The sequence below is a fragment of the Aptenodytes patagonicus genome, chromosome 1 (genome assembly GCF_965638725.1).
Source record: "Aptenodytes patagonicus chromosome 1, bAptPat1.pri.cur, whole genome shotgun sequence".
Classification (NCBI taxonomy): Eukaryota; Metazoa; Chordata; class Aves; order Sphenisciformes; family Spheniscidae; genus Aptenodytes; species Aptenodytes patagonicus.
The window spans coordinates 207,002,582-207,063,529 of NC_134949.1; the positions used below are offsets into that span (position 1 = coordinate 207,002,582).

The following is a 60,948-nucleotide window of genomic DNA, read 5'->3' on the forward strand; positions in this document are numbered from 1 at the left end:
ACCAGGGGATCCGGCCTAGCCAGCACGGATTCATGAAAGGCAGGTCCTGCTTGACCAACCTGATCTCCTTCTATGACCAGGTGACCCGCCTAGTGGATGAGGGAAAGGCTGTGGATGTGGTCTACCTGGACTTCAGCAAGGCCTTTGACACCGTCTCCCACAGCATTCTCCTAGAGAAGCTGGCGGCTCACGGCTTAGACAGGTGTACTCTGCGCTGGGTCAAAAACTGGCTGGACAGCCGGGCCCAGAGAGTTGTGGTGAATGGAGTTACATCCAGTTGGCGGCCGGTCACGAGCGGTGTTCCCCAGGGCTCAGTACTGGGGCTGGTCTTGTTCAATATCTTTATCGATGATCTGGATGAGGGGATTGAGTGCACCCTCAGTCAGTTTGCAGAGGACACCAAGTTGGGCGGGAGTGTTGATCTGCTCGAGGGTAGGAAGGCTCTGCAGAGGGACCTGGACAGGCTGGATCGATGGGCCGAGGCCAATTGTATGAGGTTCAACAAGGCCAAGTGCCGGGTCCTGCACTTGGGCCACAACAACCCCATGCAGCGCTACAGGCTTGGGGAAGAGTGGCTGGAAAGCTGCCCAGCAGAGAAGGACCTGGGGGTGTTGGTCGACAGCCGGCTGAACATGAGCCGGCAGTGTGCCCAGGCGGCCAAGAAGGCCAATGGCATCCTGGCCTGTATCAGAAATAGTGTGGCCAGCAGGAGTAGGGAAGTGATCGTGCCCCTGTACTCAGCCCTGGTGAGGCCGCACCTCGAATACTGTGTTCAGTTCTGGGCCCCTCACTACAAGAAGGACGTTGAGGTGCTGGAGCGTGTCCAGAGAAGGGCAACGAGGCTGGTGAGGGGTCTGGAGAACAAGTCTTATGAGGAGCGGCTGAGGGAACTGGGACTGTTTAGCCTGGAGAAAAGGAGGCTGAGGGGAGACCTCATCGCTCTCTACAACTACCTGAAAGGAGGTTGTAGCGAGGTGGGTGTCGGTCTCTTCTCCCAAGGAACTAGCGATAGGACGAGAGGAAATGGCCTCAAGTTGCGGCAGGGGAGGTTTAGATTGGAGGTAAGGAAAAATTTATTTACTGAAAGAGTGGTTAAACATTGGAACAGGCTGCCCAGGGAAGTGGTGGAGTCCCCATCCCTGGAGGTATTTAAAAGACGTGTAGATGAGGCGCTTAGGGACATGGTTTAGTGGGCATGGTGGTGTTGGGTTGACGGTTGGACTCGATGATCTTAGAGGTCTTTTCCAACCTCAATGATTCTATGATTCTATGATTCTATGATTCTCCATTGCTGCTTCTACGCCTGAATTTTTCGCCTGTTTTGCCTCTGCCTGTGCTAAATTATACACTCTGCTGCGAACAAGGACTCATTTTATTTGCTTTGTAAAACATCCACATACATGGATGGAGCTGTATAAATAATTAATACATGCCTTAATCTAAAGATTATGAGGAAGAAGGTGGTGATTGCTGCAGAAAGATTAATGTGAATGAAATAACTCAACCAGACTATAATTTTCTCTGGCGACCCATGAAAGAATTAACCCAAAGGAGGCCCCCTTAAGTACTTTTGCAGATAGCCCAATGAATTCCAGGTATGGCTTCACTTTGCGTTCTTCATTTTCCTCTTTCTTCCAAGATATATCTGCCTATCTTATATGCAAGCATACACATATCTTTGCCTGTTCCTCTGTGGATAGTTTTTCCAAGGCATTTCATGCTGTGGCTCCTGCTAAATAGTGTAATTCTTTTCATGATGCAGGCAGGGTAGCTGAAGAGCAGGAGGGGCAGTTACCTACATACCTTCTTGCAGAGATGTCAAGTTGTACAGTATATAGCTCTTGAAACAAGGACTCAGAGCTGCAAGCCAGGTGCAGAAACACTTGCTGGTCCTAGGCTTCTTATTTTCTAAATGTATCCTCAACCCTTGAGCTCAGTTCCCGCTGGGAGGTAGGACAGGCAGTCCAGCACAGGCAAGGTCTGTCAGCAAGCTGCACAGACCTCTCCAGGATAATTTGGTCAGCCCAGCGTTTTGGCCAAGTTAATGAATCTTGCAGAAGGACAGGACTCATTAACAAGCAGTAGCCTGGTACCAGTCAAGCTACACTGCTTCCCAGATCCCAAACTCAGTACTTCCGTACCTGTCAGCTTATTTTGATTCAGCTCGGATCTGCCTGACCCTTAGGAGATTTGAGACACCTCAAATGGGTGGGAGCTGTGCGTGTATCAAAGCGTGGAGGTGTTTTACCCCCCAGCCAGAAAATCTCCAAGAACTCCCAACATGACTGCTCAGCAACCACCAACAGCAGCAGAAGTCCTAGCCTTACTTTTTTCCTGGGGTCAGACCAGTGTTTTGTAAACCTTCCATTTTCTCTGTCCTTTCCTCCAAGAAGCTACAAGAGCAGAGGCTGGATGGGCTAAGGGGACTGTAAAGAGGGAGGGGACACAGAAAGGAAGCACCTGTGGCTGGGGCAGCTGAGGCCGAATCCAGCCAGTCCAACGCAGCTGTGAGGGGAAAGGTCTCTATTTGCCCTTCTGTCTTTCTAGCAATGCCTTACAGGGAAAAAGTAATTTTATAATGGCTGGAGCCTTCTGATGCCAAAGAAGAATGAAGGAAAGTTACTTAAAAGCCAAGAGCAGGCTTGCACCAGACATCATGGTAGCAGCAGCCGAGTGGAGGATGGATACTTTCCACCCATGGAAAAGCCTTCACAAGGAGCCAGACAGAAGTGGTTTGAGCCCTCAGGGCTGGCAAAATAAGCTAAGCATATACAAGCCTGAGGTTTTATGCCTAGGATGGGATCTCGGTCCTGTTAAGGACTGTAGGGTGGGAACCTGGGGAGAGTGTACACAGCTGGATTAGGTGTCTCAGTGAGACACAGCTGTGTGTCGTCTGATGAGGATGATGAAATGCAGAGGACAGGTGAAGCTGGCACAGAGAAGGGCCAAGTCTGAAAGGCTTTCAGGCACCCCAGCAGGCCCTGGCACCCATTTGCCTCTGGGTCCCTACATGAGAACATCACTGCCAGTTCCTGCTTTCTTTCTGTCAGTGCCAGCTTATGCCTGGTGGAATGGTCAAATGTGAAACTAGACACAATCAGGGACCACAGAGAATAATGCAAAGCATTGGGAGCTGCTTCCAGCTTTGCTAAAATTCATTTATCTGTTTTTTTCCGGGTGAGACCTGCAAACTCTGCACCATGTGCAGACACACAGCATCTGCACACCTTCCTGGGCAGAAGTGGGGAGCAGAGTTTGTTCTAGAGAGCAGGGATGGGCACCTGCCCACCTACTGGGGAAATCGTCACCGCAAATTTGTCCCTTTCCTGCCCTTTGTGAGGATGGGTAGGAAGCCCAGAGACCTCACAGCGTGGCTCCTGCAAACCCTCATTTAACTGGGTGTCTGGTAACTCACCCTCTCCCTTCTAGCCCCTTTGAGTCTCTCATTGCTCAAATGTCACAGATAGCTTTTTTCTCTCACAGGATTTTGATCTTCCTCCCAGATCTTTCTAGAGCTTTCCTCTGATGTCACAAAAACACCTCCAGTATTTTGAATACAATAAATCACCTAAGCTTGCTGACTCAACTTTTTGCAGAAGACATTCAACTTCCATTCATTTCAGTGGAAGCTGAGATTATTCAGTGCTTTGCAAGATCAAAACTTAAAAGAAGGCTTAATGGTAGTCCCTGAAGCTCAGCTTTCTCCTTTGGTTTACATCAAGTGATGATTACCATTTGTTCTCTTTTTCTATAAATTTGCAAATCTTCACCAAAGATACTGATTTTCTTGCTGGTGTAATCTACCACGTTCCATTTATCAACCTATTAAAAAAAGATGGGTACAGTAATTTCTTATATGGATTAGGTGTCTCAGATAATTGCCAGATACTGCTTTTCTATTTGCAGATTTCTGTGCTCACCTGCGAGCTCTGCCTTGATCCTTTTCTCTGCTTGGCTCCCGCACATAAAAAGGGAGACTCAGTTGCCCAAACACACATTCCTCAGTAACAGTTTACATTAACGTCTCTCTGCTTATCCTGTAATTGCAGTGTATGTACCTGGCTCTTTGCATTCATGTTTGTGGAAGTAGATGTATCTCGTGTGTACCTGTTTTATCTATCATAACACCAAGAAAACAGAGACACTTTGAAGTACACATTTGGAAAGTGCACAACGAAACTGTTCGTAAATATGCTGGTTAATCACTTCATCCATGGGTGAAAAAGGCTGCCTTAGTCTTGAGAAATGTTGGGTGTACAGGGCATTCTGTGTTACTACTTTTCAAGATCCAGAAGACAGATTAAGTGAAGATTATTCTTACGTATAATTTTTGGCCTTTTGGTTTACAATCAATGCCAGCATTTGGGATACAAAAGAGTCACCAGCAGTAACGGTTTCTGATCACACAATTAAGTTCTCATGACTACACAATGACTGAACCATGTTGCAGTTTCAATTAATATGATGGTCTCTGTCTCCAATCCAAATATGTTGTCTAAATAGTGGTGCATTAAGTTAACTAAATTGGATAAATAGATAATGGAATTAAATAACTGCTAGGGTAAATAAAATGCCTTTTAAATTAAATGAGAGGATCAATGCTCCCTATGTGCTTGGCTATACTGTGCATTGCAGCATGCCTGTAGAACAGTTCAGGATAGAAAGGTTCAATCCTGCAATGTGCTACATGTTCTGGATGCTCTCCAGAAAAACCCTAAGCGCAGTCTTGATTTCAACCAAATTAATAGGCCCCCCAAAATACAGTTACATATGCACTCTTAAGGATAAAGTCCATGGTTCCCACAACATTGCAAGATCCAGCCCTTGGCAAGGAGAAATTCAATATGCAGCAGTGAGCACCGCAGGCTAACATCACAGGGAGCCGGGGAGCGGGAGGGAGGGAGGGATCTGCTCCCAGAAACAGTCTGTGCGCAGGCTCCTGTTGAAGTCAGTGATTCGGGATCAGATCAAAAGGGATTTAAGCTATAGCTGAAAAACAGATGGGGAGTTGGTGAGGTGGAAAGAGAGAGAGAGCAATTAATCCAGACAGCTGGCACGGCAGCAAGGCGGGCCTGACCACCAGCGGTGGAAGGGAGCGAGGGGAGAGCCAAAGGACGGCCGGCGCAGGAGGCGCTGGACAGCACGGATGGGCTTGCACAAATGTGCAGGGTACAGACACAAGAGGCTTCAGAGCATGATTCTTAGAGTAGAAAATGAAATTGCTAAAGCTCATACTAATTGTGAAAACCTTGTTGCATTGGCAGTGGGAACCTCAGATATCAGTGATCCCCCTAACTAATGTGAGGGCCCCCTGCTTGGGTGAGCCGGGAGGGACCCAGCAGCATCTGCAGCTGCCTGGTGTTTGTGGGGCTCTGGAAAAGTGCCCGGGCAGGAGCAGGAGTTACAAAAGCATGAAGTGTCCAGCATTCAAACGAGTGATCAGCAGAGCATACGTCAAAGCCAGAGCGCTGGACCTGCAGAAAGGCAGCTTGCCTTGTAGAAAACAAAATATCAGTCAAAGCATCCTCCTGTCACCTGTGTGCTGGGGCTTGCACAAGTGCCACCGACTTTGCGGCAGGGACATACAAGCAGAATATATGGTAAATCCGTGCTGACATGGGAATACGAAACATTATGAGCAAAATCATATACAAGAACCCTTTGGCCCACAGGGAGCTGCCTGGTGTGCCAGGAAGCCTGCGGGCTTTCCAGGCCTTCTTGGGATAAGCTTTACCTCCTGACACCCAGAGTAGTTTTTATACAGTAGAGTTTCAGCCATCACTTTCATAAAGCAGACAGTCTTGGGCCCTGCTGGTTATGGAGAAAAGCTTGAAAACTCTAAATGAAGAGCTTCAGAATCCCAGTCAAAAAATGACAATATTTACTTGTATTTGATGACATTATGGGGCTTGAGGTGGTTTGGGAGTGCTGGGGACGGGCGATACAGCAGCAGGCAGGAGGTTGAACCACAACCTCCTACCGCAAGTGTGTGGGCAGCACGGCTGCACTCCAAGGATGGTGCCTGGTCATCTGTGCACAACACGAGTCTGCAAAGCAGCTCCTGTCTTTGGCTGTCCTGGGCAACAGAGCAAGCTCGGATTAATCACATTTTAGTGGGTGGAATGACGGTTTCCGCTGTTCGGTAAATATTAACTTCAGTCAGCGTGGACTTTACTTGTATTTCTTTTTTTTTTCCTCCCTCTCTTTTTAATCAGGAATGTACGTGCTATACAATTAGGCTGTATTCGATATCAAAGGCCCTGCAGAGTGGAGAATGCTTTCTGAAGACTTATGAATCCCTTTTGAAGGGGACCCTGTGATGTGGTTGCCTGCGGTAGTGAAGACTGGATTCAGTGACCTTAGAGGTCCCCTCTGGCCCTATCTATTCTTTCCTCCCTCCACACAGCTTCGTTCTGGGGTATTTTATTTTTAAATATAAATTCTTAAGAAGTTTTTGTGCAACATTTAAAAGCTGCTGAAAAATCTATGAAACCACAGATTGTGATCTAATTTGTGAAGTGGACTTCAAAATATGCGCATCCCATCATCTGATCCACTAAACCAACCCAGCTAATTCCAGTCCTTCAGTGGTAGCTGCAGAGCACTATGACACTGTAAGAGCATTAAAAGGTATCTTCTTGCCTGATAAAATGACGTGCCAAAGCTAGGGAGAATTGGGAGACAACAGTACCGTGAGGATGCAGTTAAGCATGACTTCACCTCTCTAGTACTTATCGCAGCAATGCTATAATGCATTTTAGCTCAAAAACTTCAGCAAAACCAAACCAAACTACCTCTTTGAGCTTCTGCTTTCATATGGCAGCTTTTAATAAAACTCTCTAGAATTTCAGGGTCCGAACACAGCTAATTCCATTCTAACTAAGGTTTTTACTGGCTGAAACTCACCATATAAATAAAAAAGTTTGGTTACATGTTATTTTAGCATTCTGCAGTAAAAATAATTTTTTGGAAATAAATTAAACAAAACAAACCCCACGAGTCTAAATTATTAATGGTTTATGCCAGTACAACTGCTGAAAGCAGTACAATTAATCCAATTTTCAGCAGTTGTATGGTGTGAAGTAAAGCATGTATTCTAAGCTGTTAAATCCTTTTTAGTAGTATAAAAATTAAACTTCAGCAAATTTTCTTTTGTGCCACCTCGATGTAGAAATGTTTTTTTTAAATTAAAACAGCTAAACTCAACATTGGAGGTTTTTTGATATGTAACTTAATTCTAATAAATTATAATGGCTGTTACTTTTCATACGTAGCATGTGGAACTTGTTAATTAAAAGCTACTTCCTTGTGTTAGGTCTTGATCACGTTCCAGCATCTCATACTTAATGTGCTATTAAAATCACTCTTTGACAGCCCAGACCTGGGAGGCGCTGAATACCATCAACTCCCAGTGAACTTCCTAGGTTGCTTTGCACTTTGGAGGTTTTCTGTGGGTTAAAAGTCAGGCTGGACTGTTGTGATTGTCCCAGCTGGATGAACATCTACCCCCCAGCTCCGCATACCCCCGGAGGCCTCAAGTCCAGGGCTGTTCCCTCACCAAAATTAAATTTTGAGTAGTTAGGAGCAGGCGTAGAATACACACGTGTTAGCCACACTTACCTGATGGCTCACTGGTTTTGCTCAGGGATCCTAAAGGAAGAACTGCAGACACTGAACTCAGACCTCAGAGCTTTTGAAAATAAAAGTATTATTTTATCAGCTATGGAGAAGTTTTGGGGGAAACAGGCTACAGAGAAGCGCAGTTCTCTTACCTTCCTCCACTGGCAGCTTGACGACATTTATACCGTTTGGCTCCTGCAGTGGCTTATTGACATCATCTTGGTACCCTCTGCCCACATGTAGGTCACCAACGACTGCTCCTCCTCTGCAGAGACAGGCACTCGCCGGTCAGAGTGCCCTGTCCTTGGCAATTCAGATTTAAGTCCTGACTGCACAAACCAATGGAGGAGACTCAGCATAAAGGCTAGCCAGGTTCCCAAGATGCCTCTACTCCATCGGTGCCTTTCCAGCACTCACTGGCTGTGAGTGGCTTCTGCTCTTTTTGTATCCTTTCCTTTGAGCTAGCCCAAGGCTCTGCCAGAGGCAGAGGTGAAGTCAGGCTCAGGTATTAGCATGGCCAGGTCAGTGTATGGCATTCCCAGACCGTGCCAGAGCAGCCCCGGCTCTAGCGCACTGGATGTCTAGCTGAGTCCCTGCATAAAGAACACTACAGAATTTACCCTGATGGTTCCTCAGTCAAGAGCAGTGTCTTACTAGGGAGATCACAGACAGTGTTTTAAGGTTTCTAGTCTTGACTTAAAGCCTTCAAGTGATGCACTCTACTACATCTCCTTCATGAGCCTTCCCAATGATTAATTGCCAATGCCATTAAGATGCTTATCATGAGTATGTGTTGTTCTAGCAGGTTTCATCTTTCCATTTCTCAGTTCTGCAACCTTAATTATGTTTTTAGTGTATTTTTCTACCTGGCTTCCTTGCCATTTGAAAAAGGAAAAGCAAGTAGTTCTTTATCTCATGCTGCTTCTTCCACTTCTCATTTACCTTTGCAGATTTTCATTCTTGGTCCTCTCTGTTGACCCTCAGTCATTCCCCCTTCACCACCCCAACCAGTTTTCACCTCCTCTTTTTTCACTGCGAACCCAGTGCTTGGGGCGCTCATGCACAGTGCTCCCACCCTCAGGTCCCATCTTGAACTTACAGCTACAACCAGTGGTGCAGTGAGCACTCAGTGTGCAGACATCTGAAATACAACTTTCCAGCCCTGCCTCATACAGCTACTCCAACCTGCATGGTCTAGTTATTCCTTGGGCTGGAGAAGTGTCATTATGACTCTGCAACCTGGGCTTAGCACCCTTGGAAGCATCGAAAGCTAGATTCAGTGTCTGCTTCTGTGCTACTTAATATAAAATTATGAAATAGTGAAACAGAAATTCAGGTCTTTATCTCAAATCTCTTCCTGCACAGTGAAATAGCTTCCTCTCTGAGGAAAGAAACGCTGCATGAAATCTTCTTTAATTAACTCAGACTTGGAGGTAATCTCAATTCATACCAAGGACTGAATTAAAGACACTTTGCCCTTGCAATTTGAGAAGAGGGGGTCGATCAGCATCTACAACCTGCCGATGTGCCTTCCTCCCTTATTTCTGCCTTCCCTCGCTTCTGAGCAGTTCGGCTTTGCTTAGCCAGGTACTCGCAGAGCTGGAAGACCAGCAGCGCCTGGCACAGCCGGATACATTTCGTGGAAGCCCAGCTCTGCACACGGTGGTCCTCGGCAGCCAGCACTGTCCCCGGGTCGGTGCCCACTGGCCTCTGCGCAGCTCAGGAGGGACTCTGCTGAAATGAACTTTTTTGAGGCAAACCTGCAGATGAGTGCTAAAGGTCAGGATGCTGGCAGGGAAAATATATAGCAAAGCATAAAGGAGCTTTTCTGCGGAAGTGCTCTTGGATAAATATACTTAGTTCTGAGGAAATGCCAGAGTAGGCAGCGAGGGGATTGAAAGCTGTCCCATTAACCAGGGAAGAGGCAGCAGCCGTGTGCCTGCCTCCCGACCTGCCCTGTGCAGGGCCACCTGAGCAGAGGGGCACCCAGCTGCATGGCCCCCATCAGCCCAAGGATAAAAACTATTAGGAGAGCTTGAAAGTGCCAGCGGGATCATCAGGGATGTGCTAACAAGTGAGCTCCCAGCATGGACTCGTTTTCCGCCAACCACTTAGGAAGTGTCATCAGATAGCGATGATATTTGCTTACTACTGTGCTGTGCTGGATTCAAACCCTCCTCCCAGTGCCCAGGGAGGCTTCCTGCCACCCAAAATCTTTTTTTAAAAAAGGAAAGTAGTTACCAAGATGTATTACATGTGGCAGGTTAAGATTAACGTTATCGTTTTTAGCAAAAAAATAGCCATGCATTGCTAAAGGTCAATAAACTGGCAAAGGAAAATGTACAGCTAGTCATAAAGAAGCTTTTCTGTGAAAGTGTTCTTGGATAAATAAACATGAGTTCTTGTAAACACTGTGTACTCTCCAGATGTAAATATTCAGAAGGTGTGCTCAAAAAGTCTGAGATCGTTCCAGCTTAGCATCTTATTAATAGGAGATGGTGAATTTTTGGTCAGCTATTAAGTACAACTTAATGTGAAAAAGTGTTTGTTTGCCTAACAAGACTTACTGCTTACACCAAGCTGCCTCCAAGATTTTGATAAGAGTATTCAGAACAGTAAGAGATACTTTGGATGTTAGCAAACACCTTGTGCAATATAGTGAGATTAGATACAGAGCAGCTCGCAGGACGCAGTCTGGGATAGAGAACGGGGTGGGGGGGCACGGTTTACAGAGTTCAAACAGGGGTAGGACAGGTTTGGTTCTGCGATATTGTTTCATATCATTAGAAAATTATAGGCTAATTTTCTGCTTGTTCATTTTGAATTTGAGCTTTACTCAAGCCTGGGAGTTGTTTGAACCCAGGATTTCTATTTACTGTGTGAAAGATTGAAAGTTTGTTCCCAGGACAGTAACCCTGATGGGCTGGGAGGGCAAGGTGAGGTGTTGTTCCAGTTCAGGAGCACACCTGAGGGGACAGGTTTAAAAACTCCGGGCTGCTCAGAGGGCGTAGAGGAGGTCTGAGGCATCACCGGAGCACACCAGCCCCTGCCATCGAAGAAGCCGCCTCTCGAGGGCTGGCACCCTCACCACGGCCCCATGGGGAGTTTCAGAAGGGGACACTGCCCCGTGGGCAGCCAGGCAGTTCAGCCTTATTAAACCCAGTGGTTGTTTTCCTAACTTGTCCTCACAGTCTTAATTACTGTTGCTCTAAGCACACCACCACCCTCCTTCCACGAAAGCTGGACAGAAAGCACCTGTTGGGGTCAGGCAGTCCACTAGGAGGTTTGGGATTACTCCTGCTGTACGCTTTCTGGCTTTTTTCCCTCAGAATAACTCCAAAACCTCTAAGCAGCAAGGCTTCTGCCCCCTCCTCCGCAAGCCTGGTGCTAGGGGCTGGGAGAGCCCACTGCCCGTCTCTCCCCATGCAGAAGCTGGGATTGCCCATCCTCTATGCTCTCAGCTAAAAAATGGGAGCTTGTTTTGCATCTCGATGGAGATTGTGCAGAAATAACTATATGTGGTTGGACTCCAAACCAGCGTAAGATACACATCATACATAGTATGTATGCAGTCTGGGGCTTAAACACAGGGTGGGTGTAAACAATGCAGAAATGCATTACAGAGCCTTGTCATGCAAACAACACTGACATCAGTGTATGGCCTTGCATCATGTCTCCTTCTCCGACAGGAGGAATTCGGCACACACGGCACTGGGCTCACCCTGGGACCTGGAGCCTACTTTTCCCCTCCGAGCAACACACAGTGGTTCCCAGCAAAGGCACTGCCAAAGGGCTGAGTCTCAAAGTGTGTGTGTGGGGGGGGGGGGGGGGTGGAGGGAGCCCCTGGGGAGAGTCCAGCTGTGCACAAAGCCCTTTAAGGGGGCTGGATCAGGTGTCATAAAGCAACATATCCTAAGGCAACTGCTGAAATGCCTCTGACCCCTCTGCTCTGGCCCCCATCGTAGTCGTCTAGTGTCTTCTAGGCACAAGTCTTCTAGTGACCAGAAATAAAGAGGTAGTTATCCTGTGCTGTAGAAAGCTCTGACAAAAGACCAACACAGTGTGTAACCCAGCCCCGAGGACAGCCCAGAGCAAGGCTCTGAGGCTGAGGGTCACACTGGTGCTCTCGGTGCCCACTCTCTGGTTTGGCTCCTGCCGGCAATAAGCTGTGTCACCGCCCTGCTGCTCCTGCAGCAGCAGCTCCCAGTTTGCTGCCTCGGGCCCCTTGCTCCTGTCCATGTCCTGCCTGGGCATCCCAACACACCCTCACATTACTCATCCCCGTACCCCTGCCCAGGGCAGAGCCAAACAGCAGCAGTCTCCCTGCAGAGCTCCCTGCAGAGCTCCCAGGTGCTGAGTGCTGCGCTGCTGCGGGTGCTGCACCCCGTAAGCATCAAAAACCACACGGGTGCTGCTCCTGCTGCTTGTTAGGTGAGGTGTGCTTCACTGCTTCTCTCTTTATTTGCTGAAAAATAGGGAAAGAGGAAACTAGTACCGTTTTAGTCACAGTGTGAAGAGTTTTGCAATGTTGTTTTGGAGCCCGGGAATTTCCCCCAAACACACTCCCACACAGAGGAGTCCGGGAGTGGGTGGGGAAAGCGTGCCTGTGGGAGAGGAGGCTGAGCTGGCTGCCTTGCACAGCAGCCCAAGATCCCTGTTATGGATGCCAGAGGAGACACAAGAACCCACCCCATGCAACACATGTCCAGCAGGGAGGCCAGGGGTCCCTGTGCACAGCTCTGAAGTCCTCAGCCATCAGCCCTGTTTGGTGCTGCAGCAAAGCTGGGTGGCTCTGGGATAACCGAAGCTGCTACAAAGGGCACATCCTTGCCAGGAAAGGTCTAAAAACATCTTCCACTCCTACAGCGTAGGCCAGGTCTCCTTTGCAGTGATGGTCGACCTTGGAGGATGGAAGTAGGAGGAAAACTTGATAGACATGAGGTCGGCTTGCTTTTCTTCTTGCCATGTACCAGAGTGACTTTTTATGATTTTAAATCTATTTTTATGCCAACCAGAATGGAGATCATTTCCTTACTGCTTCTCTGCTGTAAAAAAAACTCATCTCCTTTCTTCTTTTTAGTCAGAGACCAAAAATATTCACCAAAATCTAAGAAGAAACTCACTGTACTGTTTGATAGAAACATGTATCTTTACCTTAGGAAGGGTCATGCTACCAGGGGTCCCTCTTCAAGGTAGGATGAATGTGTGATACTGTCCCATTTGTTCCTATCTTTGTTCCCAAGATGAGAGGACTTCAGCCTCAAGGCAGGCTCAGTATAGGAAACAGTTGAAAAATGGAAAACTCTAGCTAGATCTGGAGGTTTAACAGATTTGCACAAGTCCTCTTTTGCTCACAAGCTCACATTTGAATTGAAATGAATTCTTCCTCTCTCTTTTCCAAGATTAAAGCTGAATTTAGAGAAAGCCTAAAGCAAAAGCGTAAAATGGAAGAAGCAGAAGCAGAGAAAGCACAGTCCTCACAAAGAACAGTGAAAGAGAGAAAAACTGATCATTTCTGAAAGCCAGATAGCCCTCATGCACTGGTTATACATTCGGTCCCTTTTTAGATAGCTGCCTCCATCTAGCTCACAGTTGTTCAGTGCCCGCCTGAACATTATCCTCCCCCTCGGTCTGGGGGACTTTCCTTTTATTCCTCCCCAGCACAGTTACATGACCTTTCATCACCAGGACGAGCTGCCTTCCTCCATCTCACCGCAGATAGAAACCACCAGGGATATCATCCATTAGCCCAGTCTCTCCGCCCCTCCTCCTCCTCAGAAAGCTGGCAGAGACTCCTGTCTCCATCCTTTTCTCTAAAGCAGGGCTGTTCTCCAGAAAGGGTCTCCATCTCACTTCAGGCATGCCCTGGAGATACCTGCCTAAAGCAGATTGAACTGCACCTCAGTTTGAAGCCTGACATAGCCTAAAGCAGACAGCGTGAGCCACCTCCCTCCTATTTTTTCCTCTGGATCGTATATTGGTAAACTCCAGACATCCCTTATTACACTACTTTAAATCATAGCATTCAAGATTTTTTAGTTTATTGACTGCTGCCACAAATCCTTTATATACTGTGGCATGAGGCAGTTTTTGGCTCATTCCTTACTTCTTTATGTTTAGAGCAGAGAAACAAAGGAAGAGGAGGGTGGAGTAATCTTTACACTGTCTATTTAAAGGCAGTGATGGCTGCATGCAAACCAAAGCACACAGCAATGGGAATTACATGGCTGAAGAAAACAGTTGGATGGGTGTCCTCTGTGATGATTTTTTTCCTAATGCATAGCGAAGGAAAAGAGGCGCAAAATTTGCACATCATGCAAACTACAAAAATTGTTGAGAATATACTAATGAGAATTAGATGCTGGGAGGTGCTCTCAGATGTCATCTGAGAAACTGAAGTGGTGAGTACCAGAAATAGGTTGCCAGCTGTCTCTGGTCATATTCTTTGTACAAGAATGCTAACAGTTCCCCCTCCTATACGCCCAGGGACAAACTCTGCCATCGTGTAAATCCATGCAAGCCTCCAGCTTTTCCAGGACTGCACAGCTGTAAAAGGAATCTCACAGTTTTATTAAAGGCTGAGAAAAAACACTTGGCACTGCTGCCTGCTGTCAGCTACCACCTTTCTGGGAAGTGCTAGCGGTCCAGCCTGGCTTGCAGCATCTCATTCCCCACAGCAGGCTCAGCACATTCAGCACATCAGGATGGCAGTATTTTAACTCACGACAGCATGAGCAGAAATGCCCCACACTGGGCAAAAATGAGATGGGTGCCAGGCATGTTGAGTGTAAGTCAGCCGGATTACTCGTGGTTGTGTTATTCCCTGTGCTTGCTCTCTCCCTGGGTGGTGCAGCCTTCTCTGTGCTGCACTGCAGCTCTCTGCTGTGCTTTGCTGCTGCATGGGGAAACCCATCCAGGTCTGGCAGAGTGCAGACCCCGCTGCTGCCTTCTCCGCAACACCCAGAACAGCGGATGGAGCTGTCTCAAGGTGTGCATCCTCAGGACCTACACCCACATGCATGTGAGAAAGTTATTTCCAAAAGCCCCATCGTTCTCCGTGATGACAGTGCCAGGTCGATTCCCACTGTGACAGGCCACATATTTAATTTTGGAAATAAATATGCTCTGATTGGAGGCTGAACTGATTATCTTATGAACACCATTTCTTGTTACAGACTTACAAATGTCTCCATGATAATTGTATCTCTGGTTTGAAAATTGCCTAACTGGAATATCCACTGCCACTAGCTTGGTCCCAGCCTCCCTCTGTGTACAAAAGATACAGGGATAATTTTCAATTTGAGTTTATGGTTAACTGTTACTGGAAAAAATCACCCTTCCTCTCCTGTAGTTTTACCAATTATTTCTGCTTCACACCCCACTTATAAAGAATTTGTCATCTATGAATATCCCCTTTCCCTCTGTTGTTCTTTAGTATCCAGACTTTTTGCAACTTGAGTAAGTAGCCAAACTTCAGTGTCCTACATGTTGTTTCCATTGGGAAGAGAATGACGCAAACCAGGATTTCTTTTATTTTCTGCTCTAATCCTGTTTATTTAAAGATTGTACATAAAACCCTGCTGCCCTGAACCCAGCAAGACTCAAACCCCAGGAGATGGTTTCTTTGCTCACTGACCCAGGGATTGTCCCATCCCCCAAGACACCACAAAGCATGTCTTGTCTGGGTCCCTTGAAGGCTTCCACGCTCATCCACAGTCCTTGCCCCCCTTCCCCACCCACTCCCCTCCAGTTTCCATTCCTTGTCCCATACAGGCAGCTGCCACCACACAAGTTTGCCCAATGTCGGCTTCCTGGGCAGCCCCTTCCCACCAGCCCAACAGGGACAGCAGCTCCTGGTGCTTTAGCAATCTGTAAGGCAAAAGCCACTTCATTCTCATGTTGAGCTTGAATTGTACCTTGTTAGACCACCAGGAGCAATGAGACTTCTCCCAGGTTATCAATTAAAAAAATATTATCTGTATTGTATTGTTTGCCTCCGTTTTCCTGATGGCTCTTGGCTGCGTTTACAGGAGCTCTGATGAAGTTCTCAGTACTTCAGTATTTATGGCAAAGGGGCCAGCGTTGCCATGGCTGGGTACAGCAAGACATGCTGGATGCTGTGTCAGCTCCCCTGGAGTCAATCTGACATTTTGAGAGGCAATGAAGGAAGCTTGTACTGGGCAAGCTGGTCACAACAAGCAGGAACCTTTTCTTCAATAAAAACCTCTACAAATGGGAATTGGAGGAAACATTGCCGAGATGTTCTTCTGAAGGTGGAAATTGCTGCCTCCTAAAATTAAATTACACAAAGCCAGACAAAGGAAGATAGCAAACCGCATGCCAGATGAACTGCCACTCAGCTAATACATTACTTTCTAAATATAAAAACAACCTACTGCTTACACTGACAGTTCAGCACATAAGCAAGAAGGGAATGATGTATAGCACCAGACTGAGCTGAGGCTGCAGAAGCACATACTCGTCTTAGTTTCCTTTCCGTAATTATTTATGAAAGAGTGCTGAGGAGATAGGGGAAAGCGTGTCCAAAGAAGAGGAGCAGCAGCACAGTGGTTGCTCAGCTGAGCCCCTTTTACGCACAGGGGTTGTCCAAACCCACAGCTGACACCGGTGGGAGAGGGACTTCTACCCCATTCCCCCCAAGACGATTTCTTGCCTTGTTCCTTTATGTAGCTGCTTAGAAACACTTAGAAAAAAGTGCCTATAAGCCACTGCAGTAGCTTCTGACATGCTTGGCCATGAAGACAACCCTGGGCTCTCCCCAAAGTTATCCTGAAACCCATTTGTGGAGAAAAGCAGGATATAAAATGCTCAAATGTTCATACCCTTCTTTATCCCATTCAGCTCATTCAGCACTGCAAATAATCTTCTTCAGTCTTAAGCAATGTCAAGTGTAGGACACCCTGAAGATTGACAGGTTTCTCATTTTATTCCAATTCCCTAGTCTCATGCAGCCAGAGAGTAAGACAGCGAGAAGAAGAAAGGAGCAGATAATTTTCTTACTTTTAGTTCTGTAACCTTAATTTCTCATCTGGCCAGCCCCACCAGAATGCCATTCCTACACTGGGCTTCTCTTTCCCTTTCAAATTATAATAAAATCAATTCACTTGTGTATGAAATTATTTTTAGATCTAGTTAAAAAAATAAAAATCCATCTGTAACACTTCTTTGTAGTTGAATTTTATAAAAAAACAGCTTTCTGAGAGACCATGATTCATAATACCAAAGCTCACATATAAAATTCTATTGATTACCTAAAAACTTACGGAATTACATGCACTTTTGTTTGAAATTTAAAGCAAAAATTCAGATCTTGGGAAACCTTGAAGATCTCTGATCAGCTATAAGTATGTTGATGCAAAATGAAAACTTTTTCCTTTAGGGGAGAAAATGGATTCACTTCGGCCAGCAGTTCATGAACTACTAGATTTTACCCTCATGCTGCTCCATCATCATCATACTTTCTCCTCCAAGATTCAGCTCTCAATACATTTTCAAGGCTGCACTCTGAAACTCTGAGAACTAGAAGCGTCGTGGTCAGTCATCAGCTCCAGTAGCTGCTGTGGCAGCTAAACTTGGGTTAAACTGAGAACAGGAGCTGAGAGCATTAAGGGAGCTGGGAGTAGTCCTCCTCTGAAGTGTATGCTCTTAGCAAAGGAAGGTAATACATTAAAATAGATTTTACATGGTACTGAATTTTAGCATTATAAAAATTAATAGTTCACAAAACCTAAATTAGCAAGTTTCCTATTTGTCCTTTTTTGTGTCCCTATGCCAGCCAAGCACAAAACCACAGAACCTGAAGGAAGCTGAACATGAAAGCTCTTGCCATGCCTGCACTTCAGTGACCGTTTACACAGACAGGTTCTGCCTGCAACAGGGTCTCAGTGAAGCCACTTAGGTTTGGAAAGAGAGGAAACATAGCAGCTTTCTGAATATTCATGTCTCTAAATTACAGGAAATTGTTGATACTTGACACAATTTAACATGGCAAAAGTGTTGAGAAATTATTTTGATTAATTAGATATCATCTCCTGCATTTTGAGGTTCAACATTGCATAACCTGTCTGGGCTAGAAATATTTTGGTACATTGGGACAGATAACTTTCAGGATCAGTTTTGACAGAGCAGAAATGAAAAATCTGCAGCACTGACTTTCTAGAACCTTTTCTAGTGAACAAACCTGAAAAAAACGAGTTTGGTTTCACGGGTCCTTCCAGCTGCTGGATCCCCAGCCAGCGAGAGTGCTTTGTATTAATTTCAAACACCTGCATCATGATTCGAACATGTTCCTATGCCAAGTGGTTTCCACTAAGTTAACAAACAGAAGTATTCAGCCCCGTGCTGGAAATCTATTCACATTCCAGAGGACTTGAGTAGATGGGCACCGGGTTGTCATTCACATACTCTGTCTGGCAAAACAACGTTCCCAGCTTACTTACACACAGCAAAAGTGTTCTAGGAATTTGCAAGTGTGGTGTTCTTAGAAACAGCGACCTGCGGCCACTTCTCCTGAAAGCATAAGCGTTACTGGCAGTTTGGGGACAGATACTCTAGGGGGAACATTTGCATTGGAAAGGTCAAACAAGTAAGGGGTGAATAGCTTCAGGAAAGTCATAGTGCTACTCTTCCCCTGGGGGGATATCTCACAGTGTCGTTAGCACTGGATGCAGGATGATTCATATCAGGATAAGGCAGGGGGAACTCTCACCCCAGATGTCCATCTTTCTGTCCATCTAGCTGGAGGCTGTAGGTGAACAGGGGTAAAACTTGATGATCTCATACAGGAAATACCATACCTATGCTAACAATAAGTAGGAAGATACTGTCAAATGGAAAATATAAGAAGAGGAATCAAACTCGGTATGGAGCTGGAAGGAATGAACTGTTTGTAGCACTGAGCCCTTCGTGTAACTCAGCCTCCAGACGTGCAGGTGTCAGCTCCCTGCATTTCCTTTTTTGCAACTGAAATGGCGTCGAAGTAGAACACATCAGATACACTGCTGCTACATTCAGATGGTTCCCAACTTAACGTAACTGATCAGCCTGTGAGGGGGAAATGCCACCTCCTGTTTCCTCCAGTTTTAAAATAATGTTGCATCAGACAGTAACTCACAGATTTGCTCTTTCTGGTCTGCCATAATAAGAATGGCAAAACAATTCAACATTTTGCAACTCAGTCCTTTAGACCTCCTTGTGGGTTGCAGGAACTCCCAAAATCCCCCTTTGAATTTCTCCATCTTGTTTTGTCCCCTGTGGAAAAAAAAGTATGTAAAATGAGAGTAGCATGCATGGCCTTCCATGAGCCCAGACTCCAGTCTTACTGAAAATGTCTAACTTAAAAATTGTCCAAATGTTACATATCCAAAATATATTTTCCACACAGGACTCTCCTCTCGAACTGTCTAGCTGAGCTGAAGTTTTCTCACTGAAGATTTTCATTACTATTGTTCTTCCACTGCTAGCAAATGAGGACTCCTATGCCTCTGAGATGGAGTCTTTTCATTTTAGAGGGTTTAAAATGTTAAAAAATCCAGTAAGAAATAATCCTAGTTGTTGCACAATGTCCTAAGAAGGTTTTTTTCACATCTGTGGTACATGGTTTCGGATATAGTGTGTCAGGTTCAAAAAAAATATGCACCAGTTTGAAATAACAATGACCTTTGTGTATATTTATAGTGAAATTATTTGGTAGAGTAACTTGCATAGCTTCCCTCTTTTTAGATACAAAAAAGAGAAACTGAGACCCCACTGAAGCCAACAGCAAAACTCTGATTGGCACAAACAGCAACAGGCGCTCACCCGTAATCTATGTCATAAAACCATAATTGGCCGTCTCCATTAGGACTAAAGTAAGAGGAATGTTGTAGGTCAGGATGAAGGTGTATTTGCAGCTTGCATAGTTTCTGCACACATTAATAGTCCTTCATGAGTATTATGTTCACATTTTTCAGAATGTATTTGTGGTATTTTATTTGCTAAAGCCTGGTCGGGTGGTCACTGCTGTCTGAGACAGAAAGTTATGACAGTCCCTGGCCTAATCAACAAAACTAAACACAGGCTGAGCTCGCTCGGGTTGCTCGATAAGCCATACCTGGTTGGGAGCAGTGCTGCCCGTTGAGTATCTTTCTCTATCTGTCTTAGTTAGAACATCAGGAATTAGAGAGGAGAAAAATCTCTTTGGGAAGGATGAGAAATGCTGAAAACGCGCAGTATCTACAGCAGCAGAACTGTACGGTTTGCTTAATTCACCTCTTTCTGTCCCAGCAGGAGAGGAAGCTGAGTTTACAGAACAGCAACTACCTAACAGCAGGGAACTTGCTTAGCCGAATCCTGATTCACGCTGCTGGTGTTTCTTGGGGTCAGGAGCTCCGCTTTTTCTTGCTCACTGCAGCAGCAAGTCAAAGAAAATCAAACCTGGCGCATTAGACAAGACCTAGCGTTATGCCTGGCAGCTCTCATAATGTTTGACTTTCAGGGCCGAATCATCAGCCTCGGTAGGTATTTTTGGCAGCAAAAAGAAGGGCAAACAAAGGGTGCCCTGAGCAGGACCTGAGGTGAAGCCCATCTCCAAGCCTGCGGGAGCCTTCCCAGTGCCCCTGAGATGCCCCACCTGCAGCCCCACTGCAGGAGCTGCCGGCTCTGCCTCTGTGCTCCTCCAGCCCCTCAGGCACCGCTGATCCAGGGGGGCTGGGTGTTGAGGACCACTTTGTGTGCTGGCCTCGAGCTTTAGGCTTCCCTACATACCAGTGAGCCTGTTTCACACAGGCAGGCTTTGAGAGCAGCAGCGTTGCCCACCTTGGTGGGCTGCAGCATTGCCCACCTTGGTGCCGTGTGCCCAGGCTCACAGCTACTGCCTCCCCACTAGCTGCAATGTGGAGCGAGCGACTTTCCATAGCACTAAAGCAATAAATGTCACATGAAGGGAAATTATATTTTGATCTATTTCTCTGTGCTTTGCTTTTCAGCTACCTTTTCATGCAATTCAGATAGGTCAGTCCAAAACCTGGCAGTTCAAAAACTCCAGTAAAACCAACACACGTGAAACAAAATGGAAAAATTCCCCTAAAATTCCCCTGGTCCAGTTTCCATGGTAAGTATGGACCCTTTTTCAACTGCTTCTCCTCAAATATGTGTTTTCATGAACACAAATTAAAACCAAGCCTGCTAACTGCAGATTAATTAACATTCCAAATGAATGTTTTTTTGTTTTCACAGAAAGGATTTCACTACTGAAGGTCACTTTGCTCCAAAGGAGCTGGGAAGAACGCATTCTGCTGCACCACGCTCTACAGCAAGTGCAGGGATTTAGTCCTGTCAACCAAGCATTTCTAGCAGATCTCCACCTTTTGATGTGCTTCAATAGCTGGATGGGATGCTCTAGTCCAATGCTTTAAAGCAGGAACAAGGAAGAGGATGAGAGTTCAATAATTGCATCTTGTAGTATGAAAGGAATTTGGCTCATTGGAGGCCCCTTATTTTTAATAAAGGGGATAGGGCATGTCTGCAGTGCAAAACATTAGGGTGTACGGGGAAATGCTGTGCCCAGCTTTGCACCACACACATGCAGAGGGATATCAAGAAACTGGAGAGGGTCTAAACTGGAGAGTTGCCAAGATAGTTACAATAAATGACCTGCAAAGGCAGAGGAACATCCTACAGCTACCTGAAGGACAGGGACAAGGAGACCTGAGCCAAGATGGGAGCAGAAAATAAACCAAGGAGAAGCCAACGGGCTTCCAAGACTGTGTAAATAAAATAGCTACTTAGTTTGTATATTTCCACCAGTTTAAATGTCAGACTCTTGGCCCAGGCTTTCTTTGGATGTTGAGGAAAGGGAAGAAGGTTCTTTGCATCTCAACAGGAGCTGTTCTGTTTGGATGAGCAATGTCTTTGCCAGTGTCACGGAGACCACACACCTTTTAACCAGGTCAGGAACAGCAGCATGAAGATTCATGGTCAGAGCATGAGCAGCAACATAAGGTTCAATAGATGAAGAATTGCCTACTCTTACAGGAGGTGAACAGAGGGGTAGTGAGTACTACAAGATCATGTAAGCTGTAGCTCCTGATGAGGAAACAATACCAGAAAATGCAAGTTTTCAGCTAAGGTCTAAGGGTAGTTTCTTTATTTGCTTTAGGCAGGAGGATTGATTTAAGAAAGGTGAATTTGTTGTCTGGATCTTCTATAAAACATAACAGGTGACAAGCTCTGTGCTTCTGATATTTCCCAGCATCGTAACAATCATCTCTGATAAGGAACAGGTGAAAGCAGAAGCATTTTGCTTCCAGCTCAATATCCAGTTACCAGTGCAGGTGATAAGACACTTGATGGTCAGTGTTTGGAGAGATTATAAAGGGAGTCTTTCTGCCCTTTTGGGAAGCAGAAGCAAGTCCAAATGCTAGCTTTTTTCCTTAATCTTGCATCTCCTGCCTTGTTCTTAGAAGAACCACACTGCAATGGATTTCTGTTAGTCTTGACCTAATTTAGGCATTAGCCTTATGGACATGATTAAAGCCTGCCCACCCTAATTACCTGCAGACACAAGTTTTCAGTTTGAGAGTGGGAAAGAGAAGAGGCAGAGGCAGTTCATGGAAAGCTGCTGTTTGGCTGGTTTTTACTAGGAAGGGTAAAATACAAAGAAAACAGGAAAAAACCTTGTTGATCCAGGGACATGCCCGATAGCTTGAAAAAATAACACTGTGGGACATAAATTTTCCCATTTATCTTAATCAAATCTTAACTCTAGGAGAAACCCCCATTTTTAAACTGGATGTTAATTCTGAAATCCAGGGAGCTTTTGCTGAGAGAGACCTCAGGGACACTGATGCCAGCATTGAAATGGCTTTGGTCCTACCCACCAGTGCCACTGCTTGAGTGCATGGAGGCTGGGAGAGCTGGTCCTTGGTTCCTCAAAGCAGAGGGCCACCGCATCCCTCCTGTACCAGCCCTTACACCCAGCACACCAGGAGGGGTGAGTCAAGGGCAGGGAGAGTGCCGCATGGGACACTGTACACCCTACCTGCCACCTGCTGCTGCCCACAGAGACAAGCAGCAGGTCCCAGGGACAGCAGTGGTGGAAGAAGCCGGAGGTTACCGAGATGTCCTGCTTCAGATATTTGATTTTTGGTTCAGGCCAATCGAGAACTAACCATATCTTATCTTCATGTTATTTTCACCCTATGTGATATTCACAATGTTGTTTTCATCCTATGTATTTATTTCTACAACAGGCTCCAATAATACATCCTAACTGGCTGTTGAAGACCAAGCAGTGAATGAGCATGACCCTAGCAAGAGGAACGCCTCTACAAAAAAACATTGATTCATATCTGTGACAAACAGAATTACGGAAGAAAGGAAAACTTCAAGGCTATCCTACCTTCTCTCACTATTAAGCTTGATTCCTTAGTCACATCAGTTATACTGATCATACAGGTTTTCATTTCCTCCAAGCCAGGGCTTAGCTGTAAACTCATTTATGTGAAGACAAATTAAGAACAAATTGCCCACACCTTCAGTAGCTGCCTGTGGCCACCTGGGGATTTTGCAAAGAAGGAGCACAGATGTCTCCTGACACCAGGCATGGCCCCTGCTCCGCAGCCACCTTCGTTGTCACCACCACAGCCCAGCACACACCTCGGCACACCAGGCCCTGCAGCACCCGCTCATGTCAACTGCGAGTCTGTTACAGACCTCAGTATATGGAGAAAGGGCCCCCTAACCCCAGCAAGGCAGGACTGCTTGCAAACCAAACCCTCTTCTATGGTCTGAATCTTTTTAGTGCCACTTGAATTATGGAACTAACCCTTGAGATGGATCACTCATTAAAGGCATACAATGTATGATCTTCTAAAGTGGCTAAGAAGCACCAGTTACTTCAACTACAACTCATGATAGCTGGAAAGTGAAGAAGAGTGGGTGTGCTTGGGGGAAAAGGGGCAGCACACAGGCAAAGCAGGGAGAAGAAACAGAAAAAATTGTATTTCTGTGTTCTGTATGTCTCTGTCCCTGTTTCCAGCCTGTGCTAGTTTTTCCCTGGCAAACATAGGACCTTCCTTTTACCTCTTCTTAGATGAACCCTGCTTTCTCCACTTCTCTCTTTGCTGCCTCTCCCTCCTCTCCACAGGGACATGGCTTCCCCTGTTTCAGAGAGACTTTCCTTGCAGCGCAGACAAGCACCTCAGCCTGTCTGAGCAAGCACTTTTCCCCGATGGAAGTTCAACCTCGCAGCTGGGTGACAGGCAAGCTGAGGGGAAGGTTTAATGGGCATCTGTAGCAGGTGGGTAGTAAGCACTTTTACTGTGCATTAGAGGCTCCGCATACCCATGAAACAGCTGAATACGGTCTCCAAGACTACATTTCTGTGAACAAATCACATTTTCTATGAAAAAAGAAACGGGCGTTCAGCTGCACATTGCTTCATAAGCTGTGGAGCAGTTACATGACTATTATCACAACTGAAACTATGAATACAAGTAACACGGCTTTGAATTCAAAATTTCAGCTCAAGAGTATCTCATCTGATTTTTAATTGGTTATTTAAGTAATGCAAGAGAGGAACTGGAAATAAACTGGTTCACATGTACTCTCAAGCCTGTTGTTCTTCTAGATCTTTTTCTTTTAACGTCACAGTCACCAAGTTTGCATAGCGAAGAGAGTTGCTGACCACTGAGACAAGAACTTTGCCTGTTTTCCATGACGCTGCTGCAGGAGAGTGGAGATACTCCTGGGATGGAGTTTCCTACCTTAATCTAACCAAGCAGGCCTGTTTGTCTTAAAGAGAAGGAACGCTATGAGATGCTTCTATCCGTCCTTGGGAGAAGATGCAGTGTACCTGTGTGTGTATGTACCAATACGAAGACAGTCCAGGAGGAAAACACCAGTCTGCTCAGAACAGCTTTCTGGCATACACCAGCAGTGCAGTTTTCAGATAGATAATAAGGCCACAAAAATGGAAACATTAATTAAGCATGTGGAATATGGGCCAGGGTGGGAAAGATAAGAGGTACAAATTCTACTGAAGCCAAATTCCTTCATGTGGTCCTGGAACGACAAAGGTGGTCTTTTTCTGATGAAACCCCTTGAGTAGTACAAGAAACCAAGAGATAGCATCTTCCTTTCTATACCAAGCAGCAGCCTGGCAGGAACACTGTTATGGACGTTGAAACAAGCAGGAGACATTTGGCTTGGAAAAGAGCAGGCTGATCTCAAGAAACAGAAATTGTCTGTGGCCATGGTGGTGTGTGAGAACAGCCCCTTAGCAAAGCATTCAGGGAGTTCATTGTACACGAACTTTATAGATATCGAAAAAAGCTTTTGATAGGATAGCAGAGAATGGCACTTGGAAAATAATGGGACATCACAGAACCCCAGAAAGACAATTAAGAGTATGGAAATCTCTTAAGAGGAATCTTAGCATGAGCAAGTTTGCATTAGCTCTCCTTCAAACCCACTTGAGATAAGGGGTAACATCATGTAGTTTTCTTTTCCTTCACTGTTTCTTCCAGATTTTTACTGGATAAAGACTGGCCTGATTAGAAATGAGAATACACTGGACCCAACCACAGCAATTACAAAATACCAGTTTCATTGACAGTACCTGCCTCAACACCCAAATACCACAAAATTATATTAGGAAGACTAAGGTGATAGGAAGAAGCAGCTAAAAATCCCTGTTTGGAAGAGAATAAAAAGGAAAAGATCTAATACAGGAAAGCGGGTGATGCAGCAGACCATTCAGAGTGATTTACATGCACATTGAGGAGGCCAAAAGAACTGCTTTCCTCTGAAGGACAGCGGGGTGGGCTGGCGCCGGTGAAGAAAATATCCTTACTGGAACTGGGGACATGTACGTGACTTTCGTTCTTCAGAAAACTGTTCAAGTCTTACAACAAAAGTGATTGACAACCAAACTTTGCATCTTTAACACGTGTCAAATCATTATGATTAAATGAGTTGCAAACATGAAGTAATACAAAGCGGCTGATGAAGAGATTTCAAGCTAATAAGGTGATGTCTACGATGAACTTCAGGTATTAACTGATCTTAACGGATAATAAACAAGGGCTTACACAGAACACTCTGTAGAGGGAGAAATGGAAATGTATATGCCACATCTGAATAAACTGACATTATATATGGAACGACCTTCTAATGATTCTGTTAGGAACATAGGGGAGATAAAGACCCAAACAATCCTGAAGAGGAAGATACGAGCACTGATTCTATCTGGAATCAAACCAAACAATGTCTCAAGGATGAAAATGCACAGAAGATCATTATCAGCAAGTCTTCTGCTTCCCTGGAATGAAAAGACGGGACTCACAGTCTTACCATGGAGGTTCTTTGTGAAGGTTTGTGAAACTAACTACAGTCCACGAATAAAAAAGACTGATTGTGGCAGGAAGAAGAGAAAAGAAAAAATAAAGGTCCTAGCTGAGAAGTTACTGCCTTGCCTGCCAAAACATAAGAGAACGCAAAAGAGAAGATTGGCTTAACCAAAGAAGACAGAGGTACATAATTTGGCTGTAACTATGTCAACGTGTGTAGGACATTCATAACAAGCGTAAAGGTTTCTAAAAAGCAATAGAAATTATATTACATAAGAAATATAAAAGAAAAGTATGCATTCAAGAGCACAGCTGTGAGGAAGTATTTCAAGACACTGTTTCAATGTTTACATCTACTCTTTCAACAAGGGTAGGAATAATAATAATTTTAATTAAAGCTACACTTTGTGGGGGGAGGGGGGAGGTTGTCAATAAAATGAATGAGCTACAACATTACAGAAATGCTCTTTTCACCTAGACTTACTGCCTCCAACAGTAAGATATACATAAATCCAGGCCCTCTGGACATGGAAAAAAAAATTCTACAGGGCATATTTTGCATATCAGCATAATTTGATGGTCTGTGATTTCTCAAGAAAACAGAAATGTGAGAAACATGTTGACAGTTCAGTCTAATTCCAGAATTCTTTTGACTGTGCCGTAGTTGCTACTTGTGAGTACTGCACATAAAAATAACTTTCCTCGACCTAAAGAAAAAAGGAATTTTTTTTTTTTGCTATGAGGTGAAACCCCTCTGCATCACCAAGCAATATGGACCTAAATTCTACTTTATATGCTGCTCTCCATGACAGGATATTTGTGAGCGTGTGTTCAAGAGACAGATACGGGTTTAATAAAGCCTACATGACTTGAGGATCATTGGAAAAGATCTCTCCTATGATAACAACAGCATACAATGTGTTAAGGAACAAATAATGTTGCAGCCCTCTGTGTGATAGCTACAATAAGACAAGGTCATCCTACGGACTATAGCAGCTACTCTGAGCACAACAGCAGCATCTTTGTAACGCACGTGATTCTCTGTCCTAACCCAGGATTACATGGCGACTTTCCTGCGCAGGGCTTCAGACCAGAACAACTCTGAAAAATTATACAAAGGCAGCTGGACTTCAGAAATAATGAATGAAAAATAAAAGTCTTTTCCAATATCATCAGGTAGAAGAAAATGCACACAAGCTATTGAGGATATATAACCATCGGGGGAAAAGGCAACAAAACTGGGTTTTATAAACTCCTTTGCAGATGGAACTTGATTATTATTCTTGTTTTAAATTTCCTGACCATTAAAAAAACATTTTCTGCTTTCAAACTACACGTCAAGCACACAACTGAGCTGACAAGACACCTCGTGCAATAGCATTTCTTTGTTTTTAATCACTAATTGTCTTTTTTATCCTTGATGGATAAATTTTATAAATCCTAAATTTAAGATGCTAATCAGCCATGCCCTGCTCACTTCACAATGCCAAACTGTTCAGCAGCGAACTCTAGGGCAAGCCAGTCCAGCTTCTTGACAAAAAGAGATGAGGTTATACTACTGGTACTTATTTAGGGGCCAGATGGCAAAAACATTTTGTAGTGTTCTGGTAAGGTGAAAGAGAACACCAAGGCAGGACAGAATTGACCTGTGAGCAACCCATGGAGAGCTCTAACAGTTTAAGAACAGAGGTAAAAGTCTGGAAAACAGAAGTCTTATGGTTTCCATTCTCAGAAGTCTTATGGTTTCCATTCTCAGATCAGTAAATGATATGCCGTGTGGAAAAAAATATTGAGGATGACTTTGTTGGTTATTTCTTCCCCCAGATCCCCTACCTCCAAATACAGCTGCCTACACATACACAGCTACATGAGCAGGGGCTGAGTTTCCAAGATTTCATCAAAATTTCAAAGAATCCAGAACCTCACATTTCTGCAAAACACACTGCATTTGTAAGGAGCCTGGCCATATCCCCGTCTCCATGTTTGCTAATGATGTACCTCACAGGGACGTTGTGAGAATTCATTAGCTGGGACAGGAGTTCACACAAAAAGGTATTCGGCATGGCTCACAGCCCATCTATTTCTACTCCTATAATCATGGGTAACAGAGCTGGACCTTACATTCGCTTCTTTACTTGATACAAATGTATGCAAAGCAGAGCATAAGCTAAGAATACGATGCAAGGGACCCTGAAAGACATGCTGCAGATGCATCTTCTCTTACCTCCTGCCATATTCTGTCTCCAAAGAAATTTAGGGACTGCCTTGGAAGCAGACACTTCAACTCCCTCCTATTTGTGTGTTTATTAAACACACATTTCTCTTTTTCCAGGGGGACAATAGCAATGCTTGACTTTTTACACCAGAGAGTCCCATCTCCAGCCTCCACGTTACACCCAGTCATTTATGAAAGGCGTCTTTTTTTCCTTCCAGTTGGCAGGCAGTTTAAGTTCTGCACTGATTGGTGACAATTTAAGACAATTTTCCTCTGATTTTTCTCTTTCCACTCTCTGCACTGCCCAGCTCTGCTAGGTTTCATCCACCCCACTTAAGTTTGGGAGCACTGCCTGACACGTTACCAGATGCAGCTCAAAACCAGCCCATAAAATAATATTGTTCTGGATCTCCATCAGCTTTTTGCCCATGTTGCTTGCCCAGACAGATGTGCTTCAGGTGAAATGCTAATGCAATTCTTGCTAAAAAGATATCCCCCTGCTTTTTTCCAATTTAGCAAAAAGACATAGAAAATATTGATGGATTTGGTCTTCCTGGAATTTTCTCACACCCTTTCTAGGAATAAGAAAGGACATCTTTTTGCAATCCCATTATTACACATGTGCGTGTGTTATAAGAAAATGCTCTGAAGGGACATCAAGCAAATAATACCAATTTTCAAAATTCTATAGCAATGTATTTATACAAATTACAGAATTCTGTATGTATTTACACACCATTACAGAATATCAAGTAAATAACACCAATTGTTCTTTTGTTTTTCCCTCAGATTTTTCTTCAAGTGAATTTTAGTGCTCAGGAAAGGTGCCAGGTGGACAGCACTAGAAAATGAAGACTTCTGTTTGTCCACAGCACAGGATGAGCGGCACTGCAAGCCTCCCCGCTTTGCCATGTCAGCTCTCTCCAGCCCTGTTTTAGCAGGATCACGTAAGGAGCGGGAGGGCATCCATACCCCTTCACACCTTGGCAAAGGAGCTAAGCAGCACCCAGGTGATGATGGTTTTGCCCATCCCCCACCAGAAAACAAACAGAAATAACTCATTTTACACAAGTGACTGAACAGAATCTGTTGTTCGCTACCTGAAACAGGCTGAATTTGACCCAGTGAACCTGCAGGGAGTGGCAAACCGCCAGCTCCTGGACCATCCAGCCTCACAATAATGCCTATGTTAAATTACATGTTTCTATATTTACATAAAGTCAGTATTTACACACCATTATGGGTTATTCGAGTAAATTGGTTACAGTTTATTTATATGGACTGCCATAAACTCATAACATTTTTCTTGGGTTTAATCCTTTCTTTAGAAAAATACAAAAAAATAAATTAAATAAAACATGTTAACTAGTAGTAATGATTTGCCTATGACTAAAAATCCAAGTGGATTTAACATTAAGACTCAAACCGTGGCCTAGTATTGCGGCCTCAACTCATAGTATTTTTAACCTTTGTGATTAATTTCCTGGCGTATGTCAGATTTACTAAAAAAGCAGAGAGTTGTAACCTTCCTTCCTCGCAGTAGGATTGATCTGGCTGACACTGAGCAATGAACCCTAGTCCTCCCCAGAAGCTCACTTCCTCGTCCTACGGTCCAGCACGGCTTTGCACCGCCTGGATTCAGTGATTCAGCACCCGGCTAACCCGCAGCAGCCAAACTGCCTGCAGGTCTCAGCAGCCCTGAAGGGTTGAAAATAAACGCATGGGCTGCAGTCGAAGGCTGTAAATTCCCAGGCAATAACAGTCCCTCGACAAGTATGTCTAACTGTATCCTACAAATCAACTAACATAATTTACATATCTTTATCATTCAAGAACAATTATAATAAAATGCCACATTTTATTTAAGATTACTGATCTTGCCGGTTGTGACATGGCCCCTCCTACCTGCTTGAGTACAGAAAGGTCACGTTCGTTCAGGACACCAAGTCAGAGGTTACTCCAGAACAGAATTACATTTCAAATAATATATATCACATGGACAAGAGTGCCTTAGAGCAAAAACTACTTAATTACGAATAGGCTACAAACTTATGTATAGCTCCTCCAAAGTACGTCTCCGCTCAGCCTCCGTGCCTCTACAGACAGCCAGGGGTGTCAGGACCAGCCATGCTCCCGACAGATCCAATGGCAAAGGTTACACTCAACTTAATGGCACCGGGTTCAAATCCTAAGGGATACAACAACTACAAAATGCATTTGTCATATGGACCTTATGTGATTTTTCTCTCTTTTTTTTTCCTTCAGGGTACTGGGGAGAAAATGCCTCTTCCTAAGGGTTAATTCCCAAGTGGTAACTGCTAATCAACGTGTTTGTGTGCTTAACATAAAATGCTACAATTCCTTAAATATTACATACTGTCAGCTCACTCACAGTTCATGAATATTTGAACATATTTTAAGAAAAAAAAAACCAAGTCTAATACTGTCCCCCTCATTGTCATTATTGACAGAGATTTATTAGTTTCATTTTGCAAGTTTTACTTTAGGAAGGGTGCTAATATCATGTATTATGACAGTTCACACTGAAAGCAATTTTCCATAAAAGATGTTACAATGACCCCTATGGAACTTGTATAATTTCATAGTAGATAGTCAAGTGCACAAATAAACATGTTTACAAGAGTTATCCTGTTAGCCTGGTTCTTGCCCTCTGAAACCATTATGTGCTATTTGTGGAATCTTAAAATTAGTACAATTGTTGATATCACTTACGTTGTTTCTGGCATTCTGCTTTAAGAAAAAAAAAAAAAGCATATTTATCATTTAGCTTTGGTATAATCTGCAATAGGTTTTAACAACTAGAATATATTCCAACCCCTATATTTTCCACAGCTGTGAAGTTTACAACGATGTAAGAAGTCACTTTATCAGAGAGGAAATATTACAAACACAGAAAAAAAGTTGAAGACCCAGTTTTCTCTTTAATCCTCTGGGGGTAAGCTATGAAACAAGCAGTCGGAAGAGTGAGGACTCAGTGTCATGAGTGGTGTGCATACTTGTACAATAATACGGGCACAAAAGAGATTGTCGCCTTTAGTACATGAGGGTCACTAGAATTTATTATTATTATTACTTTTTTATTGTGTTTTTTTTTATCCATGCACCTTTATATTTACTTGCATGAATTTACCACAGGTTCATAGTGGCCTTTGCCATTTTAATGCTTACAGAGCCTAAAGCTTCCAAAATGCCTATCTGGCCTGTACATATTTCATTAAAAATAAACTCTATATAATAAATAAATATATAAAATAAATAAAATGTTGCCTTTGGAATTTCTATAAATAAATTTAACTTTTTATTTTTATTTTTTTTACTAAGAGGTCTTTGCTTTAAACTCAGTGGGGTGAGACCCAGAGAGCGATTAACTGAAAAGTCTCTTGTTTAAGTAAGACTGCACCCTCCATGCCTTTGTAAAATGCAGCGTACACTTGAGCAGGCCACCAGCCAAAAATCCTGATGAATCAAAGTATGGCAGCTATGCTGATATATGACGAAGTACAACTGATCAAAAATTTAAAAGCGTGTCTATTCCCCAGCATGCATCAGGCCTTCCTCCTCCTCCTCCCCTTGGCTCCTCTCTCTCACGCTCTCACTCCCATTCATCCTCTCCCTTTCTCTCTCTCACACTCACTCTCTCACGCTCCCTCTCGTACTAAATCAAGCGAGTGGGCATAGGCTCTCCTCCAGGAGGACAAACCTTTAAGTGCAGAACAAAATCAGCATGTTCCATCCAAGCCTCCATCATACATTATGCATGCGACAAAGTTTGGCAACAGTGGAGCTGATGTGATGACACAGCTAATCAATAAGAACCCACCGCATGAAACCTTTATAGTGGTTACTTTTTAAGGGCTCAAGTGAAGGAATTGTCTTTGTCAACTTTGGCTTAAAATATCCTTATATAGTTCTGGTACTTTCTCAGGGTCCACTGGTCTAGGTAAAAAATGTGTAAATTTTTGATGCCGTTTAGTCCTAGTCCCTTCTCTTGGAGTCCCATCTTTATTTAACGCAACGTAGTATCGTCTTCCAGTGTCCACGTGTTTATATAGATTTGATGAATATGTGTTATACCAGTTTTCTTCAAACTGCTCTCTGAATACACACTCCTGGGTTAATTTTTCCTATGGAAAGAAAAGAAAAAGCAGTAAGGAGATAGATAGCCACAAAAATAAGCTATTTTTAAAAGAATTACTATTTTCATGGCTTGAAATCTGTACCTCCTTGCTCAATTCGCAAAATGAACCATTTCAATATTCCTAGTTTTAGCTAAGTAAAGCTGCATTGCTGGCTATTTCATTAAGCAGTCACAAGGGTGGATAACTCTATGTGAAGCAAAAATGATTCTCCAAAAGCCTCATTGCCCAAATCAAAACAGCAACAACAAAACTGAAAACAGATATTTTAATTTCTGATCATTCCCAAGCAGCTCACAAGACATTACTGGACTTCTATAACTAATTGCTTCAATCGTGAGTGCAGGCATTCAGACAAACAGATATAAATAAAGAAAACTAGAACTGGTTTGCAGGGCTGTAATACAATTTAGGGCCTTAAAATCTCTATGTCCTTTCATTGCATGGAGAACTTGGTACATTTCATTAATTTAAAAAGATAAAATTTACTACCCTTCGTTTGGTTTATTATTTGTAGCACGAAACCACAACCCAAGAGAGCTTCAAACAGGAGCACAAACCCCACGTGCCGAGATGAAGTTAGGCAAGGAAACTCCTCCAGGCTTGCTTTACTAGGGTTGTCCTCGTGTCCTGTCCTACTGATGGGACCCACTGAAGACATCAACCATTCATCAGATCCCCCTGCCACAGACTCCCACTCCTTCCAGTTCACCTACTTGTTCAGTCTGTGTGTGCCCCTCTACATCCTTTTGGTCTAAATAGATGGGGTTTGCTTAAAAAGCAGCCACCTGATAACCAGATTCATTTTAGGAAGGACTCACACAAGTGACTGAGTAAGAAGACTTGAAAAAAGGTGATGAGCTCTAGCATGGCAGAGCTGATGGAAAGCTGGGAAAAATAAGCCTGGAAATAGTCTTTTCAGCTGGCACAAAAAATATAACAATGATAATTTAATACATTTTTTCGTAACAAGAGTTCTCACTTGAATAACACTCACATCTACCAAATTTAGCTTCCAGCTGAGGATCAATTTCTAATTATTACAAAGCTCCACACAACGCAGACTTCTGTGCATGTGTTTTATAGACATTAAGTCTTAAAACAGTCCTTTTAGATAGATACACAGAGAGGGAAAACGGAGACCAAGGCCCAGATGCAGCAAAGCATTTATGGCACCTAAGCCGTAAATGTGTGCCTGAACACAACTAAGGAGCCACAGCTCAAGTTCCAGTGCCCCCCAAGAAGCCACCATCCATGGCTTAATCCAGGAGCCTCCCAAAACCCACCATCACCGAAGCTTGCAGCTTGCCCTGGGGCTGCAGGCACCTTTGGGGCCACTTCTGCTGCTCGGGACTCAGCTCACAACCCTTTCCCAAAGCAACATGCTTCAGCCCAGATGTTTTGCTGCTGCTTTGCATGGCAAGCACGCTGCTCCCAGGGTAGAGCTCTGCAGCCAGCCGGGGTTGGGGACCAGGGTCCCAGCCCGGTCCAAGGAGCCCTATGCACCTTACAGGAGTCACCCAGGAACCATCCCACATGGGGAGAGCAACCCCTGCACACACGGGGAGAGCAAGCCGGCACCCCTCTGCACCCCTATGATCTGGGTACTGGGCTGCAAAGCCAGGGTCCTCCTCAGTGCCTAAAGGTTTGGGATTTGGAGGTTTCTTCTAAATTCAACCTGTGGCAACTCCAATAGGCAAGAAAGGCAGCAAGCAAGCAACTTCTGACTTTCTGTCTGATGGGCATTGGGAACCTCTTCACCCCTCAGAAAGGAGAAATCCACTACAGGACCGGGTGTGGGACGTTGAACTCTTGAGTATTCACTACAGCAGTGGCCACGTCCCTGTGTGGACCTGGGTGGCTGCAGCTTGCACAGTCGCAGGAGCAGCCTGTGGTGGAGGAGAAGATGGCACTCCCATCCCTCGCACTCTCTCCTGCACTTCGACCAGGAGACTTCCCTCCCTGTGGGTCCAGCTGAGCAGCATGTGTGGAAACGTGAGCATGTGTGCAGGCCCGCTGTATATAACAATTTATTTTAGAGGTGTTTCTGACTATAACATTTTTAATGTGCAAAGTAGCTCAAACACAGCAACTTTTCCATGTCATAGGGAAAAGAAGCACAAATCTGCTTACATTAAATCCTCATCTATGGGCCAGATCCTGCAACCTCCTATTGATAATTGCCTCTATGTCCTTTGACAGCTAGAAACTGCAGCAGTAATGAATATTACTGGACCTCAGCATCAGCTGAAAGTTAGACACATTGCAGTAGCCCCCTTGTACAGCCTCAGCCTACAAACTATTATAAAAATTATTCAGCTGCTATAAAGATTATCTTTAAGTAGAGCTTTCATTAGTGTTTTATTCTGCATGAGGTTTAAAATCACTTTTTTTGCTTTAAGGCAGAAGCAGATGCTAAGGGGTATTATATGCTGGGCCTACAGGTCCATGGGGAAAGAGAAACTAATTCAAATTGTTTTCCTGCTCTCAGAAGGCAGGAACACATGACAAGCACTGCAGAAGCACTCCCTGCTAAAAATAGCAACATTTTAGGAAGATATTTCAGTCCTGTCTTGAATTCATTAATTATTCACTTCATCTGCATTTTTTTTAGCATCATCATAAATTTCTATCTTTGCAAGAACAGTACTTCCCCATGCCCCAAAGGAGAAATTTTAAAATAGCCTCTCTTTATCTGGCAGGTTTGATGGATCATGACAGTGCTGTGGTACACTTAACTAGAAGACCTTGAATAAGGGCGTTTGCATTGTACTGCACTCTAGATGAGTTCAATGGATTTGAAGCTTACAAATTTAATCTTTATTTTACAAGCTTATCCTGTTTTTACTTTTCATCCTCTTACAACACAGCTACATCTCTTTTGTCCTTCATCAAAATTCTCAGAAATTCATGTGTAGACAGTAGGCAAATACTTCAACATGAACTTGACAGAGCAATCGGGATGCAGCTTCAGATTTGTAGGGGCACTAATAACCACACTTTCAGAGAAGTGAAATAATTTCTTTATAAATTTATCAAACCATTTCCTTCTAGGTCACCTAGAAATTCTGGTTGTAGTCGGAGACCACTGGAGTAAATCGGTGTCGGCGACTTTGGATCAGGCCCTGTGAATAATGTGGGGATCAAAACCCCAGCATATCCTTCTTCCCATGCCCCGGGAATGCCCATTATCCTTACGATAACGGCTCACCTACTACCACGACAGACAGAAACCAATACCCACTAGGATGGTCATCTATGTACCACCACAACACTACTTAACACTAGTTTACACTCACATTTTGAGCACACATGCCTTTATTTAAGCCAGAAATTAGCATAATACAGGGGTGAGGCTGGTCCATCCTGCCAACAAGCACCTTCTTGCCTCACCAGTTTAGGATGGGAAAGTCTTGCTGAAAGCCAACTCTCCCAGTATGGGAAGGAGATGGTGTTTCCTGATCACAAGTGACTTACATTTCCCCTTCTGGCTGTGACTTTTAGAAAGCCCTTGTACGCACAGTTGAAAAGCAAGATTTAGCCCTAGAATACAGCAATTTTTCCATACTGTTATTCAAGCAACTGATTTCTCTATCATTTTTCCAGTGCCAATATTTCCTTGCACCATACTTAATGTCACTAGACATCTTTGTGGAAGGCTGACACAAATACCAAACATACCCAGCTGGAGCAGCTGTGGAAAGTAACCTGCATTCCTGTGAAAAGGGAGGCTGCCTGCCTTGATCAAATCATTTAATTCAGGGGCCAAATAAGGAGGTGACCTCAAAATTATATAAATCAGATGTTGCACCACATCCCACATGTTTTCTATGAGGACTGTTCATAGAGTATTCCACTACAAAGTGATTGATTCTCATTTTACTGCATTTCCACGCTTTACCTGTTTTTTTTAACCTGTTATTTAACTCGGAATGTTCAAATTGGACCTCGCAAGGTCCTGCACCCGGGTCAGGGCAACCCCCAGTATCAATACAGGCTGGGGGATGAAGGGATTGAGAGCAGCCCTGCCGAGAAGGACTTGGGGGTACTGGTGGATGAAAAGCTGGACATGAGCCAGCAATGTGTGCTCACAGCCCAGAAGGCCAGTCGTATCCTGGGCTGCATCCAAAGAAGCGTGGCCAGCAGGTCGAGGGAGGGGATTCTGCCCCTCTACTCTGCTCTGGTGAGACCCCACCTGGAGTACTGCATCCAGCTCTGGAGCCCCCAGCATAAGAAAGACATGGACCTGTTGGAGCGGGTCCAGAGGAGGGCCACGAAAATGATCAGGGGGATGGAACCCCTCTTCTGTGAAGCAAGGCTGAGAGAGTTGGGGTTGTTCAGCCTGGAGAAGAGGCGGCTTCGGGGAGACATTCTTGCAGCCTCTCAGTACTTAAAGGGGGCTTATCAAAAAGATGGAGACAGACTTTTTAGCAGGGCATGTTGCAACAGGACAAGGGGGAATGGCTTTAAACTAAAAGAGATTTAGACTAGATAGAAGGAAGAAATTTTTACGCTGAGGGTGGTGAAACACTGGGACAGGTTGCCCAGAGAGGTGGTGGATGCCCCATCCCTGGCAACATTCCAGGTCAGGTTGGACGGGGCTCTGAGCAACCTGATCTAGTTGAAAATTGCAGTGGGGGGGGTGGACTAGATGACCTCCAAAGGTTCCTTCCAACCCAAATGATTCTATAATTCTATTCTATGATTCTAAATAATTGAATTGTGCAAAGATGCACATATCCCAAGGGTGGAAACCTAAGGCAGATTTAATTCAGAAGCCTGCTAACACCAGGTCAGTGTTAGCAAGCCCAGAACCCCTTTCCCTTCCTACATTCTCCACCATCTAACGAGGGAGAAAAATAATTATGTTATCCTATTTCCAGGTAGATTGATTAAAAGTGAGATTGTAAATTAACAGATAGTTACAGCCATCACAATGGAAGATTTGCCAGCTTGTTTAAAATAGATATCCCGGTGAAGCAGCTAATTGGAAATAAGTGGAAATAGGCAAAACACATGTACACTGCCCAGAGAATGGTTTCATGACTCTGAAGAATGGTAAGACATTTGTGCTGCTTAGCAGATGAAAGCACAGTACAGGGTTCTGCATAAAACACATCAACATTCTTTTAACTTTCAAATAACCTTACAGAGCTAAAACTCCAATTTATTTTGTAACCTGACAAAAGGAAACCTCTTCAGACTATCATTCCTAAAATCACAACAAATATATTTCATGTCTAGCTAATTATTCTGTTCTATGCTACGGATAGTTTTCCCTTTTGCAATGTGCTACACTGATTCAATAGAGACACTTCACAAGAAAACACCTAATCCAGAAGTCCAAACAACTATTAACAAGAAGTATATCTGGTGTAGTCAGCACTTCCTACATACCTGCTGCACGTTATCACCATGTTAATCCACCCTGTCTTAATAAAATCATGTTTAAATATATAGTCTCCTAAATAAGTTCATGCAAATCCTCATTATGGCTATATGACATTAATAAAAACTGCATATGTAGTGAAGAGAAACAACAAAAAAAAAACCCTATTATCTTCCAAAGTTGTTTTCTTTGCTGTTCTGCCTACAAACACATTTTACATGCAGTTGGCCCTTCCCATGCTGTAATGTAAACAGCCTCTAGAACATACTACATTCAGCTAATAATTAACACTCATCCAGAGTTGTCATAAATAAAGATGTAGTTTAGCATTTGCCGTGGTGTTGTCTGATCTCCCACGCTAAGCCTGTTAGTCTCTGGCTGAGTGGACAACCTCCAGCCACAATGAGAAGCCAAATACGGGTGTCCAAGCAGCGCCACTTTCCTTTCCAAGTTAGACAGCAGTGTGAGGCAAGCCCTGCACATTGAGTGTCTGACTTGTTGAATGTCACAGAGTTTTCTCTGAACTGTTCTCCAAGCAGTGTTTTTTCAGGATTTTGTTTGTTTAATAATTTGACAGAACATGGAAAAAAAGAAGGAAAAAAAGTCTGCAAAAAGGACTAGCAGACTTTTTTGTGTGTTTGTGTCAGTGCTTCTCCACGAGCACTTCAGAAAGACAGCAGGAAACCCTGCAGGGCTAGAAGACAGACCAAGCAAATAGCCAGGCACCCACACTGCCACTCACATGCATTTCATATTCCATGGCACTTTTTATAAGATGAGGGAAATCAGGCAAGGTGTCCCGGCAAAACCACAGTTGGGCAATTGCATTCTCCCTACCTGAGGTTCACCTTGTACTTTCACAGAGATGGAGTATTCATCTTAGCTTCTCCTCCTAAACTTCTAATTAATTTGTATAAAGTTTTTATTATACATAAATCCCTACTTACCAAAAAAAAAAAAGTGTGACTGTTCTGTACTGCTGCCATGGAGCAGTTATGAGAGTGCTTAAAGATTAATATCTTTCATACAAAAAGCTTGTAAAGTTCTCAAGACCTGGCAGAACCTGGTCCCCTTGGGAGTGTTATCATCAAAAGCCACAGTAGCTACACAGATACAGACACTGTGGTGCTTCCATGTCCTGATGAAGGCAACAGAAAAGCAGAGTTTCCTGAACAAAGCAAGCGGACTTCAGCATCAACAATAAAATCCCCAGAGACTGTCAGTACAGCAGGGATTTCATTGCTTCTCTCTTTTGCCCCACTGCCCCTCTTTTCCCACTCCCATGCCCTCCATACCATCATGGACCTCCTCTGGACAGACCAGATTGGGATCCAGCACTACGCTACCCCAGGGTTGTTTACAGAGCTCTTCTGACATGAGCTGCAGGAGGATGAGATGCCAATTAGGCCTCCATCCATTTTTGCCACTGCCAAATCCACAGCTCTTGCTTTTACTGATATCCACTCCTTTGAGATTTCAAGTTTGCAGCATCTGTCAAGCTTCAAGCATGACCTCCTTGGACATGAAATCATTACAGGAAGAGCAACCCCACTGTGCCTGAGCTCGCATCTGCCAGCACAGGCTGCCTACCAGCAGCCATATTTATGTCCATAAAGGTTTGATTTAGATCTGCCCAGCCAAGTGCATTAGATGAAAACTCATTTTCACCTAAACACCCAGGGTCTGCCCGTGCTGCTGTTGGAAGTCATGACAAAGCTCCAGGGACAGGCCTTGGGCCAAGTAAGCTCTCACAGCACCATTTCTCTGGAAGCTGAAGAGCTTCCTTCTCTGTCCCACAATGGAGCAGGACCGGGATGAAGTCAACTTTTAAAAAACAAACAAACAAGCAGGTGTGTTCCCCTCCCTTCCGTGCCAGCAAGTCTGGGCCCACACTGTGCCATTTACTAGTCACACTTCTGACCTCTATTTTATTTTTGGTTTCCCTGGCACAATCAAGAACTGCAGTCATCAATGTTATCTAAGCATCTAATTCATAACGCTTGGCTGAACCCTTCCAAGAATCAGAAAGCAAGGTGGTATGCAATCTGATACGGGGGCCGGAGCCAATCTTTAAAGAAGACAGGAGAAAAGTTCCCATCAGCTTAAATGGAACTTGGATCAGGCTTGCAATGATAAAAAGGCAACAAATATTTTAAAACACTAAAAGAACTATTTCAGGCACGCCCAGATTTACTGAAAGCTGTAACTTGACCTACCCCGGCTCCCCACTCCACAAATTCTCTTCTATCAAAAGACAACGTGTATGTCAAACCAGGGCTGTTATCCTACAGCTACACACACACTCTTCAGCCTGAAATACTAGTTAAGCTTTTAACCGAATAGAGATTTTTAACTAAAACATGCTTTCCTTAAATACAACTAAGATGGAGCATAGCATCTTAGTGTTTTACCAGTATTTTTTACTTTGTGTTGTGCTTCTCTAAGCACAGAATGCTGGGTTAAAGGAAAGAGCCCTCCTTTGGCAGAAAGTGCTGCCTTTTGCAGGAGCAGCTGAACTCACACGCTGAAAGACATTATAAAGTGGGTGATAAAAAGTACTTAATCTGCATGAGTCTCTACACTCCGTGAGTACCACCCAAACTGGATTTATCCATTGCTAGAGAAGCACCTTATCCCTCAGCTACAAAGTGTCATAAAAACAGCAGAACGCTCAAGGCCCTTTATAAAACACTTTGCCACAGGGACCAAATAATTATAATACATATGTAGTGATAAAAATGTACGCTATATAAAAGTACTTCATGTTTTATTCTTTCAGCAAGATGATTTGATCAAGGACTGATGAACAAAAGCCCATCTCTATATTTTGTTATTGTTTTTATGTAAAGCTACCTGCTAGGTTCTAGCTCAGAGGACAGGGACATTACTGACCAGAGTGTCATTCTGGATGGGGATCATCAAACAAACATCACAGACTATCACATTTTGGAAAGATCCAGTCCTCCTCGCTGAAATGCCAAACATCCACTGGAGTCTTGGAAACCAATAAATTTGCCAGAGAGATTTTAAAAATCTACAGTGCTTTGGTGGGCAGTGCAGCAAAGGGCTGGTGGTACTCTAAGATCTTTACTCAGCAGGACTTGATTGCATATTTGGTTTCAGTTGTTTAAAAATGAGGCCTTTTAATTTCCCATCTTTTTTGGACACAAAGGAAGGCCAGCTGCTGCTGAAGAAAACATGTCACATTTGCCCTTTTAGACAGCAGTGCTCCTCTGTTGGCAAACATTTCTTATAAGCAGTCTCTCCAGAGATGACTCTTTGGACACTTCCCCCATTCCTTTTCCTAGAGGCAACCCCACCATGAAATAATGGATCTAGATACACAATTTTTAGTATTTCACTTTCTGAGTAGGACAAAAAAGATCTCCCTAAGATTTCTCAGAAAATCCACATCTTTGGTGCTGCTATGCCCTGACTTAGGTTCTCAGTGATACAGCTGACCCAGCCTTTGGAAAACGCTGGAGGAAGTTGGGTGGCTCTGCTCCTCCACGAGCCCCCTACTCCTCACACACACATCAGTGGAGCCTGTCTTTCAATGGGTCAAACTTTAGCCGTGCAGTTAATTTCAGCTTTAATGAAAGAAGTTGTCAATCTGTCTGAAAAAAAAAATAGATGTATAATAACAACTTCAACAGAATTGGTGATTGAAGAGCTCAAAGACCAGGCAGTTGGTCTACCAGGTACCAGCAGCACACAGACCTTCCAAAGAATTCAGATTTTTAAAGTATAAAGGAAAAAAACCTGATGATTTGGTATAAGCTTTACCACATTTGTATTTTCTAAGATGACTCAAAGGATTTTCCTAAAGTCTTCCCCAATAAGTTTCCTGTTCTGAGTCCAGATTATACACTAGATGCTGTCCTAGGGAAGGCATCAGCAGGCCAAAATTCCCTTGCTATTCAAAGGCAATAAACATTTACATGTTAAAAGACTGTCTTTAGATTGCAGACTCTTACAGGCAGGAACCCTGTCTAGATTTAGGTTTTTTAAATGACGAATACATAGAATCATAGAATCATAGAATCATTGAGGTTGGAAAAGACCTCTAAGATCATCGAGTCCAACCGGCAACCCAATACCACCATGCCCACTAAACCATGTCCCTAAGCGCCTCATCTACACGTCTTTTAAATACCTCCAGGGATGGGGACTCCACCACTTCCCTGGGCAGCCTGTTCCAATATTTCACCACTCTTTCAGTAAAGAAATTTTTCCTCACGTCCAATCTAAACCTCCCCTGGCACAACTTGAGGCCATTTCCTCTCGTCCTATCGCTAGTTACTTGGGAGAAGAGACCGACACCCACCTTGCTACAACCTCCTTTCAGGTAGTTGTAGAGAGCGATGAGGTCTCCCCTCAGCCTCCTTTTCTCCAGGCTAAACAACCCCAGTTCCCTCAGCCGCTCCTCATAAGACTTGTTCTCCAGACCCCTCACCAGCCTCGTTGCCCTTCTCTGGACACGCTCCAGCACCTCAACGTCCTTCTTGTAGTGAGGGGCCCAGAACTGAACACAGTAGTCGAGGTGCGGCCTCACCAGTGCCGAGTACAGGGGCACGATCACTTCCCTACTGCTGCTGGCCACACTATTTCTGATACAGTATTCTCTACTGAATACAGTAGAGCTCTTACCTTGATCGGGGTCTGCTGACACAACCATAAAATTAATCGGTGGTTTTACAGGAGCAGGTCCAATCCTGCTTCCATTAAAGTCAATAACATTTCAACCGTGATAGAATCAAGTCAAAATTTCTCCTGAGTCACAGTTACAGTGCCTCCATAATTGTGTTAAATTTGAAGAGTAAAATTTAGCAGATTAAAGATGCACAGCCTGGGCCAGACCTCAAAAGCATGCAGCATCCACACCAGAAGCTACGTTTTTCCTCAGCAGCAGCCGTGGAACACAGGTATAAAATCTGATCTTCAAACCAAAAGTAACAGCAGAGGTCTGCCTTTATAAAAGGAATGAAAAAGAAACCAAAGGGCTTTATAACAGGGAGGAAAAATGGATTTGCACTGTAACAAGCTTTATTTCTTAAGCTTTTTGAATGCAACACAAATGAACTGCGTTACTGCACATCACCAAATCAGCCTGAGCACATTCAAACTGCAAAGCAAATCTCAACCTAGACAGAATCCCTAATGAAGTCCCCGCAGGGCAGACTTTTTCTACTCTGTCTTTGAAAATGATGAATGGTAAAGTGGGAAAGAGTGCCACGTTCACATCCCACTGGCTCCTGAGTCAGAAACAGAGCACATCAGATCTTTATCTGATACAGCGAATAATCCCCAAGCATATCTCAGTATGTCACTGCTGATGATGCTCTTCAACATAGTATTCTCAGATCAGCTGAAGATGCTGAACCTTTTCACACCTCCATATCGTTAACACAGCTGGCTCCAGAAACATTTGGGGCTGCAGCAACTGGGGAGCTACACAACTGCAAGGAAGTGAATCTGAAGACATTCAAACTGAACATGCCCAGCACTTGCTCGCTGGGTAGGATTCGGGTTTGCGATGCAGTTATGCCACTCTAACTACCTGCTGCCGACAGCGCCGTACTCAACCCCTCTCCCATCCCGCACTGCAGCTGAATCCTACACTGAGCGCTAGTCCTTGCCCAAACAGGCAACAAGCCAGTTCAGGGAGCTAAACTGGCAGAGAAGCAACCCTACAAAAAAAAGGCAAGCTTTCTTCTGTGGCTTTAAATCCCTAAATTAGCCTCCTGACAGGTCAGATGAGTGCTGGTGTCAGAGCAAGGAAGGAAGCAGAAGCACACAGTGGAGGCAGGGAATCAGGACTACCCTTTCTGGAAGGGGGTTTCTGCAAGGTGTTAGATCACCTTGGCTGCCTCCTCAAGCAGCACCTCTAATCTCCCGGTTTTGTAAGAATACAAAATTCCACACATCTTTGATTAGGGGAAAGCAAATCATTAAATTACAGTTCGAGTAGGATCTTGCTTTACAAAAGCTTAGCTTTATACACACATACATATATATATCTCATTTATGTAGGAGATATTCTAACACTTTCCTGTCCCAGGCATGTAGTGAGAATCCAAGTTCAGCACAGAATTGCAGACCAAGGTAAGGAGATCACTGAGGGTTTTCTCTCATATAAAATTATCCTCAGACCTAGTAAGCATCTGGAATGAAGTCCTCTGAGGAAAATCAAAGACCTGAGGAAAAGTGTAATATCTATCCCACAGGACAATATTAGCAGGTATCCCTCTTTGGTGACAGGTGTTATAATCTGTGAAATTCTGATTTAAAAAACAGACTGAAGTTTAGTTTAGTAAGAACTGCAGTAGTTTCAGTTTCACACAGAGCTTTCTCCCAGATTACCCAGTGTTAAGTGTATGGATTCACCTACCAATTCTTCCTATATCAGTACCCACATCTCAAAAGACCTTTATTTTCTACAGAGTCCTTCATACCTTGCTATCATTTTGCTGACTGGGTTGCAGTTCCTGGTACCTGTGAGGAACACCATTTAACAGTACCCAGCTTTCAGCAAGGCTGCCCATCCAAATTCAGACCCATTCAAACCAATTCATTCTTGTCTCTATTTCAAGGACTTTTTTTCTCTCCTTGGCGTTTACCTCAGTGTATTTACAGAGGCCAAGAGCGTACCCTCTCAGTTTTCATTCTGCAGGCTAAATAAGCCAAGATCTTTAGACCTTATCATTTGATAGTCTTTTCATCCCTCTGAACAACCCAGTAAGCCCTTTCTTCACCTGTTCCTGTTTCAATTCATCTTTAACACAAGTAACCATAACTGCTCTTTGCATTTAAAATGGATCCTACTACTGCTGTATGCAGTTGCACCGACAGAGCTCTCCATGAGCCCCACATGTAAATATTTTGGGCACTTTAGGTCACCAAGTCCCTTCTGTGAGGCAGCCTTCTGTGCTGAAAATACTTCCCAGCTTTGCAACATCTGCAAATTTCAATAACATACTACTATTTTTTTATGACAAGATGTTGAATGTCCCTAATAAAAACAGGGAATGAAACCAGCCCAAGGACCAATCCATAAAAACTCCACTAATAGCTTCACTCCAGTCTGATGCTTTTCAACACTCCCCACTGCTGTCTTCTCTTCAGTTCTTTCACCATCTATCATACAAGTCTACTAACACCCATTTTACCCACTGTAGCAAATGCTCTCTTCTGCTGGGTCACACCTAACACTGCCGTGCAGATCAGCACAACCATAATTCCAATTTCTAGAAAAAGAAATTCCCACCAAAAATAAAATACTAGGCTTGCCTGAAACTATTCATCCAACTTCAGTACACCCATCTTGTATGTACTTTCAGGCCCTCCTCTATTCCTTCATTCAAAAGCGTGTTTCTATGCCCCGAGCACAACCCAGGTCAGACTGACAGCCCTGCAGCTTCCTAGGTCGTACCCCCGGCCAAATACAAACCACACAGCCGGAGGTCCACAAACACTCGAGGCTGGCAGACACCTGCATTGCCTTGGAAAGAAGCAATCCCTTCCTCACCCGGGCTTGCTCTCACCTTTGCACCACATCTTGCAGTGACCTGGAGGGGAACCACTGTGGCTGAAGACAGCCCTTCTGCTTGGCCAGATTGTTTTCCAGTTCCCTGCTTCAATTCACTGGGCAGCAACAGAAACACTTGTGCCAGCAAAAGGGAGGGGATGGATGGTTGGAGGGAAAATAGCAACTTCTTTTAGCAGTGGTGTCAGCTGCCCCCGCTCCCTTTGTTCATCACACGACAGGGAATCCCCCAGCCCCGTATTACCACCCCAAGGAGTCTATCAGAAATACTGGCTAGCCCAGTTAGCAGCCACATTCAGACTATATTGCATTTACACTCCTGCCTGAATACACCATGTTTGTAAAGAGTCCTGTTCCCTTTTCATTTATATAGCTTAAAAAGTTTTTGCCTTATATTTTAGTACATGTTTCAAGGCCCCAGTCAGCTTTATTGCAGCAATTTCCATTTTATCCCTGTGCTTCTACACCTCTAAGACAAGTGCTTTTTTGCAACCTGCCCTTCTCCGATTCCTCACAGACCCTCTGCCAAGCGCCCACAGCCTATTAGTCTCCAAATCCTTCCTGGCAGTTTCACCCGTGCTGGGATACCGTTTCCACAGGATTTCTGCACCTCTGACAAAGTTTCAAGTTTCCTTCACATTCCGAGCCCTAAGCACCTTTTTGAACTGGTCCTCTTCGGATCCCAAAGTTTGCCCTTTCAAATTAGCTACAGGCCTGCTTCTTGCAACTCTTCTGCTTAAAGTGGATTTACTAAGGAAGACAAGAGTTGCTGTTACTGCTAAAAGACACCATCGCATTTTTGATTACGGGAGTGACAGGTTTTCCTGAGCAATGCTGCTCGTGCGGAAAGCCTAACCACTCCTTGCAACTCAGCTGCCCGAGGAACTGCCCTCTGCCTCTCCACCATTTGTACCATTTACCAAAAGGCACTTTATTATTTTACATACAAGCAGAAGGGTGTTAAACCTGCTGCTGTAGCCGTTATCCCTCCTGGGATTTGACCACTCTCAGCCTAGAAGTCTGCATCTTCACTCAGGGAAACTGCATTTAATTCTCCCTCCAAAAATTGTACGCTGCAATTGTCCTGTTTCCAGGCTCACCTCAGCCACAGGCACCTGTGTGTACACTGACAGACAGATAATCCAGATTAGTAAAAAAAATCGGTCTGAAGCATATGGAATCACTTTAGATCAGAGGTGTTTAACAGGAAAGTGTGAATGATATTGCAGGGTAATTTATTTATCTATCCTATTCTTAGATATCTGTAGTGACCATATACTTGGCCCAAATGTTGTTCCCAACATGCACCTTCAACCTGTTTTTTTCTTCATGTTGTTTCCGTGCACCTTGACCTACCATTTGAAGGGCTGAACAATTCCCTTCCCTTATTTGCACAGGAACATAAAAGGTATTTTCAGAATGCAGCAAAACAAATCCTTACCTACACCAAGCAATTTTCAGTAAACTATGAAAAATTGTCCCTTTTTTGTCAAAAAAACCTTCTGTTCACCCGTCTTTGTAACTACATAGTCCTTCCAGGACTATGGGGACCCAAATAAAAGCACAAAACACTGCAGGTGCAGCCCTGCTGGGACAATAAAGAGGCATATCGTCACCTCCCTCCACACACTTACTGGGAAAACATGTTTCTTCAAGGACACTACTCTCTCTCTCTCTCCCCCCCCTCTCTCCTCTCCTTCACTCTCTCCCCAGTAGTTTTAGGAGCAAAAGGCAGGTTTAGTGTCCCAAAAACATTGGGACAAACAAGTTTTCAGTTAATTTTTTGAAGGACAGCAATTTATTACCTTGTTATAAGCAGTCCTAAAACTCACTTCGCTGCACACACCCTGTAAGTCTGAAACCCAGAGGTGAGGAGCCTCCCTCCCTGGCTCCAGATCTGGGCTTTTCGACTCTGTCCCTCCTGCTCTGTGGCGACATGAAGCCTCTCTCTCTCTACCCTCCCCTCCCATCTCCTTCCAAGCACTCCTAGCCCTCTCCCCCTTTCCCAACAACTCCACCATCTCCACCTCTGCCTTCCTCCTCCCCCCTGCACAGCTCCCCTTGTAGCTGCTCCAGATTTTCCAACTCCCAATTTTCCTTCTAAGCATCCAACCTGAGCTGCCTTTTGCCACCCGCCAAGGACACAGGGAGCAATGGAGACACCAGCATTTCATAGAATCATAGAATCATAGAATGGTTTGGGTTGGAAGGAACCTTTAAAGGTCATCTAGTCCATCCCCCTGCAATGAGCAGGGACATCTTCAACTAGATCAGGTGGCTCAGAGCCCAGTCCGACCTGACCTTGAATGTTTCCAGGGATGGGGCATCTACAACCTCTCTGGGCAACCTGTTCCAGTGCTTCACCACCCTCATTGTAAAAAATTTCTTCCTTATATCTAGTCTGAGGAGAGGAGTGGGGCAGGTCCGTGTCCATGGGAGATTTGTGGGGCAGGGATGCCAGCAGTGGGATGTAGCACAGCTCTCTACTGCAGGAGAGCCCAGGACAGCAAGGGCAGCTGAGGCGAGGGTGTCCCATGGTCCTGCTGTGCTTGAGGTAGCACAGGACCACCTCAGAGGACAGCCTGCAGTGCAAACGAGGGGCACCCTGTGGTGTGGGAGCTCATCACTGCCTGCCATGTGGGTGCCAACTGTTGATATTCCCAAAGGCTGCAGTGCAGGGCAGCGCAAGGGTGGGGACAGCCCATGAAGGCATGAAGGTCATGGGACTGATCAGAAGGACCTCCCTCACTCCATGGCATGGCACCGAGAAGCACGGCTAAGACACATTTGCTAACACTCTTGCCCAAGGTGTTGGCAAGAGCCATTTGGCACTCAGGAAGGAAAAAAATCTTCGTGTCTTGTCTTAACACCCTTCCGGTCCTACCTGTAGTTTGGATTTTTCCTCCTCTCCAGTGACAAGCACAGTAGCTGTTGTGAAACACGATGAGTCATAGCTACAGGCTGCAAGGGGAAGGCAAGGTAAAGGGAGAGCAGGAACAGAGAGAGATGGGAGGGAAAGCTGCTGTCACTAACCGGCCTCCAAGTCATCGCTATGTAGCTACCACTGGCTTCTCTGCAGTACCACGTACATATATCTTCAGCTTTCCCTGGCTAAATCTGTGGGATGAAGATTGTTATATGTTGTTATGTTATATGTTGCTGCCTGAGAGCAGCATAAAAGTCACTGTGTTCTTTTAACCAGAAGATGCAGTAGGAACTGCCTCCTGTAACAGTGGCAAGTTGGGAAGAGTTTGTCAGGCAGCTAATCTAGGAGGAAAGCAGCACTTTGAGAAGGCCAAAAGGAACATGTCTGGATCAAGATACACTGAAACTGCCTTTACTGTTGCCTTTCATAAAAATTGGCAGTGATCACCCATCCTGGCTGCTCTGCTTTGCCATATGTCCCATCTCCAGTGGCACCACAAATACGCTGGGAAAAATCTTCCTGTGCCAAATGTTTCAAACACAAATATAGAAGGATAGAAGTCTTTTAGGTCACTGATTTGATTCACACCCAATATATTTTTCATGCAGTAATTTGAATATAAATATGATAGTGTCATAGACACGGGGCATCTATTCCGGCAGTGTCAAGTGCTGCAGTACTGAATGCCTGCAGAAACACACCTGCTTAGATCCACAATGTTGACGTAGAGCAGGACCAAGTATTTCTTAGGTTGCTATTCAGTTGTGCATGGGAAACGGTTTTCCCACCTTAGAAAACACGTTCACAGCCTTGTAAGTGTACCTGCTCCATGACAAAGCTAGTGCTATTCATGGCCCTTAGTGAAGAAACCAAGACAGAGGGACCCACCTCCCAGCACAGGCAGCACAAGGACAGCTTGCTGGTGCTACAGAACACTTCAACTCAAGTGACCACTTCGCTTAACTCAGGTGAAAAACTTGAACCTCAGTCTATCACATATCAGTCTCAAAACTAATTTCAGTTAAAATGATCTTCTCTCTCACCAGAAAGACAATTCTGTCTGGCAGAATTGTTCTGGTTCAAACTGCAATATTTATTCCCATCAGAGAACTTCATTTTCAATTAATTGCATTTTTTTGACCAAAACCAAAACACCGTCACTTAAAAATGTCCAGCCAATTCTGCAAGAAAATCTGCTCTGAGGCCTGCTTATCTCAGTGTTTCTACGAGAGCTGACAGTTGCTGAAATATAGGCACTAGGATTGCTAGTGTTGACAAGGCTTTAAAGCATCATCATGCTGAGTAGCCATTAGAGGTTATATTTCATTGGAAGTAATGTAATTCAATTACCATCACTCTTTAGTATGTCCCATCTCTGGAGGCTGACAATAAGCCATATCATCCATCAGATTTTAACCTGAACTTTGCATTCTGGCCCTATAGATTGCCAGTTCTCCATTATGAATGGCTTCATATTTTTAGCGTCATTTCTTAGGGAAAAGAGGTTATCCAATTATATTGTACATCCATCTGCCTGCCTGTCTGTCCTTCCTTAGCTTTTCAACCAGTTTCAATCAGGAGGCAAAGGTCTTCAGGAAAATTAAGTTCCTATCAGTTTTGCGACTAATCAGAGGCAGGGTAAAGAAGAGAAATCATTTGCACGTCCCATTTGGGAGTGGTGAGCAATGTAATCCCTGCAAACTGACAATCCGGTGAGCATGGACAGCTAACACTGTCTCTTTCTCCATGCAAGAAACACAAAAGGCTGGGGAATTTGTGCTACTGCAGGGACAGAAGGTCAGGGACACCCATGCCAGACTGAGACACAAACCCCTAGGAAAGCAGGCTCCTTTAGAACTGCTGCTCATGGAATAACTATTTTATTAACGCAGTGAGCTTAGTAATTTACAAAGAATTTCTTGTGCATGTTTCTTCAGCAAAGAATGTTTTGAGTAATTCACTCTGACAGTCAAACATATTGCAAACACAAAATATAAATTGCACAGAAAAGTGATGTAACATTTGCTTTCCCAGGTCTATGCATTTAAGCTCTATCAATAACCACATTTTCTTTTTCTGAATATCTAAAGTGTAGAGTAATTGATTCACTATGTTTAGCTGTTTAAACGATTACTCTTACTGATGATTATCAACATTACTGATTCATATTACTGTTGTTGTTCTGCCTTTTGGCTGCCTAACTGAACCATAAAAGCACTCATGACTTCACCAGTTCTTTATCCCATTCATCAGCTGCACAAGGATTGTGACTTATGACAGCTTACTCACTCCTCACAGACAACTTGTTTACATCTGTCATTGCATCCATTCCCTTTCTCTCTTCCTCTCCATCCTTTCAACCTTCTCCTCCTCCATATTGCCATTTATGCTAAATCCCTTTTCTTTGGCCTTTCCCACTCACTGGTTCTCATCTTCTCTACATCTCCCCTTCTCCCATGTCCACACATTCTCCATCCCAGCCTTGCCCCTCATTCTACCACCTCTTTTTCTGCCTCCCACATACACTGTCACAATCTCTACCTTCTGGCTTCCTCCCCTAGCCTGCTCTTCGCTCAGAAGACAGTCCCCTTCCCCTCTCTACCTTCCCTCTCTCACACAAAATGTTACTAGAAAGGAATCACTGAACCTGGACACTCCCATAAAAATACGTCTGCTGGACCTTGCTGGTCTCGCTTCCTCACACTCTTCCATGGATCATGTATATGGAAGCTGGACTTCCCTCTTATTCCTGTTTTCACCTGCCCACTCATCACCATCTGCTCATGTTTCCTCCCACTCTCACTGCTGTCCCACTCAGTTCCCTCCCCACCCTTTTCCCAGTTACCATTACTCCCCTCTGACACCGGTATCTTCAGCTACACCCAAAGCCACTCTCTATCACTTTAACTCCTTTTTGAGTATCTCTCTTTGCAACGTTTACATCATCAGTCGACCATTGTCACCTTCTCCGTGCTTCTAATGAACCCCAGTGAATACACAGCCTCCCTTCACTTCAGACATTTGCTTACCTTTCGAACCTGCCATCCTTCCTCAAATACAACTGCTTCTCTAGCCCTTGTCAACTTTGGAGGTTGATACTTTACTGCTAGAAGAGGTTGACTTCTACTATTTGGGGAGTTACCTGCTCAATTTCAGATGACCCGTGCCCATGATCTACCCAGGGTATGAACCCCAGCACTCATTAGATGTCTAAAGTATTCCCAGGTAAGGGTCATGCTGCATACACACAAACACACACACACACATATGCAGGTAGGCTGGTTTGCCAGTCTAACCCACATCTGAAATACCAAGTTTTACTCCTCCCTCACACCCATTACTCACTCCTGCTGCCATCCCGCAGGGAGCACCAGCTGAATTTTCAGGACAAGACCACCAAGCCTCTTGCCCTCATTCCTATACTTTTTATAATTTTTATCCACTCCTATTTCTCATTTTCTCATCCACACATGCCACCCTTCACCACCCCCTCTACTTTCTTTTGTCAATTCCTAGAAAGCTCTCTGCCTACACACAAAAGGCAGGAACTTTGTCTCGTTTTAGGTCTCTACTGAAAGGACAGGTTTACAGTACATCCTTTAGTCTTCAGTGACCAGTCTTCTGGCCATCAGTCTCCATTGCTTGTATCTAAATTGTTGTCTGTCTGCATTATTACTCATTCCTGATTTTGTCACCTTTTCCCTCTCCCGTATTCATTATACCACCCACAGGGTCTTGTTTCTAATTAGACTCCAAGATACTTAAAGCAGAAACAGTGCTTGTACAGCACCTAGTGCAACAGGGGCTTACAGGAGCTATCAAGTATTTTTCCCACAGAACATAAGGATCATGACTGCCCAAGACAAGCAGGAACTTACCGAGCCGTACAGTTCCCCTTTCTCATTCATTCCAAGGTAGAGTCCACTGTCGACTCCTCGGATGCTGACCAAGCCCACTGCTATACTGATAAATTCCAGTATACCTATAAAATGCAGGAAAAAACAAACAATGTACACGTTGTTTCCATTGAAAGGGGTTTTTTTCAGATGTGACTGATCCCTGAGCAACAAGCAGCTATTTTCAAAGGTGTTTTCCCATTTTCAGAGTTGTTTGGAGGAATATGAGGAACAAATGAATATATCTTAACATACTTGAACAGTGAAGTCCTTTGAGTGTCTGCTAGAATGATGCATTGCAGACAGCATTAACATACCAAATTAAAAGATTACTCTCAATCTTTCTCATCATTTCTAAACACAACTCTAAATCTCAGTCATATTCTGATTTGCACAAATAACACAAAGAAAAAAAAAACCCAAGTTTTTAGATTTCCAAAATTAACAGTATTAAAGAACCTGTGAAATTTGTCTTCCAAAATAAATTCTGAAAAAATACATTTGAATCAGAATTGTGAGATGAAAACAATGTTACACATGGAACCGAAAGATCTACTTCCAGGCATCAATGAATCAGGAATATGTGGAAAGATTTACTCACAGTATGATCTTCCAGAGGCTTGAGAAATGAAAATCCTTAGTATAGTCCAGAGTCTCACACATTTCTGTCTAGATATTAACCATCTCTCTGGTGTGTTATTTTTTACTCATCTCAAATTTGAAAATTAAAATATTCTAAACCTAAGTAATAGTGTATAAATGATTAAGTCTTCCTGTGCACACAACAGCAAGCTCACACAGACATTTGTGCACTAGAGATAAGAACATTTTGCAGAGAAGCACTGCTTCTGCAGAGCTCCTGAGATCAGCGTCAGCGTGCACGGTACAGCAAGTGTCTGTATCAAATATCAGCTCATCTGGTTCTGAGGGTTTGGGGGTTTTTTGACAGCCTTCCCTGCAAATTGCTTACCTCCTTCAATGAGGATGCTACCAGCCAAACCTTGCATAAATCTAGCAGTCTTGTGGAAAAAAAATGGAAATTGTTTCCTATTTGGGAGTGTTCGTGTAAGACAGTAATGATCTCACAGGAGTTATCCAGCAACGTTCAGAAGCACGCTGCTGTGTTATACTACTTTCTGAGCCACAAAATAAAGCACAGGGTAGCATTTTCAATATATTTTGTGAATTTTCATGTCTAAGCACACCACGTAACTATTTTTAAAGCTTATTGGAAACTATATTTACATGAAATAATAAAATAACAGTATAGTATGTGTTGAGCCTCACGTGGCCAATAAAAAAGCACTTTCATGGATTTTTTGAACAATTAATTTGGCATCTCCCGCAAAATAGTTGAGCACTAATCAATAACAGGCATGAATCACATGAATCTAACACAGCACAAGTTGAAGCCAATAGGGAAAATTTATAGCCAAGCTAATGTAAAGATGAAATGTATTCCCTGTAAGGGACTATTGATCATTACCTTATATATTATTCAGTACTACAAACACCATAGTCTTATTGTTTTGATAACCCTGTTTTAAGACCCGGGCATCTTAAATTATTCTCTACATATGCACAAATCAAAAATACTGGGAGGAAATACTTCGTAATTATGGATTTTTTTTGAAGTAATAAAAAGTGGTAACATGCTGTTTATCTGGTATACATAGTATCTCAGATACAATCAATCCATTGAAACAATTTAAACATCCCCATTATATCTGGACGTGAAATACTTCCAGATTTCTTACTAAGGCTTCTTCTGTAAAGCTTTTACCAAAGTATCATATTACCTGATAAATATTACCAAGCAATTTTAACTGAGGTTAAATCTTATGTTAAGTGTGTAATATACCATACTACAGCTAAGTTAGTAAGTCTGGCATCTTTCTCATCAATATAAATGTAGACTTCAATTGCTGTCCTCATTTCAAATATTTGGGTGCATGCTGCTTAGTGTGTCAAAAGAACAAAAAAGCACTGTCACATCCTATTGTAAGTGCAGAAGATGAATTTAAGGTACTTGGCAAAGCTCATCCACATATTTGAGATCAGAATAGAGACTTGTTCATTTGAAATATTGAAAAGCCTATTCACAGCAAGTTTTATGTGCCATGCTGTTAAGTCCTTCAAAAGATTATCTGGGGCCAAGCATGCAGTCTTACAAAAGTCTTGCCAGTTTAAGGATTGCATGATTTGGCCCAACACTCCTGTGAATATTTTCACTGTATGGTTTCTATGATATACAGATAGTACTTAGGACCTGAACCAGATATTAAAATAGATATTCCTCTTCAAAATGAGGCTGGACCAAATGAAAATCAGGACAGCTCCAAACTTCAAAAGCTAGGGCCCTATTTATAGCTAAAAATGGGGGAGAGAAGAAAAGGAGCGAGGAAATAACTGTCTCAGTACATGGGATGCTGAATATCTTCTTGTCAGACATTGAACATTTTCTTTAATGAAACCACTTCAAGGCAAAGACCCACTCCTCCACAAGGAGGTTAGGAAGAAAGTTTGGGGGAAAGTTGTTCCTTACATGTCCACATCAGCCCTTCACGCACCTTCTTCCACATGATCCAACTTTGACCATGCTGAATGGCAGCAGGACACCAGCCTGACTGTGAAGGCCAGTCCTGCTCTCCTGCCGGTCTCACAGGAGAAAGGAGATGGGTCGTTCACACAACGTAAAATTTCAACTTTCATCTAGATTAGCTCTGGTGAAGAACAGACTTACAGAAGCGTTTGCCTTGGCTTTAAGCAACGAACATCTTTGTAACTACAGATCTTTTTGTTGCTGGTGTTCCACCCTTGGCACATTTTTGTCTTTGGCTATATATAGGCTCTCTTTGTATTGCTGGGTTGAAGCAGTTTAGCTTCCACTGAGCACCCTAACACACCATCAACCAATACGGTAAACAAGCATCTCTGCCAGCCACTTCTTTGTACGACTTATCAGGGAAGCAGAGAGAAGGGAAGCGGCGGAGGACCCGCAGGCAGAGCGCAGGTCGCTGGAGCTGTGCTGCCGTGTGTTTAGCAAGCAATCATTCACCCAGGGAAGAACAGAGGGGCGAGGAAAGCAGAGGCCTTCGTGGCTAAGAAGCTGCCGGGAGGTCAGCCCAGTGATGGGGCGAGGGCAGGGGCTTCCCCGGCGTCCCCCTGCCCCCGACGCCTCCCGCCCGCCAGCCGGGGCTGCGGCGCTCGGCTGAGCAGAGCGCTCCGCCGGGATGCGTCCCGCCTGTCGCAGCTGTCACCGCTCCGCCCGCTCCCCCACATGATGCCAATTAAGAGACGGGAGCGCAGACAGACACAGCCCCCCAGGAGGCAGCAGGGCCCTGCTTCAGTTTCAGGCTCTTACAGCGCCCTTGTCGTCGTCCCCCCCCGCCCCGAGCCGCCCCGCATCCCCTACCCTCTGCAATGCTCAATAGCGAGGGAGACTGCGGGAGCTACTCGGGGCCCTTCCCTCCCCCTAAAACCTGCCCCCCAGTTTCCACTCCCGGGGGCCAGAGCCCTCCGCATGCATCACCCCCTCCCCCCCCGAGTCTGCCGGCTCTCCCCGGAGACAGCACGGGGCGGGGGGGGGGGGGCAACCCCGGCCCCCCGCATCCAGCAGCAGAAGCGGCGGGCGGCCGCAGCCCCCCCCCCCCCCGCGGCCGGAGCCCCCCCCGCGCCCTCCCCGGCCCTGAACCCGCCTCGCCAGCCCGAGAGCCGGAGCAGGCAGGGCGAGTTGGAGAGACGGGAGGGCGGGCGGCTGCGCGGCTCCCGCAGATGATGAACGCAGCGGTTCCTTGTAGCAGCAGGTCCCGGGGAGCGGAGGTCACCTGCTGACAAGCTTTTTTTTTTTTCCTTTTCCTGCACGCTCCTATTTTTTTAATGCTGTGCATGCAGTACTTGTGCTGACGCACAGAGGCACGCCTCTCCGCTGTTACAGAGTTCCTGAATTTACAATGACTCCACTGTCTAGCAAATGCCCTAGACTAAAGGAGACTGCATCAAAAAAAAATTTCTTTTGTCACCCAGGAGAGATAAGGCTTTGATCACCTGAGATCGCATTACGGGGGGGACCGAGCCGGGCTCTCCCGGGGAGCTTTTCTTTCAGAGATGGACATCTTGCTGCAGGAATTGCGAAACGCCAGGGCTCCCAGAACCGGGCGAGTATAGACACACAATATGGCTCGGTTTATTGTATGCAATAGGCACACATCCAACATAAGCATCACAAAAGAATTACTCTTATCTGATGTCACTCCAGAGGTGTGTGAGTGTGTGTGTGCGCGAGGAGGGGGATTCCCACAGGGCAGAGACCAGAGAGGAGTTTACGCGCAGCCCCCGGGGTTTTCTCTTTGTCCTCCTTATTCCTGGAGGAAAACTTCCTTCTGACTCGTCCCCCCGCATACACACACACACACACGCAGGTTTCCCTCACACGCTCGGAGGCCAAGTTAGCCCGCTCTCCCCCGGGCAGCTCCCGAGTTAGGATGCAGACCTTCCCAGGATAATCAAAAGACTTTACAATCACCAAAACCCAAACAGCATCTGCTATTCGGTGACCTCCCGACAAACACAACAGCAATGTCACGGCACCGATACAAAAGCACCAAGATCCCTTCCCCGCCCCCAAATAAGCCGGGAGCCCCGACGCATCCCGTGGCTTTGCCGTGCCCGGTCTGCCCAACCCGGACTGAGCAGGGGCATCACCGGCGCATTCCACGGGAGCAGAGTTATCACAAGGGTGCATCCTGGGGAGGAGAGGGCGATCAAGCCGAGAAGGAAGAAATAAATCTATTTAAAGCCAAGGCGCTGCAAGGGCTGGAAGAGCTGCCCCTCGCAATCGTCAGGTTCCTACAACTGCGGCTGGAAAGCCATTTTTAAAAATAGACGCCGCGAATAATGTGGTCACCGCCGCCTTGCGAAGGGAACAGCTGGCGGCCCTCCTCCGGGGGCGGCGGGGGCCCGCGGGGTGCCGGCCCCCCGCAGCCCCGGCTTGCCGGTGCGCGCAGCGGCGCGGCCGCCCTACACCTGCCGCCGGCCCCGCACCGCGCCCGCCTCTGTGTGCCCGCACCCGCAGCGGGCAGGGGGAAACCTGCGGCTGTAGTTCTGCAGCTACGCACGGCGTCTGCCTGTGCCAAGGAAAATGCCTAGATGCACAGTTCCCCCGTTCCCTCATTGCGCGGCTGCCTAAAACACTTTCCGCACTTTTTCTCGCCAGCAAGCGTGAATATTGCGCCCCCGGGAGAGCCGCGACGCTCCCCCCCTCCCTCCCCCGGGGACCCCGGGCGGGCGGGCGGCGTGGGAGGGAGGCAGAGCCTGGAAGCAGCGTGAGAGTGTCAGGGAGCAGCGGCTGGCGGGGGATGGAGGATAAACCTGCGACCATGCGAGACTCGGCCCTCTCCCTTTCCCTCCCCCCCCCCGCCCCTTCCCTTCTGCGCCCTTTGGAGATCATCTCCTACAACACCGGTATTATCTAAACAGCTTCACAAAGCAATAAAATACAGTTTAGATATCGTTCCACATCTGGCATTAAAATACGAAGAGAGAAAAAAAAATCACCACAAGACCTTGTTTTTACGACCGAATTTAAGTGCTGTCAGGTTGGTTCACTCACAAGTTAACTCCTTCCAACAGCTGGGAGCGTGGCGAGCTAACCTGGCGTATTTTCCTCACCCCTCCTTAAAAAAAACAAAGAATCAGCTCATCCAGGCTGTTTTAGTTACTTTCGTACATTCAATCTGCCGGGCCTTTAACAGTCTCCCTGGCAGCAAAGAAGCTCCAGGCCCACTTGACTCGCGTGTGCGTGTGCATGTGTGCCTGTGTGCATGCACAGGCTCTTAAGAGTGGCCGAAGCCACGAGCCCTCCAGCCCTCGCTGCTGAGTCACAAATAGCGTCCCCTGGAAATGAAATCCAGGGAACGCTCTTTCAAATTCGCTGCCAGCTTGACACGCCACATAGCTGGGGAAAGGCAGGTTTTGGCGCAGGCTTCCCGGCGGGTTACGGGTGAGCACGGACCCCACCTGCGCTCCCTCCTTCCCGGGGCGCCGGGCACCGGCAGCGCCGCACGGCTGCGGGGCCGGGCTCGGGCGTGCGGCGAGCCCCGCTGCGGATCGGCGGGCGCTGCCGGTGAATCCTCGCCGAGAAGCGAAATAGGCTGGGTTTGCAATTCAGGCAGTTACTAAGGCAGGTAATCGGCAGAGAAAACGAAAGAAAAGCCCTCGTTAATTCGCGTACAGAACGACAGCCACTCCCTTCAGGAAACTCGGTGGATTTTAAATTGTAGTGGTTAATGATTAAAAACCCTTTAAACTCGGGAAATCAAATCATTCAGCAGAAACGTCCTGAGCAAAAATTCCACCAGCACCGCCACCACCTCCCGGTACGTATCTGCTCTTAAGCAGAACTTGGGGCTACACACACATCGCTACCAAACACCCGGCGACTTCGGCGAGGGCTCCTGCTCCGCTGCGGTGGTGCCGCTTGTGTACATCTGCAATCCCGGACACATTCATTTTTTCCCTCGGCGGATCAGCCATCAGCACAAACCCCCCTCCCCGCCCGCCTCGCACCCCCCCCCCCCCCCCCGTCGTCGTCGTCGTCCCCCCGCCCGCAGTTCTGCCCCATTATTTCATCACATGACCACTAAAGGGTTAAGGATAATACCTACCAAATCTGCTGTGGTCTTGCCTGGTTCCCTGGATAGTACCATTGGGGAAGATTTCTAAATGAAATCCAGTCCTGCAGTATAGCTGCCTCCGCCTGAGGATCCCCTTTAAATGGTCCAAGTCCGTGACCGCAGGCCCCCTGGGTAGCCCACCTGCCTCAGACTGACCCAGGTGGTCACTTAACAAAACCGGACTATCCACCGGCAAAACGGGCACATTCCCAAAGGGTACTGCATCCTGCACACCGAAATAGTTCCCAACTTCACCTAAGGGAGCCATCAGAAGATTCTGCTTTTAGAGAATAAGAATAAACAATAATGATGGTGCCAAACCCAGGAGATATAAGATTAGGTATATTCCACTCCTCTCCTCTCCCCTCCCTAGCGCAGTTACAGAGAAAATGTTCTTTCTTCAATCCATTAAATGCATAAATAAAAGTAATATTCTGTTTTGACTGGTACAGGTTCAAGGTCAAACCAGTTAGTCTAAGAAACCACCACTTTATACTCACACACTGACATATTTATAAACATATAGATGTGTATATCTATATAAATGCATATATCCCCAGCTCTTAGCAAGCAATACGGTCTTCAGCCCATCCAACTGTAATAAAGAAAAAAATCCGTAGTTTCTCCATTTGGTTTAAGATAAGAATGACCATAGCAACTTAAATACCTAGGCGTTATAGGGATTTTTTTTTAAGATGCACAGGCTACGTCAGGATTTATGGATTCTGACTCCAGAAAGGCATGCGCTGTTTTTACTCTATAACAGACTGCATACATCAGCATGAATCCTGCAAAGGGGGAGGGGGGAAATCTCACGTTGTTGGCTGAGATAAATCCAAAAAAAAAAAAAAAAGGAAAAAAGAAAAAGGAAAAAAAACTTTTGACGTCCAAATCTATTATCCAGAATTCTGAGGAGGCTCAGCAGATGTCCACTGGTTTAGGATTTTTGACGATCCACAAGCAAAGCAGCAACATACAAGTGCTTGTGTCTTTCTTGGCTGGCTCGAAACAGGTGTTGCTTCTGCAGGGCTCCCTGTGAAATGTTGTACTCCAGCACTGAGCTGCAGCTCTTGACTGTGGATCTCCATCCAGCACGCAGAGTGGCGCAGGAAGAGGCATTGGGCTGGGTTTAAGGTAGTCCTGATTGCTGCTGGAAGGATTCTCCGAGGTCCTAGCGCTCAGCCCTACCTGCTGCAATACAGAGCCGCTTCCAACGCTAGGCACGGCGTGGAGCGGCTCTTACTGCTCTGCGGCAGCGCGGCGCACGCAGGCAAATAAATAAATAAGTGGGCGAAACTTTGGGGGAGGAAAAAAGCGGCGCGATGCTAAATATACCGAGCCCGCCCGCTGCGGGAAGCGGGCTCCTCGGGAGATGCCCGCATAGCCCGAGTCCCCCTTGACATTGGCGGGGGGAGCAGGGCGGGCAGCGCCCTGCCAGCGGAGCCCGGCCCCGGCCCCGCCGCTCTGCCCCGCCGCAGGGGAGGCGGAGGCGCAGCCGCCCCGCAGCGCAGCCCCGGCGGCAGCCCCGGCCCCAGCCCGCGGCCGGCCGGACCGCGCCTCAGGTAACCGGGCTGCCGCTGTCCCAAGCGGGCTTGAAACTCAGCTCCGGAAGGCAAACCGGCGGGGTCGCGGGAAGTTTGGGAGCCGGGAGGGGGGGGGTCGTTATCGCCCACGCCGCATTTTTTTCCTTCTCCGTTCCGGCCCCCCGCCCCGACAGCCCGCAGCCCTCCCGCTCTGCCCCTGCGCTGCCGGGGGCGGCCGGGCCGCAGCCGGGTGCCGGGGGCGCAGTTTCGGGGATGCCGCCGCGGGAGCGGGTAGCGCCGGGACCCCGCCGCCTCCGCCGCCGCCCGGGGCGCTCCGGGGGCGAACCGCGGCTCCCCGCGCCCGCGCTCGGCCCAAGTTTTTAAGAGCGCGGTGGAGGGAAGGGAGAGGCGGGCAGGCGGTGGCATGGGGGGAGGCGGGGGTGCCGATGCTAAGTACATGTTCTCCTCCCCCCCCCCCCCCAAGAAAAAAAGAAGTTATTTAAAACCGCCAGGAGAGACCCGGCGAGGGGGGGAGAGGATTTCTGTTTCTTCTTATGATGCCGAGGATTGATGTTACTGTGGTTTTGCCGCGCTCCGATATAGCTGCATTAATTAGCAAAGGGACAGAAAGGTCTCCTGCCTTTGCAGAAGG

At 45.3% G+C, this 60,948-nt stretch overlaps 1 protein-coding gene across 1 annotated transcript; it reads right to left on the bottom strand.

Annotated features, from left to right (window-relative positions):
• Nucleotides 1–31,483: 31,483 nt before the first annotated feature.
• FGF9 (fibroblast growth factor 9) lies at nt 31,484–59,462 on the bottom strand. Its single transcript, XM_076328106.1, has 4 exons — nt 59,441–59,462; nt 58,765–59,050; nt 52,082–52,185; nt 31,484–32,330 (listed from the first exon to the last, which is right to left on the bottom strand). The coding sequence occupies exons 2-4, from the start codon at nt 59,039–59,041 to the stop codon at nt 32,085–32,087; spliced, it is 627 nt and encodes a 208-aa protein (XP_076184221.1). The 5' UTR covers nt 59,042–59,050; nt 59,441–59,462; the 3' UTR covers nt 31,484–32,084.
• Between the last annotated feature and the right edge of the window lie 1,486 nt (nt 59,463–60,948).

What these genes read in the sequence shown, in the direction of transcription:
- FGF9 (XM_076328106.1), bottom strand. Translation starts at nt 59,041, where the DNA reads ATGGCTCCCTTAGGTGAAGTTGGGAACTATTTCGGTGTGCAGGATGCA. An exon ending in GCAAGACCACAGCAGATTTG is followed by an intron (nt 52,186 to 58,764) that starts GTAGGTATTATC and finishes TGCATTTTATAG; the next exon opens with GTATACTGGAATTTATCAGT. An exon ending in AAGGGGAACTGTACGGCTCG is followed by an intron (nt 32,331 to 52,081) that starts GTAAGTTCCTGC and finishes TTCTTTCCATAG; the next exon opens with GAAAAATTAACCCAGGAGTG.